Raw genomic sequence first — 60627 nt, 5'->3', positions numbered from 1 at the left:
CGAAGGCAGATCAAGTGGCAACTTCATCAAGCTAAGGTGTTACCCAAACAGTGAAAGAGTAGTAGCAAGGGTGTCAATGGACCGGTTTTGGACTGGACAAAATCAATTTGGACGGATTGGACGGACCAACAAGACATATTGGATTGGACCAATCCAGTCCAAAACATTTATTAGATTGGATTAGACCTAGTCTGTCCGTAATAAATTTATATTGAATTGGGTTGGATTAAGCCAATATCTAGTCCATTGATATAAGATAAGAATATAGGTGTAAATGGATCAGGTTTGAGTTGAAACCAATCTAAATTAAAATGAATTTGAACAGATTGGACGATCTAGACATTGAATTGGATCGATAAAAAATGGTCCAAAATATTTATTGGATTGGATTAGACCTAGTCCATTTGTAATTGACTCATGTTGGATTGGATCATATTAGACCAAATTCAGTCCAATTGACACCCATAGTAGTTCAATTTACAATTAACCTCATAATTAAAAACAAACTAAATTCAAAATTGAGTATTTTAGTTAAAAGAATATTCCGTAGTCTTATTCATATTTTTAATAATAGTGTAAATAAATAATTATAGATGTGTTCAATTTTTTCTAAAATTCTTTTTGTATTTCTATGTGTAAAAATAATTTTGGTATGTCACACTTACTTCTTGTTTAATATGATAATTATATGATACTATACATGTGCTTGAATGTTCTTTTGCAAAATTTATTCTTTTTTTTTTGTACTTTTATATGTTATTAATATTTATTTATTTATGACATTAAATACTAACAAATTTGACCCAAAAGTTGAACTATTAATCTTTGCCAAAACAGTAAAATAATTTCATTTTTGCTCAAATCTAAATTATTTATTTAATTTTAATTATCAAAAAAATATTCTTGTTTATTGCACTTATTTTTTTATTTCATTAATAAAAATATCATAAATGTGTCTAATTTTTTTACATTTTGTATATTTATTTTTATTTTAAAAATTGTATTACCTAACTATGACTACATAAGTTGAACAATTTGATTCGGATGGTTGAATTTATTAGCCACCACTTTGATAAAGAATGGTTTTATTATTGAGTTAGTTTTAAAATATACATGTTTATATTGCTAAAAATATTGGCATAGATCTATTTAATATCATTTATTAGTAAAAAATAATTTAATATATGATTTAATAAGAGAAAATATGAGTTAATACTTAAAGTTATAAGACTTAATGAGAGGGGATTAAATGAGGTGGAAAGTAATAATTAAAGTTACATTTTCAACACTTACAATTAGAGATGCACTAAATAGACAAATAGTGGCATTTTAGTATCAATTAAAGTTGACATTAAAGCAACAATAAAAATAACTTTTATACCCTTTCTCAAACAATGAAATAGGGATTTCCAATATGTGATAATTGGATTGAGTTGTGAAGTTTTAGATACCATTGACAAGCCTACTTGCTTGGAAGGGATGCAAATAGAGGATTATATTCGAATCGGGGTATATCCGAATCTGATCCAATATTATTAACACCAAATCTGATCACATCTCATAAACATGGATTTTAGGATTTGAATACGAATCTAATGAGGAAGTCAGATATTTGGATCTGATCCATTCTAATTTAATTTCAAAATAATAAAATATTAAAAGAAAATTAAACTATAACAATTTAAATGAAGAAAACAAAAAATACAAGTATCATTTCAACTATTTTCATCATATATATACATTTTTATAAAAAAATAAATAATATAACAATTTTACAAAAATGCAATATAAATAATATATTTCTAAATAAGTAAATAACATATATGTTTGTGTGTGAGTGATCCGAATTCAATCCAACTTTTGATCAGATCCTATTATCTGACCCAAAGATCCAGACTGAGGATATCCGAGTTCAACAAAAAGGAGCAAATTTGATCATGATCCGATCCATTTGCATCCCTACTACTTGGTTATATGCTTCATTTTGTAATGTTTTTAGTTTTTTGGTGTATCTTTTTTTTCTTTTGTTCATTTATAAAAAAAATGTAAGATTTAAATAGAGTGAATTGAATGTGGTGAAAAGTAGTAGTTCAATTTACAATTTAAATCTCACAATTAAATAGGGACTAAATTCAAAAATAAGTATTTTAGTCAAAAGAGAATTCTACAATCTTAATCATATTTTTAATAGTAGTGTAAATATAAAATTACAAATGTGTTCAACTTTTACTATAGTTTTTTGTATTTTTGTTTGTAAAACTAATTATGATATTTTACACTTATTTTTTGTTTAATATGATATTATACATGTGTCTGAATGTTTTTTTTTTTTTTGCAAAATGTATGTATTTTTTTTGTATTTTATTATTTATTTATAACATTAAAGTTTAATAAATTTTAACCCAAAAGTTGAACCATTTATTATTAATTTTTATATTTCATTTTTTGTTAGTTCTAGATTATGTATTTCATTTTCATTATCAATAAAAATAATTTGATTACATAAATGTGTCTAATTTTTCTACATTTTTTTATAATTTTATATATTTATTTCTATTTTAAAATTTTTATTACCTTACTATGATCGACTTCATAGATTGATCAATTTGATTTAGATGATTGAATTGCTTAACCACCACTTGGTAGGGCTGTTCATAAGAAGACCCAACCCGACCAAACCGACCAACGCAGACCGACCCAACCTGAGTCGGTTGGGTTTTCGTCAGCACCGGTCGGTTTTGGGTTGGGAAAATTTATAAACCGAAATATCGAGTCGGTTTCGGTTTCCTTGTGTAAAAACTGAAACCGACCCAAAACCGAATCGAATTAAACTTCCTACTTAACTAGTCTTCTACTAGTTCAGTAGTTCCTAGTTTCCTACTTAACTAGTCTTCTACTAAAACTAGAACAGCCCTATCTTCTAGTTCCTACTTAACTAAATTGTATCTATCCTAGTTTCTATAGTCTTTTACACCAAATAGGCAACCCATTAGGCAATTACAATTAGAATTAGGTGTCCTCTTTTACCTAGATTAGAATTTAGAAAGTTTCTTTAAATATAAATGTTTCAGCCTTCTTTCTATAAAACAGTTTGACTTTCTATTTTATTGTCTTATTGAATATTGATAGCTTTTGTCTTTTGTCTTATTAAATATTAAATATTGATAACTTTTGTCTTCTATAAAACAGTTTTGTCTTTTGTCTTATTGAATACAAAAGCTTTTTGAGTGGAACAGGGGTTAGTAAGGTTGACACTGGATCAAAGGTGAGACAAGTTTCAGAAATAAGGTTTGACTACAGAAGCAAAACCAAAACTAACCGAAACCGACCCAACCCGACTCAAACTGACCAAGTCGTTTTTGCCTATCAGTGGGTCGGTTTCGGTTTCCACCTCAGATAACCCGACCAAGTCGGGTCGGTTGGGAAAACCCTAGTAAACCGGCCCAACTCGACCCGTGTACAACCCTACCACTTGGATAAAGAATGGTTTTGTCTTTTAGTCAATTTTAAAAGATATGGATTTATATTACTAAAAATATTGACATAGATCTAATTAGTAGCATTTGTTAGTGAAAGATAATTTAGAAATATAGGATTTAATAGGAGAAAATGGGATTTAATACACAATTAAGACTTAATTGGAGAAGATTAAGGTGGAAAGTAATAATTGAAGTTACATTTTCAACCCTTACAATTATAGATAGATTAAATACACAAATATGGGCATTTTAGTAGCCACTAAAGCTGACATTAAAACTATAATAAAATGACTTTTATATCATTTCTCATACAAAGAAATAGAGGGTAATTTTAGTCCAAAAAAATTTTACACTTTTATATATAGTATAGATAAATTTTTCTATATTTTGTAATTTTTTTATATTTATTTCTATTTTAAAAATTTTATTACCTAACTATGACTATATAGGTTGATCAACTTGATTCAAATGGTTGAATTTATTAGCCACCACTTTGATAAAGAATGGTTTTGTTATTGAGTTAGTTTTAGAATATATGGGTTTATATTGTTAAAAATAATGGCATATATCTAATTAGTATTATTTATTAGTAAAAAATAATTTAATATATGAATTAATAAGAGAAAATGGGAGTTAATACTTTAAGTTATAAGACTTAATGAGAGGGGATTAAATGAGGTGGAAAGTAATAATTGAAGTCACATTTTCAACTCTTACAATTAGATATGCACTAAATAGACAAATATTGACATTTTAGTAGCGATTAAAGTTGACATTAAAGCTACAATAAAATAACTTTTATACCCCTTCTCAAACAATGAATATGGGTAAATTTTAGTTCAACAAAGCTACTTCCACTATGCATTCCCAATTTTATACGTAATATAGATATAGATTAGGAAAATGAATCATATACATTAATATGGATTCCACATCTTTTTGAGTGGATATTCTTTTGATAGGTAGCCACATGTTTGAAGAAATTAGCACTTTTTTAAGTAGAGTTAACTACTCTTGCATCTTCTAAAAGTGAGACTTTTATATGAACTCAGAAAATAAATCATAAAGGTTTTGGATGGACTCCATGTCAGTTTAAGTGGACTTTTTTAGGTAGCCACATGTTGAAGTGAGTACTTTTTTGGAGAGTGGAATTAACTACTCCCCTCATTCTCTGGATAATTTTTTTAGCAAAAAAAAAAAGAGGCTATATAGTGTGGGGATTTCCTTTAATATATATACTAGAAAATGATATGTACTAAATATGGTTGACTGCACTTATATATCATTTTGTGTCTAAGATTTATTACTTATATTATGCATTTAATTTGAGTTCCTTTTTTAACAAAGTTAATCCAGGTATAATTTGTAGTTGACATCTTATTTCATTTAAAAGAATGAGGCTCACACCATAGAAAGTTTTTCTATAATGATATTTTTATTTGAATTAGAAAATTGAATTGAATTAATTCGAGTCTAACATCTTTTGAAATGATTTTTTAGGTAGTTACATGTTTGAAGAAGTAAACACTTTTTTCTAAAAGTGGAATCAACTATTCTTACTTTTTACAAGAGTGGATAAACACATGTTTGAAGAAAAAAAAAACTTAAATTTGAAAGTGGGTAGAATTTTTTGAGAGTAAGATCCATCCACTTCTTAGATTCTTTTTCTTGTGAAAATAAAATGCCACTTGTTCAAAAAAAGGAAATGTTCTTTGGTCAAAATGCTTTCTTAAAATTTTAGGGACTTTTTCCATTTCACATAGGCCTTGTTCGCTTTTCGATAAGTTACTTACCCGGGTAAATGCAGTTACCTAGGTAAGTTTTTTTTGGGAAACACTTACCTGGGTAAGTGCATTTACCCATGTTCTTGCATTTATCATGTAAATAAGGCAATGTCCATTTTAGTCATAGAAATCCATTATTAAAAAGGGCATTTTTGCCCCATTCAAGTACTGGCAACTTCCCCCCTAGGTGGGAAAGTTATTTACCCAAATAGGAGTCATGAAAGTAAACTTTTCCCGATCCCCACATAAATCTGATAAAAGAATATGGGATTCTTCGTCAATGGAAACAAAAATCCCATTGACAAACTTTCCCCCCTCTCAAAATCCGAAAAAAGAACGCCCCCTCAAGTGACATTATCTTTTTTCAAAATCTCTAGAGACCTTGCTTGTCAAAGAATTGTTGTTATTTAAAACTTACCTTTCGTTACCATTAATAAAAGTTGGACAACTAAGACATTAAGTGTTTTTATTGACCTAACCAAACCTGATCATTTGTTAAATAAGCGATTAAAAATGATAACATGTAAAAAATAAAAAAATTATTTCTTCTTCTGTCTTTGTAAGAATTTATTTAAGTACATTAACCCGATTGATATGACATAAACCCGAGTCAAACCAAACCAGTCTAGGTCTATTATTCATTTAATTAGAGCTATTTATATAAATTTAAGTGTTAAAACCTTCTAGAATGGCAGTTAAATGGTAAAATGTCCTAGAAAGTGATAAGTCCAAAACATTATAAATAAGGGCCTCATACCATATGGGGGATCCATTAACAAGACATCCATCAGACCCATTATGAGGGGAGGGGAGCCCAAACTCTTATGTATCTTTCCTTTTATCTCTCACTCATTATCTCTCTCTAGGGGTGGCAATTTTCCCCATCCCCCATGGGTACCTGGGCTCCCCACCCTTTGGGGTTGGGTATAGGGGTGCTTTGGCGGGGTCGGGGTAGGGGTGGGACTATCCCTGAATTCCTGATCGAGTTTGGGGATGGGGATGGTGAATGCAATCCCTGCCCCAACCCATCACTGATTAATAAATTTATAATTATATATAATATAGTATTTATATAATATTTATATTATTATATTATATATTATATTACTAATCATTTATTTAATTATTTTAAAGATTAAAACTTAAAAAACAAAACCACTCGACATTTAGAGGTTAGAGTCTTTGACAAACATAGACAGAGAACTCTAAACCGTGAACCCTAGTTACTCTTCTTCTTCCTTAGTCTTCGTCGCCGATTCGTCGATCGTCGTTGTTGTCGCCACTTGCCCGTCAAACATCGGACATCTATCGTTACCGACTACCGGTCTACAACTCGAGTCTCGATAGAGAACAGAGATACTCAGAAGAAAGAACTAAAACTCAGTCTCAGTCTCTCAAACTACCAGTCTATCGTCGCCGACCACCGTCGAACTCTCTCTCTTGTCACTGGCCTCAACTCGCAACGATCCTCTCTCTTTCTCAGTCTCTCAGACTCTCAGTCTTTCTTTCTCTTTCTCTCAACTTTCTCTCACTCTCTCTTCTCAGGGATTCGGGTCTCCAATGGGGAATTCATCCCCGTCGAGGTCGGGGATGGAAAGGGATTTCTTTCCCCAACAGTGATCGGGGACAGGGATGGGGGGTGATTTGGGGGTAGGGGTCGGGGATGGGGAATATAATCCCCGCCCCGTTGCCATTCCTATCTCTCTCTCTCTCTCTCTAACCATTGTCGTTCTCTCTTAGACTTTAGAAATCTGACTAGTGGACTAGAGTTTACTTTGATTACAATCCTCCTCCACCCCAAGGTTCGAAGGGGTAGTATAGTAAATTTCATCATTGTACAAATTTCATTCATGACCAAGGTTCAAATTTTTGGTATTTTTTTAAAATATTATATAAAAATATATTTAAAAGTGAAACTTGAAACATTTTTTTGGAGGCTTGGAAAGTCAATATAAGCTTAAATAGTGTAATAAGACTGAGACTAGATCGGGAAATTGGACTAAGAGGCCTGAGAGCTATGGGCCATTATGGTTTTTTTAACACATTGTATTAAAAAGCGATGAGAATAGTAAAGTTGTGGCAAAGTTCTTAAAGAACTTCACAATATACTTTTTGAGGGCCTTCTAATAATTTTCTAATTTTTAGAGAAACCAAATATAGCCTTAATGTATAAGCAAATCGTTGTCATCCACCTGTTTTTATCAATCTCTTGATTGTAGTATGTGTAGGGCAACTATGCCCATTATTTTGTTTAAAATTAATTAGATTTAGGTTTATTATTTTGATTTGAGAAATTAAATAAGGTCTAATTTGCAATTGATGACAAGGGAGAAATATAAAACCTCCCCTGAAGTTTCTAACTTTAATAAAAACCTTCCATGTAGTTTCAAAAAAACCTACAGTTACCTCCCTCACATCTTTGTCCTAATAATGGGGACTTCAAAGTTATGAAATTGCCCTTACAACTTATTAGGGCATCTTTCAATATAATTCAAAATTCCTGATTTTCCTTTATAGACTTCACTTGGCCTAATGCTTTGTAGGGTAAAAATACTTTACTACTCTTTTCAATTTGACTTGAGGTTTTTATGATTGTCATAAATTTTAGGGGAATTAACTACTTTATGGTGAGTTTTTTATTTGAATTAAGAAAATGATAAAAGGTTAAGGTTAAGATGGACTCCGATATATATATGTAATTTTCAAAATCAGGTATCTTCTTTGATAAGAATACTCCACACAAGGGGAAACTCTAAACATCAGTCTCTAGAACATGTAGTAGAAAAAATGTGTTAAAAAATAAATAGTTTGTAAGTTTCTTCCCAATCATATGCATGAAAACTAATCTTAAATAAATCCATTTTGAATACAATTCTTATCAGCACCCAATTTTTGTTTGGTCCTTTGTCCGAATCCCTAATTCACCTATGAACACAGATTAGACCATTTTGACTATGTCAAAACCTAGAAAATTCAAAGAACCCAAATCTCAACCCCCAAATCCCTAAAATCCATTGTCAAACCCCACCTCATACATTAAATTCCCAAAAATACCCCTTCATTCCAAATTTCTAAAATTCTCTTGACCAAATTACCAAAATATCCTTCAAAACCAAAATTACCAAAATATCCTTCAAGACCAAAATTACCAAAATACCCTTCTTCCAAATTCTCAAAATACCCCTTGCCCAAATTCCCAAAATACCACTTTTTCAAAATTACCAAGATACCCTTCATTTGCCAAGTTACCAATGTACCCCTTCTCTCCAAACTCCCAAAATGCCCTTGACCAAATTACCAAAATACTCTTCATGTTAAATACCCAAAACTATCCTCTGTTCAAGTGACCAAAAATGCCCCTTAGACCGTAAATTCACAAAAATATCCCTTCATTCCAAATTCTCAAAATGCCCTTGACCAAATCATGAAAATACCCTTCAAAGTCAAAATTACCAAAATGCCCCCTTCTTTCTAATTCCCAAAATACCCATTGCCCAAATATCCCTTCTAAAATTACCAAAATGCCCTTCATTCCTCAAATTACTTGAATACCCCTTTAAGCTTACCCATTTGGACCCCAAATTACCAATTTTCCCTTTGAACCCAAATCACTAAATTATCCTTTCTATCCCAAATTTCCAAATTGCCCCCAAGTCCATAAATTACTAAATTACCCTTTAAACCCGGATTTACCCAAAACCCCCTTCCATTTTTAGAGTTGGCCAAACCTCCCCTCCCTCCTATTTAATGAGAAAGGGGTGCAAGGAGAGGAGTTTGAAGAGGAGGTGAGTCGGTGAGGTGTCTTTTGAAAGGTTGGAGAGAGAGAGAGAGAGGGGGGGGGGAGGAAACAAAAAAAAAAGAAAAAAAGAGCTCGAACGAGAGTAGAGAAAGGAGAGAGTTCTCGGAGGGAGGGGGATCATGTTAGCTCGAGAGAGAGAGAGAGAGAGAGAGAGAACGTTAAAGGGAAAGAGATAGGGGCGAGGGAGGGTTTTGAGAAGGGGCTGGAAGAGAGAAGAGTTGATTGGCTAGGATAAGTTGAGAGAGAGTTGGAGAAGAGAGGGCTTTCGAGTAGAGGGGAGAGCTCGATCGAACTGAGAGTTTGAGAGAGAGAGATCGAAGGAGATTAGATGGAGGAGATAAGAGAGGGCTTTGAGAGAGAAAAACAGAGAGACTAGAGAGGTTTTGAAGAGCGAGAGGTTCATTCAAGGAGAAAGAGAGAGTTGAAACTGGTTCGAACAAGAATGATTCGTTGATCCAGAGCTCGATTCTCCTATCTTTTGTCAAAAACCTAGGAAATATCTTGGCATTCTCATTTCTCAGTTGGGGTGTCGACTCTTGCTCTTCCTTCCGTGAGTTTCCTCTTGTCGTATGTGCATCAACCTTCACCAGTTTCTAGTTCGAAGTCCATCTGAAGCATCATTACCTAAATTCCACCTTTCAACAGAGATTGAATCCCTCTAGCCTGCTGTAGAATCGTTGTTTCATTCAAGGTCACAAGAGGTAAAAAGCAATTACCTCACACCCCCAAGCTCCTGGCAAAACACGATTAAACATTTAGAATAATCTTGGTTTGGTTTCGGTTATCTAGCTATTCTGCATTCAAGGTTGAACTCTTTGACAGTTGAAAGGTTGTTGTAATTTCTTTTTCTTTTACCCTTCAGCCCGACCAGCTAAGTACGATGGTGAGGGTTCTAATGGAAAAGGGGTGAGAATTTATCCTTTTGCTCAGGCCCCTACATCCAAAAGGGGTCAATTTGGAGGGGAGAAGAGAAAATTCCATATCCTTCCCAACTGGTGGATAACTTGGACTCTCAGTCTGAATTTAAAATAAATAGGGAATTATGGTGTTCACACTAACCAGAGAGAGGGTGCCTAGCCCCTTCCCTCTCTCTCAACTTACCTAGACTAGCGTTGTCCAGACTGAAAGAATGGAGTCACCAATATTCAATTAATTTTGAAAAAAATGCAATTCCGAGAGGTTCATCACTCCCAATTACCTATTCTGATGGGTGGCCACTCCATCTGTTGGGCCATGAAGTGAACTAGTATTTTTCCAATGATCACAATTCCCATATATAGTATGAGTGTCACCAAATTTCCTCAAAAACCATTAAAGAGATTGAAAATTTTGAGAGAAACTTCTAGTGGTAGGAAGGGAATGGAATGAGGAAGCTAAGATGGGTAGGGTGGGAGAAGCTGAGAGAACCAAAGACTTTTGGGGGACTAGGATTTACAAACCTAGATTGACTTAATGAAGGTTTGTTAGTCAAATTAGCGTAGAGGTTCCTAAAGAATCAAGATGCTCTATGGGCCAAGATTTTAAAGGTAAATATCATCAAAACCAATAAAAAATCCATAGAAGAATGTCAAAGGAAGCTTCTCATGTCTGGAGAGCATTAGGCCAGAGTTTGATCTCTTTAGCGAGTCAATCAGGTACTCAAATTCAAAAAGACTTTGAATTAAATATTTGGGACTTCCCCTCGATATTTGAGGATGAAAAATTTGTCTTCCCAATGGCCCCCTGAGAACAAAGCAAAGGTCTATCAGTGAAAGATCTAATAATTCAGGGTACGAGTCAATGGAATCAAAATCTACTACAGTTTGTTTTCCATCAAAATACCAAAGAATCCTAGGTGCACGCATTTTTAATAAAAAGGAAGACAAAATTTTATTAACAGTGGTAAGGAATGGTAAGTTCATGGTCAAGAAGTTCTGTGAACAAAAATGGAGATAGATTTTTGGTCAAATAAGAGATCAAGAGAAAAATTGGTCCAAATACACCTAAAAATTAAAAATTCATGAGAAATTCAAGCTTTTCTTATGGAAACTAATCCAGGGCGGTTAAGTCAAAACTGTATCAAATGGGAATCATAGAAGATGATTTATGTCTTGATTAGCAATCGCTTAGTACTTCATTTGGATAGTTATGAATGATAACCTTTTTCTGAGGACAGACCGGTGAATTGGACTATGTATAAAACAAATTGTATTTGGAATAATTCTCTCCTGAATTTGTGAATATTTTACCAATTAATGAACTTTCTAATATTTATAATCACGGAACTAAAACCTTTGAAGGCATGTACTTTGTTTGTGATGAGGGTATCTATAATGATAACCAAGGCACTTTTGGTGTATGCTGCTTTGCTTTGATAAGGACAAAAATTTCCTTTAATCAAATAAATGAAGAAAATGGTTTAATTCTTTGGTTCATATGGAAAAGCAGGAAATATGGAATTTTCAATAACAAAAATGTTCCCCTATCCCAAATTCTTGATCATGCTCTTAATCTTTTTATTGACAAGATCAGAACTAATTTTGATGCATCTAATGGCTCTTGCGCTATTGCATGTGTTGCCAGAGATGTGTTTGGCGAATTATTGGAGGTAGGGATGCAACTTTTCTGAATTAGAGTTGGGATTTTGTCAAAATTTCAATAGGCTCAACCCAAAACCCATACCCAAAATAGTGTAAATTGTTAACTCGGGCCATCCCAACTTGCACCCGTAGTTGGAGGTTAAAGCTTATTTCATTGGCAACACTTCCATTAACGTGGAAGCTTGGGAAGCCCATAACATTGCCTTAAATTACATGGACCATCCAATTGCTATTAAGGGGTGACTCTCTCATTGTCATTTCATGCCTCGAGAGGAAGACTGGTAAGTTGCTGATTTGCAGGGTGGAGATGGCTAAAGGCGAAAGGAAGCAAATCTGGTTCTATGCAGGATGCTACTGAAGCTGGATTGAAAGTTTTTGAGATGGTTCTGATTGTGGTTGTTAATAATATCTGATGTGAAGAACGTGGTGCTAGCTTTGGATGGAAAGGAGGGTGTTGTGAATTGGTCTTTTGCTGATCATATAGATAAAATTGCAACTTTCTTAAAGTTTTTTGATGATGTGAAAAATTATATATAAGCCTAGAACTGAACAGTTAAAACCTCTATCAATGGGTGGGGTTGGACCTGACAAACCCGAACCAATTGGGTCGGTTTTGGTTCCTAATATATTGTCCCGATTGTTATCGGATCAGAACTAGTTTAACCTAGTCTTGAACTAATTATCTCTCTCTCTCTCTCTCTCTCTCTCTCTCTCTCTATATATATATATATATATATATATTAAATGTATAATATGTTAAATAAATTAATATTATATATAATATTTTCAATAGGTTTATTATAATCGGGTCCATCAGTCAGATCCGATTTTCTGAGAACTGATTGGTTCGATTTTAGGTCTAAAATTACAAACACTATTGGGTCCAGTACAGGTCTAGGTTCTTAGTAATTCTTATCAGGTCAGTTCTAGTTCTACCTAGACCCAACCTATTGATAGCCCTATCTCTCTCTCACTATCCACACCCACTATAATACTATTTTTATTTTTTATTTATCTTTATTTTCAAATTTTTTATTTATCTTCAACCATTCTCTCCGTGTACTTAAAATGTTATTTACAAGATACCAACCTAGAAACTTGTGGGCCAAATGCACACTCAAGCCCAAGGCTTGGCTTGAAGAAAAAACCTAGGCCCAAGCCCTTACTTTTTGAGTTAGGTCGGGGCTTAGATTGGTTGGGCCCAAGCTTGATTGGAAATTTGTGATCTTGATGTGGACTCAGGTTGGGCAAGTATTTGGCCAAAGCTTCGGTTAAAAATTTGTAGGGCCAGTTCCAGGCAAAGTCTAAATACAAAACTAAGGACCAAGTCTAGAATTTTTGGGCCAAATTAGGCCTTTTCATCTATATCTCTCTAACGTCTCAATCGAATTCCATGGGACAAAAGCAAGCCAATATTTTAAAACATTCTCTCTCCTCTCACTCCCATCCCTTCCCACCCTCTCTCCCTCCCTCCCCTCAACCCTTCTTCCAACAATATGCACTTGGTAAAATGTCTTAGTGCATGTCATATGTTAAATTACTTAATTTCACTTAAATATTTTTTAAGATTTTATAAATTATTTTGAAGTTATTAGATATAATTATAAAATTATTTGTTTTAAAATTTGAGTAATTAATGTAATTTAAGTATTTAAATAGATTAATTAAATTAGTAATTAATTAATTTACCATATTTAACCAATTAAGTTAATTAACCAATTTAACTAATTAAATTATGCTAAATTAATTTGCTTCATTTACCCAAATAGCTAACTTTAAATCTGCCTATATGAATAAAATTGCTTATTTAATGTGTTATTGCATTTAGGGTTGGCAACTTTGATCCCAACCCATTTGACCCACCAAACCCATCAACATGAAAACCCACCCATTCCAATGGTGGGTCAATATGGGTCGAGTAACCCATTAGGGTCAGGGCGGGGTTGGGTTAAGGGTCACCCATAGACCCTAAGTTTAAACTTTGTTCAAAATTTTCTTATCCTCCTAAAATTTCCTTCTCATTCTTTTTGCTTATTGTTTAGGGCTTTCTACTGAGAGCTTGATCAAATTTCAAAACCACCGATAACCATTCTCGCCACTTCCATCCTCGCTATTTAGGACTTCCTCAAGGTGCATTTTTTCGATCACCATTATCAAGAGATCAAATCAACCCCCTACAAGATTGCCCCCGACAACGTTCCACAGTACATTGTCGCCATGTATTGGAAACATTTTCCTATAATAATATCAGAAATGATGATGCCATCATCGGAAGATATTCCCAATACACGACAGGATTGTGCTGTGGGACGTTGTGGGGGGCTGAATTGAACTCCACTCTCACTGCTGCCAACAATAACGCCTTAATTAGTGGAAGCTGGAGATTTTGAAGCCTTGAATTGTTGTACCATGATCATTGCCACTGACAACAACACCTTAATCAAGCGGTTCAAAACGCAATATCCCAAAGCTTCCCATAGGTGTTCCTCCTAGTCCTCACCTAGCTTTGAAGCGACGGCCCTGTTGCGACCCTGTTTCAACAGCCTCACACCAGCGTTTTCCTCCTGTGCATGTTTCTCCCTCCCCTGTTTTCTTATGTTTTTCATTTGGAAGGTTTAGTGGAGCGAAGGAGGAGAAAACAGGGGGTGAACAATTTGAATAGATGATGTCAGCAAGTGAGGTAGGACCATCTCATCTAGGAGACATTGTTGCTGCCAAATTTTTTTAAGAATTTTATCATTTTTTGTATATTTTGATGTGATTATTGTTTTAAAAATCATTTTTAGTATATATATATATATATGTAAGAAGGAACAAATGATTATTATTTTATCAATTTATATGACTATTTTCTGCAATTTTCTTTTATAGTAGAAAAATACAATTTATAATTTTTGGTTGATTTTTTTTGTTTGAAAGGTTTTATCATTTTATACATTTTCTTTATTTTTTTTCCTTTTTTTTTTACCTCAAATACATAGTTGTGGAATTTTTTATTATCGTTTTCTATAGGTAAATTCCCGATTAGTACCTTGTACTTTGGCTCGAGTAACGATTTGGTCCCTAAACTTTAAAATGCAACAATCTAGTATTCGACTTTTCAAAATATGATAATCCAGTACACGGACTTTCAAAATGTGACAATCTAGTACATGTTAACCAGTGTGTTAATCAGCCGTTCAGTGACATTTGAAAGACACAAATGCCTTTCGAGTGTCATCTAATTCTCTTTATCAACCATCCATACATTAATAAAAAAACGAATAGTGCCAAATTCTAGCTTCTTCTAAATAGTCACCAACTTTTTTTAATAGAAGAAGTTAGGATTTGGGGGTGTTCATTTTTTGTCAATGTGTGGATGGTTGGTAAAGAGAAATAGATGGTACTTGAAGGGCATTTGTGTCTTTTCAAATGTCACTCAACGGTTGATTAACGGATTGGTAAACAACAGGTACTAGATTGTCACATTTTGAAAGTTTGGGTACTGAATTGTCACATTTTAAAGTTTGGGGACCAAATTGTCACTCAAGCCAAAGTACAAGGTATTGATCGAGAATTTTCCCTTTTTTATATTATTTTTAGTTGAATATATAATTTTTTAATTTTATTTATTATTTTGAAATATCTGGATATTTGATTGAAAATTTATCATTTTATGTGTTTTGAGCAATATCTATCAAATTTTGCATTTTTCTGTCCTTTTATATTTTCGCTGCAACACTTTTTGCAAATTTTCAAAATTTGAGTTTTTTTCCCTATATAGATTCAAGGGTTGTGGTAAAAACATTTATTTTAAACTAGAGGGTCAAATGGGTGGGTTACGATGGGTTAGGGTCAAAGTGGGTCACTAACATGGGTGGCAAATGGATTAGTGGGCCAATATGGGTGGGTTGGTACTCAACTTCTCAACCCACACCCAACCCACCCATTTGCAACCCTAGCTCGGTTACTAGACTTGTTCATGGGTTGGGTCTGGCTTTGCCTTTGTATCAACAAAATACATTCAGGCTTGAGCCCAAGCCTGACTTAACCATCGAGCCTAGGTCTTGAGCCTGAGCACAAGTCTAGCCAAAAATTTGAAGATGGATATTTTTATTTAATTAAAAGTGTTTTATTTATATTAAAAGCTCTCAAAACTAAAAAATAATAAAAAATCTCACTATTACTTGTAAAAAAAATAAGAGAAACAAAGAAAAAATATTATATATATTTAAATAAAAAATATATTTTATTATATAATATATATTATCAAATCAGACTCGGACTTGAACCAGGTTTTTTTGGGAAAACCAAATATGTGGGTATAAAATAATGTCTAAGGTCAACTTAAAATGGGATTGAAGCATGGTTGGAAACCATCCAGACAATCGGTTATGTTTTACCCCAAACCCGGCCTTTGGCCAAAAACCGTTGAATTGGTCAATGACCTATTGACCTTGGCAATTAAACCATTGACCTATCGACTCATCCAATGATTTTTTACTATTTTTTATTTTTATTTTTTAAAATTTATTGTCAGACTAGATTATCCATTCGAATCGAACAATTGAACCATCAATCCAAAAACTGATGGCCAGATTCCATTTCCAAATCGTTAAAGATCGAACTACCGGCTATTGAATAGGTTTATGGGCTACGCTAGTATAATTCTGAATTGAATTTTTCACGAACCTAGTTGGAATAAGTCGTGAAAAAGCTTGATTTGTATGTTGTCTCAGCTTGCATAGAAATTTCAATTTATTTCCATGGGCTTCGGAATGAAAGTTGGTCCATTGCAAAAAATAATGTGTGTGTGTAGTTTGTGCTTTGTGGTACGAAAAATATTTGTGCCCCACACATCTCCCCCTTTCTCTCTCTAGCTAGTAGCTACACGGCTACACCGAAGTCTCGCACTCTCCCTCCCTCTACACAACATGAAATAGTGCAGTGAAAATCTCTCTTCTCCTTCTTCATTTGAGATTCATTTGTGTTTTCTGCTGGTATTAATCAGTGAAGGACGAGAGATACAGTTGAGGTACTACCGACCTCTACACAACACGAGAATAGTTGTAGGAGTGAAAGGTAAGATCCATCTCTCGCTCTTCATCTTCTTCTTCATTTTTGCACTGACGAACGATTCGTTTGTGTTTTCTGTCATTTTAGGGCATTAATCAGTTAAGGACGACAGAGACAGTTGCTTCATTTGCGTTTTCTGCCGTTTTAGGGCATTAATCAGTGAAGGACGACAGACACAGTTGAGTTACAGCCGACCTCACCCACTTATATTCCACCTCTATTTAGGTTTTTTTCCTGCCATTTTAGGGCTATTCTGGACAGTATGATTCATTTTAGGGCGTTTTCTCTGCATAAAAATTTGACAGGAATTGAAGATTAGAAGGTCTTAATCTTGTTTAATTTTGAACTCAACTAGATTCTGTTTTTCTTTTAGTTTGTTTGTCATTTTTCTTCTGGTTAATTGAACTCAAACCTCATCCTAATTTTCTTAGGTCCACTGTAAAACTCCGCTCTGTCATGATGCAGAGGGTTGTTAGTCCAAACAAAATTTTTGTTTTAGACATCCTCTCCATCTTCGTTTCTATGTTTAGAGATTAATTCCAGGTGGACCAGTACACGCATGAGACAACGGAAGCACCCGGTTTTTGTTGAAGGGATGGAAAGAACTGAGACCAACAACTCAGATAGAGAGATGGGTTGGCCATGGCTGTGGAATTTGTCTGGTATACCTAACTAAATGGCACACTTCAAGGTCATGGTGCTCATGAAGTTTAACAAGTGGCTCCACACATGGGTTTCTAGCCTTCAGCAGCCCATTAGCTCCCTCTTCTATAAATTCCATGAGATCAACTCCTTGAGTGTGTGTGGGAGGGTGTGGGAGGAGGGAAGTGCTGCAGGGTTAGTATATTCATGCACATATGAACACTCACAGTGGAAAATTAGAGCTCTCTATCCCGACCTGGCTATGTCCAATGCCCAAGTAGCACTCACTTATCCCAGCAAGAGAGTAATCCAAAAACCCCTTTTAAGACTTAGTCTTGTTTAACCAAGCACTTAGAGGAGTAGGAAAGAAAGAATAAGAGCAAAGAAACAAAGAGAACAAAGGAAGATATATTTGGGGAAGGAAGATTTCTTGTATTGCTACATATGGTCTTGCAAATGATGGAAGGAGACCTATCTATAGTGATTCCACTTCTTTAACCATTAATATGTACATGGCACATCATATACACAATAATCTTTTTTCTAAGCATGCCACTTATCCCTTAAGTGCCATCTTACTCGATTAAAGTGACACCTTTTATTTAGCTTATATGTCACTTCATGCTATTGGTGAGGTGTCCTTATATGAATTCATCCATTTGTGTCCCTTGAGGGTAAAGCCCATTTTTAAAGCCCATTAATGGTCTTCATGTGGTCCTTTATGAACAAACTTAACCTTGTAGAGCTCATGCTGGTATAATTGCCTTTGCTGGGTTAACTTAACTAACAATTTAAGTTTTTTATTTTTTTGGATCAATAACAAAGAACTTTCATTAATTAAGTATATAAAAGATTTAAATACAATGGTGGGGGGAGGTAAGCTCTCTTAACTCTCCCCCAAAGAGAAAACTACAATGTAGCACAAAACAAATGACTTCTTCCCACCCCTTGTTTGGACAGTGTGCCTGCAAATGAATTGGCACATCTTTTAACCCACTGCATACACACTTCCATTCCTTGAGTTAACCACTTGAATTATCTTCATTCATTAATGTATGTCCAAAACCCATCATTTGCTTTCTCTATCCAGCTACCAATTACCACTTCTTCCCACCCCTTGTTTGGACAGTGCGACTGCAAATGAATTGGCACATCTTTTAACCCACTGCATACACTCTTCCATTCCTTGAGTTAACCACTTGAATTATCTTCATTCATTAATGTATGTCCAAAACCCATCATTTGCTTTCTCTATCCAGCCACCAATTACCACTTGTGAATCTCCTTCAATGATCAACCTGTTTATATTTAGTTCCGTAGCCCTTTTCACCCCCACTAACAAAGCCAGAATTTCGCCTCTCAATGAATCCTCGAATCCAATTAGTCCCGAAAAAAGAGCTATTATTGAACCTGCCTCCAATCTAAAAACACCTTCAACCCCTAATGGCCATGGATTTCCTACCCTGCTCCTGTCAAAGTTGAGCTTGATAAAGCCTTCCGACAGGGGATGCCATGAAGGATGGATGATGATTCTGCTTGGAGCTGAAGCTGCTATTTCTTGCCAGTTGTTCACAATGGTCTCTAGGGGAGCATCATCAAATATGTTCCATGTCTTTACCCATTGGGAAACCCTCAAAGTAATCACCTCTATGATTGTTTCTCTGCTTCTTTCCTTTTCAGCGAATATTCTTTGGTTCCTTTCCTCCCAAACTGTCCAATAAACCGCTGGCTTCTCACGCGGTTATAACAATGAAAAACACCTTTACTGGTCTTGAACTACTTGGGGGGGGGTTAGCTCTTCGGATTCCTAATAAAAAAAATTCTCCTAAGCCTAAGGGCCCAAACTAGTTGGCTTCTCACGCTGTTATAACAGTCTTTAATGGTCACATTCTGGTCTTGAACTACTAACATTAGGTGTAAAAATCACCTTTACAAGTGGGGCAAATGGCTGATATGGACTGTGCATTGAATGGACAATCCAGTGAATCTGATGGATAGTTTGTATAGGTGATGGCGTTCCTCCATATGGCAGAAATAGGTGGTCTCATGTAGGGAGGCTCCATAGTGAGCCTTTTTTTTAGTAGTCCATAAAAATAGATACATAAAAGTACAATCGGCTCAACTGAAAAAGTCTTGTCACAATTGTATGGATTGGCTAAATGAATCTTGTTTCATGCCGTTCCACTGTATTCAAGGGCCATATCCCATTTTAGATTCTAAATCCTCAAATTGTTCCTCATTAACTCAACCCATGTCCCTTTTGGCCTGCCCCCAGCTCCTCGAAAACCATCAACTTGAACTTGATAACCTCTTATATGTGCAGTAGGCAGTCTTCCATCCACATGCATGTGCATGCATGGACATACATATGCATATGCATAGGCAGAGCATTTCAGCAATCTTCTTATGGTTATATCGTCTTTTCTTAATTCTTACAATGCTTATTTTTACTTCTTTTTCCCTTCAATGTTCAAGATAGACTGATAAAAAGTTCGAAACACTTCATTCTTCCTTCATCTTATTTATGTGGTGATGCTGATAAAAAAAATCTTATTTATGTGGTGTATGCGTATTCACACCACATACAAAAAGAGAGCTACATACTCCACTTGTTGCAGCACACATTACAACAAACACATCAGCTAATGCCTTTTACATTGGTCTAGGCTTGATCGCCAATGCTATATAGGGTGCAAATTTGGCGGGCTGTGGGCTTGGGTTGGGATTTTGTTAAAATTTGAATGAGCCCTGCCTGGAAATCCAGGTCTGATGCAGTCTAAAATGTTCAAATCGGGTACCTCACTTGCACCTTTGATACTATAACTTGACGGTGGAAGGTGTGGCTTTGTTTTTGCAACTTTTAGTTTGAGTTTTATATTTCCCTTAATTCTTTCATTTACCTGAGTACATGACTCTGAGTCCCTGACCTGAATTCAGCCTCATGAACACTGAAATGGCATTAGTAAGGATTTGAATTGTTCTGTGTAAGGGGAGGGGGCAGGGGGCAACCTCACATAAGGAATGCTGGGCATTCTAGTGTATCATATGTAATTATTCTGTTACATAATATAATAAGGTTCAAGTTATTGATTGAAAAGATTTGTGTTGTTTTTTTCAATCAAAAAGATTTGAAATGTTCCAAATTCTTAAGTTACATTTTTGAATTTCTTTCCTTTCTTCCAATTTCTGTTCTCAGATTCCAAAGATGAGGCATGCTAAGGAAGAACAAACATGCAACAGTGAACAAGTAAGCATTTATGAAATTTTTATATTTGGTAATTTGCTGAGATATTTCTAAACTTTATCTCGTTGGCTCATGGAAGTTACAATTAATGCTGTAAACTGTACAGGGCTAGGGGTGATCATTCTTGGCCCCGCCTGGCCTGTCTCAGCCTGCTCTGGGGCGGGCCCAGGTTTTTGTGTGCAAGCCTAGCCTGACCTGTGTCTGCATTAAGCCCAGAAAATTCTTGGCTGGGCTTGGGCTCAACACTTCAAGCCTGGCCCAGCCTGCAATATAATATAATATGTATTCTTAAATATATTATATTATTATGCGTTATATATAATAAAGTATATATACCTAATGTTATATATATGCAAGTACGTTTTATTTTATATTAAATATTAACTTTACTATTCCATTCTACTACTGTTAGGGGGCTGAAGAAGAGAGGGAAAATTCTATGGAGATGTGTAAGAGCAGCTGTATGTTGGACAATTTGGGAGGAAAGGAACCAACAGACCTTTCATGGGAAAGAAAGAAATAAAGCTGTAATTATTGAATTAATTTCCATAAGGGTGATTCAGTGGGCTAAGACCTTGCAAATTTTTGAAAACTACTCAGAAGGAGATATCATCAGGAAGTGGAAAGAAGTGGCTTGGTCAGTTCCAAGGAAGAATGTATTTCACCCAGTTTGGTCCTCTCAGCTTCAAGCCACTAAATTAAACTTTGATTGAAGCAGCGAAGGAAATCCAGGTCTGTCAGGTATGGGGGGAGATTTCAGGGATGATGAAGGTTGAATTATCGCATTGTATTCGGGTCCTATTGGTTGGGGGGACTCTCTTAGAGCTGAAATATTGGCTGTTATGGAAGGGTTAAAAAGAGCTCAAGAGTTAAATATCAGAAACCTGATAGTGGAAGGTGATTCTAAATTGACTATCAACTGGTTAATGAAAGATGATTCTAGTTTGTGGAAGCTTCTGAATGAAAAGAAAAAAATTAGATATCTCACACAAAATATGGAAGTCAAGTTTCCGTGGACTAAGAGGTGTGCCAATTCCTTGGCAGATTCATTGGCTAAACAAGGGGTGGGAAGAGATAATTTGTTCTGGGCAACGCTGTAATCTGAACCGTTCTCTTGGGAGGGTTAAGAGTTTTTACCCCTCCTTTTGTATTTTTCTATATTAATCTCTTAATAAAAGTTTTTGTTATTTATCAAAAAAATAAATAAAATATAAGACTTTTTAACACATAAATATGCATGAGTTGACATGTGTCAATACATGAGTCAACTCAAGTAAGAGAGTTTTCCTCCTAGAGCAAGGCCTTTTATAAATGAAGGCGAGGCCTTCATTCACATTCTTGAGTGATGTGGACTTGGGACAAAACTAAATTATAAGTTTGTAACACTCACTATTGAGTGTTGTTTCATGTCCCACATTGCTCATGAATGGAAATCAAGGCAAAAGGATAGGTAAGCCAAGCTAAACCAAATTCAAGGATTAAATGAGGCCCATTCTTTTATTTTTTTTGCAATAGGCCCAAAGCCTAGCCAAGCCCAGCCTAGTTTGGGCTTGTGCAATGTTTTCTTCATGTATTATAAATCATTTTATTTAAAAATTTTCAAATAATTATTATTTTTCATCCAGCCTGGAAAACTTGTAAGACTGGCGTGGGGTCGTGTAGGTTCAGACCTGGGCTTGTAATTTAGGTCTGGGATGCGGATCAGGCTGGGCTTGGGCTTGGGCCTAGGGCCCAGCCTAGGGTGAAGCTAAATTTTATCATGAAAATCTAGCTTCTTACCTTCCCCATCTCGGTCCAACCCATGATCACCCCTATACTGGGGTGATCCTATAAAAATAAGCAACATACATGGAAATGATCATTCTGGGGAAAATAACAATGAAACTAACGTGGAACCAAAAGAAGAGCTAGAAGAATGAAAACAAGACAAAATGTAGAAAAAGCAAAACACAAAAATGGGTATTGGAAGCAAAAATCTACTCTTTGAGAGATACAGAGTAAAGGGGAAGATCACGCTGAAGATTAGGGAAATAAGAAGGGCCATGGTAATGCCGGTAGGTCTCAATGTGATTGAATGGTTCAAATTATTTGTGGAAGGTGCACTTCAGTCGGGTAAGGGAAAGAGTGGAAGAGTTCGAAAGAAGAAGATGAATGAAGGTACTTTGCAGAAAGAAGATGGAACAAAAAGGTGGTTTCTTGGCCCTGCATGAATATTTTGGGGAAGGTAAGAAGCAACTAGTCTGCTTTCCTGAAGGAAGAAATGGCTGAAGTTGTAAGGATATCAAAATATTGCTACAAGAGTTCCTGAATAGGATGATGGAAGGGACTGAGATAAAACAAAGCAATGGAGAAGTAGAAAAACTTAGCCCTAAGAAGATAGCAGAATCAGGTAAAAATATTATAGTGAATGGTTTGGGTATTGATAAGTTGGTTTATAGCATAGAGAAGGTAGATTGGGAAAAGAAATTGGTGGTTGAAGTAAAGAAGAAACTAGAAAACTGGAGGATTGTGGCAGATGATTTAATTAAAAATTTGAAGTTAACTACTTATCAAAAGAAACAAAAAAAAGTTGACCGGCCTTGTATTATTCACCCTTTTTGATTACTGTAAAGCAGTGCTAAACTTAATGGATGATGGATTAGATGTTAGTGCAATGAATTTCCAGCTGTGCACTGGAGCAGCTGTAGTAATGAGATGGTACCCTAGCTCAAACTTAAGACCTTTTTTGTGGAGGATGGTGTAACTATTCGGGTTGCTGGTCCATCTTTCCATCTATGGAAGGTGGAGGTTTTTGAATTGATTGCTTCCTTATGAAAGGCGTGCCTAGAAGGTGTCTTCCTGTTAGATCTCCAATCGGCAGCCATGAGTGTAAGTGGAGTAACGCCTGAAGAAATTCCAAGGAAGATAGAGGTTTTTGTAGATAATAGATTCTACTCGGCATGGCTATTGTCCTCCATTTAAGCTGCTTTGTGGAGGGATTCTAGGTAAGTGGAAGATGAAAAGCTAGAAGAAAACTACCTACGTGGGACAGAGATTGCCCTATTTGAAAATGATTGAAATTTATATGAAAATGGAAGGTTTGGGGAAGAGGAATGAAAAAAAGTTTGTTTAAAGATGAAATTTTTAGATGTGCAAGCAAAGACAAAAATTAGAGGGCAATAGGACCTATGCCAAAGCTTTAACAGAGGGACTAAATGCAAAGCCAGTTCCTCAATAGTCATGAAGAAGCTTGATTACTACAAATCGACTGAAGAGTGCTGACTCGAACCATGATTTGAGGACTAAATCGGAGAACCAAGTTGGGTGTGGGGTTAAGCCGATCAAGTAAACATCAAAATGGGCCTTTGACTGGACCTTAAGCTGGAGTTGAGGAATGGATTATCACCTAATTCAAATGCGCTGATGTTAGAGGAGAGGTCACGTGTTAACTTAAATTTGCATGTGACTAAAGCGCGGGCCAGTAAGTTAGGAGACCTTAAGCCATCTATATCTTTGTCCCAACTACAACTTTTTTCAAAGAAGACCTGCTCGATTGAGAATGCTACAACAAAGCTTGCTTGGAGACCGAGGTTGGTTTCCTACTCCACTTGCCTTGATCGTCCGAACCAAAGGTATGGTAGGAGATGAGATGAAGAAGATGATTAGTCTAACTCATAGTGGGTTAACTTTGAAGAGGAGAAAACCAATGAGGAAGAGTTTGGTAAGTCCAACATTGGCAGTATTGAGAATAGATGGGGAAGGCGATTCTTGGTGGAAGTGGATTCTGGAACAACATTCTTTTTTACAGTTCTTCATTGCCCCTAGCAGGCAATTCTTTGGAACCCTAGAAGAGTCTTGATCCGGAAGACTCACCTCCGGAGGAGGCAAGCTTCTCGACCAAAGGCAGAGTTAATCCTATCTCGAGTCCAAGACAGAGGCAGGGTGTCCGTAGCTTGGTTTTGATTTCTCCCCCCTCAGCAAGTAAATCTACAGACTTTTTTGGGTCTGATTTTCCTAAAAATTTCCTTGTGTTGGTATGGTGTGCCAAACTTCTTTATTTCTTGTTTGTGCTTTGCCTAATTCCCCCCTCCCCTTTACTTGTTGCTGTCCATCTTGCATGTTATTCTACTTGTCTAGAAGCTGCTATTTCCAGTGATTTGATGAAAGTAACAGAAGTCTTAGGGGACATTGAGACTCTAGAAGGCTTGGAGGAAGGGAAGAGAATTTTGGAGCTAATCTTGCAACTTTTTGAGCAGTTGGTGGAGGTGGAGTTAGACTTCAGGTGTGGAGAGGAAAAGGAGGGTGATATTCCAATTCCTCCTTCCAGGGAAAATGGTAGGTGATATTAGAGGGGAATTTACTGGAGCTAAAAAAATCAAAGAGAGAATAGAAACATGCGCCTGAAAAAAGAGTTAGTCTTGGACCAAGGAAAAACTCCTAACAAGGAGAGACACCAAAGAGGAGAAAAAAGAAGATGAGTGAGGTGGAGAGGCTTAGCTGTGAACTTTGAAGGGGATTATGAAAAAGGGTGCACAGGGAGGAAAGAAAGAAAACTGGGTTAATAAATGGTAGACCTCATGGGCATTGTTTTGAGTGTTCCCATGTAATCAGTTGGAATGTAAGGGGATTGGGGAGTTCAAGGAAAAGAGGGGGTAATTAGGGAAGTCTTCAGAAACGAAAACCAGATATTGTGTTAATCTGGGAATTGAAATTGACAGAATTGGATAGAAGGTGAGTGAGGAGTGTGTGGTCACCCAGAGGCCTAACTTGGACCTATGCACAATCTTGGGGGCTTCATGGGGAATAATTACAATTTGGAAAACTGAGGAGATGGAATGTACAGAAAAAACTAATTGATAACTTTACGGTTACAATTAAATTAAGGAGGAAAGAGGATGGACTAGTATGGGCCTTAACCAATGTCTATTGACCAAATTTGTATAGGGAAAGGGAAAAATTGTGGGAGGAGTTAGCAGCCATGAGTCTCTGGAATGGTCCTTGGTGTCTGGGGGGTGACTTTTAATGTCATCAGATTCATAAATGAAACAAACAGTCCCAATCATAGGGTTATCTCTAGCATGAGAAAGTTTTTATCTTTTTGTGGACTCCTTTGATTTGAGAGAGTTGCCAATGTTGCAAGCAAATTTCACTTGGTCCAATTTTCAAGATGAACTCCTGTGTTGTAAATTGGATAGATTCTTATTCTCTTAAGATTGGGAGAATGCTTGGTGGTGAGGATCCTTCCTAGACTTCACGAAGAAAACGTAAGAGGGGGACTGTGCATTTTTAGGTTTGAGAACATGTGGTTGCTTCATCCTGACTTTTTAAAGAAAGTGAAAGAATGGTGGGAAGAGGATCATTGGTTTTTAGATGGAAAGGGTACAGATTTTAATAAAAATTACAATATTTCAAAGCCAGGATTAAGGCTTGGAATAAAGAGGAGTTTGGAAGACTGGAAGAAACAAAGGGGTGGATTGCTAAAAGGATTCAAGAAATTGATGTAGGTGAAGCAGAAAGGAGACTGAGAGTAGGAGAGAGGGAAGAAACAAACTTGATGATTGGCTCCTTTTTGTACAAGGAGATGGAGTACAAAGTAGGGTAAAGGTCTTTCAACACTACATCCCAACCCCAAAAATCTTTCCAAAACAAAATTTTATTTCCATAAAATAGCTAAAAATTATAGCTGCACATATGGTATCTTAGTTTTAAATTGCAAAGCAAATAAAAAGTTGTAAAAGAAATGTACCTAAAGCACAGGCAAATTGGGGCAAACAGAGACTTATTAGGTCTGCTACTGATATGCTTCTTCCCTACCCTCCAATCAGTAAGCAAGTTATAGCATTCTGGCATTTTAGGTTGTTCAATAAAGTGTCTGTATTGATGGATTTTTTTAGTAGTTAATGTGTCGATTATTACTCTTGGTTGCTTCTTATATAAACTTTGAAGATTTCTTGGTTTAAAATAATTGCCTTTTCTCTAGACAAGATGGGTTTTTCTTTGATTCATTTATATTTTACCTGGCTTTATTTTCTCTTCTCTTTCTTGCGAATCTACATAAATACACTTTGCTATTTGTTTGGATAGGCCATTGACCTAAATTCAGCAGTTGAAGAGTTAAATGGACTTAGCTCTCAGGAGCTTAGTAAGCTGTTGAGGGACTCTGAAAATTTTACTCTGCATCGTCATACTGAAAAAGGATTATTGGTTCAGGTGACCCTTTTTTCTAGGATTTGTTACTTTTGATTCTTTTGTGCTTATTTAAATGGTAGCGTCACAAAATACTTGTTTCAGATTGATATGGAAAAACTTGCTTCATCTCTCCCTATGCACCTTCTTGCGGTTCTTCTTTCACGTGATCGAGGAGATATCTACTTGAGATACATGTTACAAGGTTTGCGGCTTTTACATTCCTTGTGTGACCTTGCTAGGCAGACCAGACTTGAACAGGTAAACTTTGCTGGATCCGGCAAAGCATCATTTCTTGCCAACTGGTATTTTTCTTTAAAAACTGAATATATGTGGTAGCAGAAGGGATCTATTTATGCTTTGCGACTGTTCTCTCTTCAGTCTTCTTGCCAATTATATTACTTTTTAATTGCTTAGCTGGTAAAAGTCTGTGAATATTCATGACGTAGTTTGGGAATCCAGCTTCACCCACTATCTTTTTGCCTGCCAGAAGAAAGAGGACCCAAGAAAAAAGTTAAAAAAAACTGGCTAGTAAGTAATGGAAAACATTTGCTGGTGAATGACCTATTGATATATACCTCTCAAAAGATAACCATATACATGGGTTTGGAGTGGGGCTTCAAGATAGCACTTTGTTTGATCCGCCCAGGAGATGTAACAAGAAAACCGCTGGATGTTCCCAAGTATCTGATATATATATATTACTTTGATGTCTGGAAACCATATGCTGCATGGTTATCCAATTATTTGGCGTAAGGAATCTTCTTGGTTGGACCCACTATGATGGCACCTGATTCATTTACTGTATAAGGCATTTATTGATCTTCCTACTTTTCCTTTGACACAAATATTTTCCATATGGGATCATGTCTATTTGGTTTCTTGAAGATGGAGATATTTGCTTGTGTTTGACATGGATATTTTAAGATGCTTTGAATCTAAGCTTTGGCATAATGTGGAGCCAAGTGTAAGTCTCTGGATAAAGGGACTGGCAAACTAATAATTTCTATTTAAGGTCTATCGTCTTTATCTCTTCATCTAAAGAGGCATCAAATCATGGATATCTTTACAGCTGGTGGACTAAGGATTTAAAAAGATTGGGAAGAAAAGTTGTTTTTAAACTTGAGTTGGAGAAAGCTTATTGTTATGCAGATTTGGGGGTTTTCGGATTTGGTACTTGAGAAGTCAGACTTCAAGGAGAGAAAAAACGGATTTTCTTTTTTGTTTGCTATTTAACTTTTCGGTAACTTCTTTATTTCATATGTGCACTCCCAATGACTTGTGACAGGGTCACCCATGTCACATTTTCTATTAATTTCTCTGTGGGATGCCTTAGTCATCTTGTGAGTTGAGATGCAGTTGTAATAATACAGGTTGTAGTTTAGAGTAGGAAGGAGGAAAATGTAGTGTTTCATTTTTAGTTTGGGAGGTTATAATTATCCTTTTTGAGGATTAGGGGGATGCCCCTGTGAAGAACTTCAACGATTTTATTAGGTTTATTTGGATGATTCTCAGGCTTAAAAATCAACTTAGATGTAAGCACTATTAAATGGACCAACCTTAGGGAGGGAGTTGAAGGTGAATTTATGATGGCAATGAGGTGTTAGATTTCACACTTGCTGCCCTAGTAACTTGATCTTCCCTTAGATGGAAATCCTAGATCTTTGGGGTTCTGGAACTGAGTGGTTTAGAGTTTTCTGGGAATCTTGTTGCCTTGATTCTCTAGGAAGATAACTAACCCTGCTAAAATCTGCCTTCTGTAATCTTCTCATCTATTTCTTCTCTATGATTGGGGCTCCTATGTAAGTCATCAAGATTATTGAGAAAATAATAACAGAATTCTTTCTGGTGTTTCCAGAAAGGACCATTTCATTAACTGGGATATTGTTTGGGTAATAAGATAAGAGGTTTAGAGATAGGAATAGAAAATTTTCAGGACAAGTGGAAGGCCCATTACACCTAAGGCGTCAAATCTAGCAAGCTTAATATATATAACTCGTTTGCAGATTTATTAACTTGAGAGAGAGTACACACATTATTTTATTTTATTTTATTTTTGACTTGGGGAGGATATCTTTTTACTTAAAACAAAAATGTTTCTGGGTTTCATTTTTTACCTCATTAGGGGCTGGGGGTGAGTAGCAATGAGCTGGCTCTTTATAGAGAAATAAAATAGAAAGCCACGTTGCTGTATTGTAACATACTTTGTACATCCTGCATACTAATATGTGAATAGGAATAGGCTCAATTGTCTGTCTATCCCCACGGCATTATGTGTCATAAGAAACCAACAACTTCTGGGTGCGCCATTTAAATCTGCTTCTCCTTTTGTATCCAAAAAAAGGAACTAACAACCTCTGAATTTAGGTCCAAAGCATGTATACTACAAACTTGAGAAGGATGCAAATCTAAATGTTGGGGATGATAATTAGTGGTGCCGAGAAAAAACAGCTGGCATATTAGGGAGAAACTGAGTTTATACAGACTGACAATGATGGCAAGTTGTTAAAAGTTTGTCATATTGTGGTTAGTTCAAAGACAGGTGAGGAGAGGAGAAAGTCATATGAGGTAATTACTGATGTTGGTGCTGCTGTTTTATCAAAATTGGCAGCAGCTCACCAGTCAATAAGTGAAAATTGAAGATTAATGTGCATTTGAAGTCATAGAAGTATTTTTGGTTGTGGAATAGGTGCAAGATTGTTCTGTTCCTCATGGGGGTTGGAAGATTCTAATAATAAAACTGAAAAGAAGATACCTTCAGTGCTTATGAATGCTAAGCAAACAAGCACAAAATATGTTATTTGGTGGTACAAGCAATCTTCTTCTTTCTTTCATGAAGCTGAAAGTGATTTAAAAGGCGTGCCTAGGCGCACAGGCGAGGCACATTTTAGGGTATGCGCCTCACCTAGGTCCTAGGCGCAGCCCTTTAAGAAGCAATTAAAACTATAAAATCATTATTTTTTGTGTGAAAACTAAGAATTTAAGACCTAATGTGGACTTGTTTGGGCTTGCCTCGAGGGGCGTAGCACAAAGGCGGCTCGTAATGCAATTGAGTGAAAAAAGAGATTAGAGGTTTTACATGTTTTGTTTAATATTTTTTTGATTTTTTTTTATTTTCTGACATTTTTTTTTATTTTTTAGCATTTTTCTTTTTGTATTTTTGTGCCTTGCTTCAAAAAGGTGCGCACCTTGCCTTGCACCTTGCGCCTCAGGCGCAAATTGACCCCTGTGCCTTGCGCTTTTAAAACACTGGCTGAAAGGATGTAAAGATGATGGATCTTGCAACTTGAATGTGATGACTAGATACTTTACAGAAGGTAGGGGTGTTTGTTTAAATTATGGCATTGATGCACGCAATGGTCTTGATATAAGTGACAAATTTTGGAATTTGTAAACATGACTAGTTTCGGAAACCAAGATGAGCAAGTCTTGTGGGCCAATAATTGCAAGGAGGATTTATAGTTAGAGGAATTAAAAATTTTGAAACATGGCTGAATCTCACTGATTTTTAATACCTTTTATTTTTTCTCATAAAATGAACATTCTGATCAAGGTTATTATGTAACGAAATGAATAGTTGAATGATATTTAAAGAACTTTTGGAATTAATTACTGCATCAGTAATTTGTGGTATTCATATAGATGGTTAAAGTTTATCAACTTATTTATCTGTTCTTACCCAAGTTCTGCTTCTTTTGGCGGTTGGTTGGAATTGGGTGTTTGCATTCTGTTGCCTTGTATCTCCTAGAGTTTCAGATGTTTTATAAGTTATTGATTATTGATTTAGCCTCTTTAGGAGTTTAAAGTAGAAATATTAACCATATTGAAAGAGGGTGTATCTATCTCCTTATTTGTTTTCCCCTTTTTGCCAGATTTTGCTTGATGACGTAAAAATAATGGAGCAGATACTGGATCTGGTATTTTATATGCTTATTGTTCTGGGTTCTTATGGAAAGGTGACCTTTTATCCTCTCTTTTAGGTTTTCCTATTTATCTCTCAATGGTTCTTATGTGACCTGGTTTTGTGTTTTAGGAGCATGCTACAAGTTTTGTATCTCTTTTGCATTCAGCATTGGTGGCTTGCAGTCTTCATCTATTGACTGGATCAATTTCGTCACAGTGGCAAGATGTTGTTCATGTTCTTCTTGCACATCCCAAGGTGCTTTTGATAATGTTCTATTCATGATATCTCATCTCTAGATTCCGACATAGTAACATTCGTGGCTAATCAGTGGACTTTTCCATGACAGGTTGATGTATTCATGGATGTAGCTTTTCATGCTGTTCGGGTAGACATTAGGTTTCTCCAGATCAAACTGTCAGCAATAGATCTTGATACTTTGTGCAGGAAATCCAGTCCTCTTCCTAGTGAACAAACAATGAAAAACCTCTGCCATCAATGCGAGGCTTCTTTGCAGTTTATTCAGTCCATGTGTCAACAAAAAATGTTTAGGGAGCGTCTACTTAAGCATAAGGTTTTCTAGATACTCCTTATGTTTTTAGAAAAGTCAATGATTAAATAACATTTAATTTAGCTTTTCTGCGTTGTTTTTTCAAAACAATTTATTAAGGGTGGAAGGCCTTATCAAAGTACCTCTAGACATAATATCCTTGTAGTCTTCACATGGTGTACCAGTTTCTGGTGCACATGCAGAAATCTGGATCCACCATTTGATGGATCTACCTTCAAAATCTTGTAATAGGCTATTAATATTTCTGGAGTGGACATTAAAGTCTTAAATACCAATTGGTTGCAAGGGAGGTAGAGGCTGAATTCAAATGAGTTAGAAGGAGTGTAAATGGGCTAGCTGATTATCTTGTTAAACAAGGGCTTCGAGGCAACAATTGTTTTGGGCTGCAATGTAAACTGGGACAGAGACAGAAATATGTAATAGTGTGGGAGCATTAATCCCATACACAAAGCTGTAAAACTTTATTTTAACCCTAATTTCAAATAAAACTCTCTTTTGCTGATAAAAAAAGTCTTAAATACCAATCTAAACAGCTCTGTGGATAAGGTCCTAGGACCACCATAGTAAATTATTGCGTATACAAGGAGAACAATCAAATGGTGGTTCTCATCCTCAGTAGTAGGATTTCACTGATTGATGTCCTTGTTCGTTGTGGACTACCTGGATGGGTCTTGGTAGAGAGATTAATTTATGTTTTAAGGTCTAGGAAGGAAAAAAAGTCTGTATTTTGAAGGGGTGGGAGGGTGTTGGTGCTTGGTGCTTGGGTTCTGAGTTTTTTTCCTCGTCTTGGGTGATGTCTTGTCGCCTCACTTGTAATTTTTCTTCTTTAGTAAAATTTTCTTTTTTTATTTATTACCAAAAAATTCCCCTGAAATATATCATTTGTTCTTATTACAGGAACTATGCAAAAATGGTGGTATTCTTTCACTAGCACAGGCAGTCTTAAAGTTAGATATTCCTCCATATCTTCAAGAGTCCTCTACGGTTGTGGCTGCTGTGTCTAGGATGAAGTCTAAAGTCTTGTCCATTGTAAGTCCAAAGATGTTGACGTGGACCATATTGTATCATGTTCCAATTTTTTTTAATTTTTATTTTCTGTAGTATAGTTACTTATACTTTAGAATTGATGCTGCTTATTAATTCTTGACATATTTGTCCTATTTGTGATATCTCTTGAGAAAACTTCATTGTTTGTCAACTGGATTTCTCTTTATGCAGTTGGTGCAGCTCTGTGAAACAGAAAGTATTTCTTACTTGGACGAGGTAGCAAGCTCTCCGAGGAGCATGCAATTGGCAAAGTCTGTTGCGTTAGAGGTTAGTTCTCAGAAGATGAGGTTGAAAGACTTCAATTAGAGAAAAAGGGTATAATCACCAGTGTGTATTAGGATGACCTACCAACGGCATACTGGTGCCCCTGCATCATGTGAGATGTGAAATCCATCTGATTTAATGCTTTGCACATTAAATCCATATAATACATATTTTGTCTCTGTTGTGTGATACAACAACTTAGATGGTTATTGCGATTTAAATAAAGGGACTGAATGGATACACCAGTTAATGTGAATAGGTTTTGATTTTTTTTTTGTAGATTGTCCATATTATCTGCTAATTGATTTTCTTTGATTTCCCTTTTGTCTATGATGAATGTTTTTAGTGCAAATTCCATGCTATTGATTTGAAGTTCATGGTGCAGGTTCTTGAGTTATTGAAAACTGTATTTGGAAGAGAACCCAAACAACTTGGTGATTGCTTAGACAACAGTTATCCAAGGGGTCTTGTGCTTCTAAACTCAATGCGATTAACTGATATCTTCTCTGATGATTCAAATTTTCGATCTTTCATTACACTTAACATTGTAAGATATTCACTGAAGCCTACTCCACTTGTTCTCTCCCTGTCTGTTTTTCTTTTACTTTGTCAGAGCTCACAAGATCTATGATGCATATTCCTTAAAAGAGGAGAATAAAACATTGAGAATGTATGGACGTGTCTAATCCGCAAAAGAAGAGATTTTTATCTTTGCAAGAAATTAAATATTTCATGATGAGAAATTGCTTTTTCTCTATATGTTTTATCACTTAAGATTGCAAACATATCATGTGATTTTTTTTTTGATCAATAACAGAAATTTCATTCACCGATTAAGGAAATAATACAACAGAGCGGAGCTGAAGTATCTTAACTCCCCACAACTGTCCATGTATACCCAAAATACAAAATCAGTTACAACTGCGCCCAAAAAATAGAATTCCTATTCACCCCTTGCCTAGCTAAGCCATCATGCGATTTTGATGATATGCTGATCTTAATATGTTGAAGAACTCTTTAAGTTTCAAATTATAAATGTTTCCACATCCATCAAAAGTTCCGATTGTTCATAGAAAAATTCCAGAAAACCGATTATCTGAGGTACTTCCTTGGATGAGATCTCTGACGTTTTTGTTCTCTCATCTTTCAGACACAAGTATTGGTTGAAATTTTTTCACTGCCTCCTGAAGAGTTTTGTTCTAGTTGGTGCTCTACTGATCTTCCATTGACAGAGGAAGATGCTGTTCTTGAGTATGATCCATTTGTGGCAGCTGGAGCTATTCTGGCTTTACCATCTACTACTTTTGGAACTTCTCTTTTGGCATCTGATCCATCTAACGAGACAATTAAAGAATGCCCCTTCATTCTCAACAACATACCTCAGGCTTCCTATGCACAACAGAGAACATCATTCTTGGTCAAAATAATTGCAAATCTCCATTGTTTTGTTCCCAATATCTGTGAAGGTCAAATCTTTACTCTGTAATTTATGGTGTGCCACCAAAATCTCTCTGTATTTGCTATTATTTTGTGACTTTTTAAACTCCCTGTTGTAACAGAGCAAGAAAGGAACCTATTCTTTAACAAATTTCTCGAGTGCTTGCAAACGGAGCTACCTAAAACATTGCCTGGTTTCTTGTTAACACATGACACCCAGAAAGCTGCTACAGTTTGTGAGAACTTGTGTTAGTATTTCTTTCTGATGGTTATTTCAATTGGATACTCATTTTTTTATTGAATTGTGCATTCTCAAACGTTTACCTGTATGTGCAGGTTCCTTGTTGGCTCATGCAAAATCCTTAATTCCTAATTTATTGAATGAAGAGGATGTTCAACTGTTGAGGTAATATAATCCTGAGTTCTTTTTCTAGAAGTTTCTATCCTGTGATTTAAAAGGCACGCCTAGGCACACAGGTGAGGCCCATTTTAGGGTAGGCGCCTTGCCTAGGTCCTAGATGCAGCACTTTCAAAAGGCGCACGCTTGGTGTGTCTAGGTGTGCACCTGATGCGCCTTGTGCCTTGGCCCAGGTGTGTGTCTTTTGAAAATCGTATGCTTTTTTGCTTTTATTTTTGAACCTAGTGGCCTCTGCCCCCAGACACTCCACTCTGGTTCACTTGCTTCACTCGCTCACCGAAGCTCCGAGAACCCCCTATTTGCTAATGTTGTTCATTCATTCATCTTGATAAAATATCTTCTTAAAAGGCAAATAAAGTTATAAAATCATTATTTTTGTGTGAGAAATGAGAATTAAGAATTTAAGACCCTACCGTGGACTTGTTTGGGTTTGCCTCAAGGGGCGTGGCACAAAGGCGACTTGTAGAATTAGGAATGTAATATGTTTTACATCACATTAGCTACTTGAAGTAATGCAATTGAAGAAAAAAAGAGATTGTGGGCTTTACATGCTTCAAAATGTTTTATATGTTTGATTTGTTTTTAAAATTTCATTTGAATATGCTTTACATGTTATGTTTATGTATTTTAATTTTAGATAATAGGTTTTTTAAAACCATTAATTTTAAAAATTAAGTTTATATTTCTTTTTAATATTATGTTTAATATTTTTAAAATTTTCGCATTTTTTGAATTTTCTGACATTTTTTTTAATTTTTAGCACTTTTTTTTTGTATTTTTGTGCCTTGCTTCAAAAAGGCGTGCGCCTCACCTTGCGCCTCTTGCCTTGGGCACAAATTGGCCCTTGCGCTTTTAAATCCTATGTCGTGCTAAGCATTGAAATAGATACTGAAACCGCCCCTTCTAGAAGTTGCTTGATAACAGCTGAAATGGCTGATTCGGCTTCAGGGGTTTGGTGCTACAGGGATCTCTTAAAGAAAGCCAAGTGGTTAACAAGAAACATGTGCATTAGTTACTCTGGGTGGGAAGGTTGGCAAATGCTTTGGCTGATTGCCTTGCTAAACAAGGGGTTAATTGGGAAAATTTGTACTGGGCTGCACTGTAATCTTTTCTCCTTCGTTTCTCTTTTGGGATGCTTGTAACAAGGGGTTAATCTGTAATTTCTTTCAAGGGGAGGTTGCACCTCGTGCCTCTCCTTGGGATGCTTGTAACAGTTTTCTCATCTTGTTAATGAAATCACCATTCAATTATCAAAAAAAAAAAGCTAAAGTGGCTAAACGGAAAAGCTTATTGCATTGTCTTGTAGTAAGTTTCAAACGATCCCTTGGACTGATATGTGGGTATCATTAAACAGAACTTTGAATTGGCTGGCATGATTTAAACTTAGGGTTATCATTTAGAGGCTACAAATCTGTGCATGGGGTTCCGTTATCAACCAACTACGTTATACATCGTCCTAGAAAGAGACTCACATGCTGGGATGAATGGCAATCTTTTTTTTTTTTCCAATAAGAAAATTACCTGTAACATCTTATAAAAGGGAGTTGAAAGTCCAGGCTTTTAAAATGTTAAAGAACATCTAGGTATGGTTTGATCAGAAACAAGGGAAATTTATTAAAATGATGAATAACATGCAGATACAAATTAAGAAACTATGAGTACAAGAGAACTAAGGTACTAGCATAAAGTTACTACTGTGCCCCAACTTCTCTCAGTTTTTTTCCCCAATTATGTTATTTATGGAAATTGTTCTGGGCTTGCTTCTGCTGCTTGAATAATGAATATTGATTAAAGGTCTATTATTATTATTATTTTTTATCAGCGTTAGAAGGCCTATTGTTTGGACTTTTTTATATCACCTTAGTTACTTTACCAATAAAGTGATCTTTTACTTTTGTATTTCCTTCATCCCCTTCACCGTTCAAACCATAACGGGTACTGCAGGTGAAACTGTCTCCTTCAATTGATCCTTGGGTTGTTGGCTCAGCAATCTTATTTGCATTGGCTACACAATCTTATTTCCTTCATCCCCTTATCAGTCATCTGTATTTTAAGTTCCCACATCATTGTTTCTAACCCACTCACCACTACTTTAGAATCACCGTCCACCATATGTGGTTGAGGTTCTAACTGAGCATAAGTTCTTGTAGAACCGCTAAAAGTTCTGTCCTAGACTCCTAGTGGAAATCACCATATCTAGCAGGGGCTGAGAAGAATGCCATTAAATTTCCATCATGTTTTCTAACTAAACCTCCAATCCTGGAGGTCCTAGGATTCCATAAGCTGCAGCCATCAAAGTTAAACTTGATCTTAGGTTGAATAGAAGGCGACCGTTGGACCAGTATTCTTGTCCTAGATGTAGAGGATGTAGCATGCTTGTTAATTTCTGATAATATCATCTTTATGAAGTTTGCAAAGAAATACATAGTCTTTACTCTTCACCCAATTTACCACCCTCATCTTAATGGTTTTCATTGATTACATATGAATAAGCTTCTCAACTCCACTTGGTGGTTCCACCTACAGCCAAAAATAGAAAAAATGCCCCAACTACTAGAGATGTATCAGTTAGGCCTTTTCTTTTGAAGCTGATCACAGGTGTTCTCATGTACTACCTCCCAACAAAAATCCCTAACCTTGGGTGATATTGGGCCCCACCACACAGCAGGGGAAATCAGACTTCAAAGGTGAATCCAATTAGAGGGACTTAAAAAAGGAAGCATAAGAAAAGAGATCTGATATACTGGCATTCTGGATTCTACAATCATTAAGAGAGGAAACCAAAGAGAGCCATGCAAAGACCCAATGAGAGAAGAGAGTTGATAATTTGTTTTCCCAAGTTCCTCCTAAAATGCAATTCCTGGAATACCATGGGTAGATATAGAGAGATAGAAACCAAAGCATCTTTATTGGAGGACAAAGAGAAAAGACAATTAAATCTATCTTTGAAAGGTAGCTCCCCCCCAACAGGTCAGCCCAAAACCTTGCTTTATCCTCAGTAAGAACCTCATAGAGAATAAACTGAAGGAACAGGTGCGAAATTGAAAAACTGCCTTCCAAAGTGAGGCATGAGTAGTTTTTTTTTTTTTTCCTGCCAAGCCTCATTCCATCCATTAGCAGAGATACCATGAATGCTCTTTATCAGAACATGCCATAACCTGTCTGATTCTACCTGGAATCTCCACAACCACTTAACTAACAAAGCTTACCAATGACAACTTTCTTAATTCTTGGTCCCTATTTCCCTCCTACACACTGTCTCCCATTTAATTAAATTATTTCTCTTTGTTGGCCCTGGCTCCCAAAGAAAGGCCCTCGTGATCTTCTCTAATATCTTCGGAATAAGAATTGGGATAGTGAACTGAGAGAAAATAAATAGGCAAATTGGTTAGGGTGGAGTTGATTAAGGTAATACTAACCGCCAAAGAGATGTAATTTTCTTCCAATTTGTCAACTGTTTTGAGAATCTGTCCACAATAGGATTCCGGAGAAAGACCCTCATGATCTTCTCTATGATTTACATTTCTCTCTCTTGTGTGCATCTCCTTTGAGATTTGGTTGGGTTTAACAGCAACAACTGTTTCTTTTGGGGAAATCTTGATATTTGTTCTTCAAATTTTTTTGATACAGTTTCTTTTATAAGCAACTACAGTCTCTGATTACTTCTGCACAAGTAGAAGCTAAACCAGTTCAGGTAAAACCTTAACATCCTTTTGCTTGATAATGCAAATTCATATTTTGTTTATCTTTACAGGTCTTATTATGTTGTTTTGATAATGTATTCCTTGGCAACTTTGGAAGAATTTGACTTTTCTTTATCTTCTGGATGAAACCTAGCCAACTCACTGTATTCAAGTTGTGTGCAGGGGCAAGTCCAGGAAAATAAATTTGGGGATTTGCTGCACAAGTTTTCTAACTATAGGTTAAATGAGCACCATCAGGTGAATACCGAAACCTTGTTTTATCTTTTCTTTCTTCACAACCATTCAGAATCTCACATTATGACCATTATCTGAAGTCAGATTTATGGTTTTCAGTCAAACTAGGGTTACTCAAAGTTTGAACCAAGGTTGTACAACTTGTGACATGAGCAAGACCTGGTGTTTAGTCTGTGACAACTGACAAGACATTGTCTTTTTCAAAAAAAAAAAAAAAAACTAACTAATTGCTTCTAATAAATTTGTGAAGTGATGACCTACTGAGCCATGGGTTGACCCAGGGTCACCTATATTATGGTCCATTTTTTTGTTCTTAATACAGTAATCTGAGAAGGGTTGATTGCCAATAGGAGGTTCAAGGCATAGGGGCAGCAAGAAAATTAGATCCAAAGATCCGGGAAGTAGCTCCAGACTTGAATGATAAAAGTGGAAGGCACAAAGATGACATCTCTGATAATTCAACTTTTGAAGATCTGTACAAGTTTGGTATGACTGGCAAAGGCACAGATCCACCTGATGATGTAATGGACCCAGATGGAAGGAGGAAAGACAAAAATGGAATTGGTAAGAGTGCATCTGAATCTTTCAGAGAGACTGACAAAGATCTTCGGACTGTTGAACCAAGTAGCTCTGATGGGAAAAATTCCTTTGATCAAATGATGGACAATGATGACTTCCCAAAATTGGCCGAGCATGCTAAAGAAAGTGCATTTATGGGATCCCAGGATAATGAAAAGACTGAAACCATGCAGTTTGAAGAAAAGCAAAGGAGAAAAAGGAAGAGAAACATCATGAATGATACACAGATTACCTTAATTGAGCGGGCCCTTTTGGATGAGCCTGAAATGCAACGCAATGCCACCTTGTTACAGTCATGGGCTGATAAATTAAGTGTTCATGTGAGTAAAATGTATATATTACTTTATGTTTTTGTACAAAATAATTTGGTTCTTCTAACAGGAGATCTTTTTTTTTTTTTTTTTTTTTAATTTTTTGCAGGGGTCTGAGCTTACATCGTCCCAGCTTAAAAATTGGTAGGAAGTTTATTCCTCTCATTTTAGCAGTCTTAATTTTAATTTTAATTTTTTTATTATTTTTTAGTTAACATCTTTTATATATCATCATCTATAAAAGGGTCATTAACCAAATTTATTAAAAAAAGGGTCATTAATCAATGTGGTCCCAGCTATCTGGGGTCTTGGGAAGGGTGGACTGGATGTGGGCCTAACCTTTGGCATACTTTACACAAAGTTGCTGCTCTCAGACTCACCCAAATTCTCATGCTTGCCATCCTGAGATTTTACCATTGCATAAAGCATTATTTCTGAAATTTACAATTGCTTTCTTCCAATTTTGGATGAGGATTGAATTGCTAGTTTGTTAGGGTATGATGCCATTATGTATTTTTCTTGTAGGCATTTCTTTCTGAGACACTTGTTTCTTGGTAGAATTTCAAGAGGCTTCCTTCCCTTATAATTACCTGTGGTATTTTTTTTTTGTAATTGGTATACATGACTATATCAAATGCTATGACTTTATATAATGGGTGTACAGCAGACAGAATATAGAGCAGGAGAAAAGGATGGAGGGAGAGAGGGGGGGGGGCATAACAGCACAACATATCCCAGTAGCGTCCAGGTGTAGCAGCTCATGCACAGCAAAGACCACATTCTGTTAGAATGGGTTGATTAAATTAAATTTTGACAGGTGTGCCTTGGGTAACCTGGGGCCAAGGGTTAAAGTGTCGGTATCAGGTATCGTATCGAACCACTTGGATACGGATATGGATACGCTTTGGAAACGCATGGGGTACGGTAAAAAAAAATGGAAATGCTTGGATGCACTAGGAAATGTATATAAATTCCACAAATATATTAATAACATTATATTTAAGGTCAAAATAACCATAATTAATGTATAAATACATAAGAATTGCATATTCTAATGGTATATGTGAAGAAATATATTACAATTGATATAGCGGGATACATAGAAATCATACAATTTTATTGATAATGTATCAGTCAAGAGTGCTAGAACATATTATATTTCTTTTTACAAATTAGTACATGCACAATGTTATTATTATATTATTTTCTATTGAAGTTCAAGGCACAAAACATATGCAACTATTATATCTGAATTATTATATCAATTATTTACTATTTTCCTATTTTTAGTTTTTAACATTAACAGAAAAGTCAAATAAAATAATTATCAAATGTTTGGTAAACAAATTTATTATAATTTTAACTTAAAATATTTCAAATATATTAAAATTTCTAAGATACATGTCATACACAAATTGATAAATTTTAATTAATAACATAATTATTTCATTAATAGTACTTTTATTTATATAAATTTTATTACATAAAATAATCATTTTCTGTTATGAAAGTAGATTAGCCAAATCGATAAATTCAATTTATATTCTATTCTCAAATATTTGGTAAATAATATTTTTATTTTTGTAAATAATAAATATGTTGTTATTTAATGCAAATTAAAATATTAATTAATAATTTATAAAAATTTTAAGATACACATCATGTTCAAATTTATAAATTGTAACTATTAAGTTAATTATTCTATTATTAATATTTTTATTTGTATAAAGCTTTTGACATTAAAACCACTTTTTGATATAAATGTGGACTTATAAATTTATTTCATTAGTTTACAAAATAATAAATTTGAATTTTATTTTTTCATCTTTAATTGAAGTTGTTGAATATAAATATATATTATTTATTTGGATTACATTTACACATGTAGATAAAATTTATTTTATTTCATGGATTATCACATAATGAAGGTTGGCCTAGTGGCTTAAAGCTCGTGTTTAAAGTGCATGTGCTAGAAAGTCTAGGGATCGAATCACTCCACTGCACATTTTTTAAACAACAGAAGTGGAAACGTGGTCAGTATCGTATCGACGCGTATTGGCCGATACGACATGATATGGGCTGACCCAATACGCACGATTCAGGAGATATAGGTTTAGTTGCAGTGTTTCCCGTATGCCCCGTACCCGATACCGATACGATACGCCCCGTATTGGGCATATTGTGTCGATATTTAAATCCTTGCTTGGGGCCCAACTTGGGTTTGGGTGGGAGGAGTTTTCAGAATCTACTATGATGATATTCAACTTAGGTTTTCAGGCTCTATTGATGAAGGAATTTCTTGAGGGAACTATTGGCTCTGCTACAAGGCTTGGATCTGTTCATTCTTAAGGTGGTCTTGTTTGGAAACTGAAGGGGATTCTGGGTGGTAATTGAGTGAATGACCTCAAATGCTTCTGGCCTCTTCAAGAAGGCCTTGTCCTTGTACACCTCATTCAGATGGACACCCAGAAGGGCTAATTCCTTAGCTTTGGGTGCTGTAAGTTTTTTTGTTTGTTTTTGGTTTGTTCAAGTTAAGCATAGTGATGTCTTTTAGATTGTTCTAATCAGTAGGGTTAGCCTTTTTGCTTTAAGTTCAATAAAATTACCTGTGACTGATTCATCAAAAAAAAAAAAAAAACCTGTGACTGTGAATGTTACTGAACCAGAAAAGCAGTTAGATAAAACATATCCTAGTAGCATCAATTATCTACAAACTGCTATTCTGTTCCTTCTTCATACCATGGATTCTTAATTTCTCTCCTGCATTTTACAGAACTTCCCTTGGTGTGTCAATCTGACTTAAATCTTCAATAACCTAACCGCAGAATTCTTCTGTCCAATCACGGGAAGATTCTCACACGCAGATAATGCATTCTTACTTCTTCACTAGCTTTTTTCAGCTTCAAGCACTAGAAAGTATGCTGATTGAAGCGTTCACTGGTGAACGCAAGAAATAATGCCACTAGTTTCTTCCCTAGTGATATGTTAATTGTTAATATGATGCCCCAAAAAATGAGTGTTTCTGCAAAGAAATGGGTCTCAGTGAAGGAAATGGGAAAGATAGGAGATCGCTTGGAGTTTCTGAATTGATGCTTAGTGGGTAGTTTTGTGCATGCGGATCCAGACATTACAGATGTATTGAAATGGGTGATCAATGAGTGGAGGGGTTGGAAGCTTCATTGTTTTTCTTCAGTTTCAAGTGGCAGGAAGACATGGAAATAGCCCTAGCGAGAGATAAATCAAGGAAAAAGGGGCTCCAGAAGTTTTCTTCAGTTGGTGGTTACCTGATCTTGGAAAGAACTTTGAAAACACGAGTTTTTTTTTTTTTTTGGGTCAATGTTTATGGAATCCCTCCACACCTGGGCAGTGATTTAAAAGGCGCGCCTCAGGCACGCCTAGTCGCATAGGCGAGGCGCATTTTAGGGTATGCGCCTCACCCAGGTCCTAGGTGAACCCTTTCAAAAGGTGCATGCCTGATGTGCCTTGCGCCTCAGCCCAGGCTTGCGGCTTTTTAAAATTCTGCGCTTTTTGCTTTTTTTTTTGAGCCCAACGGTTGGGTCCAGACCCTTGCCCCCTATTTGCTAGTGTTGTTCATTCATTCATTCCAATAAAATATATTCTTAAAAGGCAATCAAAGTTATAAAATCATTATTTTTTTATGTAGAAATAAGAATTTAAGACCCTAACATGGACTTGATCAGGCTTGCCTTGAGGGGTGTGGTACAAAGGTGACTCATAAAATCAAGAATGCAATATGTTTTTCATCACATTATAGCTACTTGAAATAATGCAATTGAGGAAAAAAAGAGATTGTGGGTTTTGCATTCTTGAAAACGCTTTATATGTTTGCTTTATTTTTAAATTTTCATTTGAATATTATATGTTATGTTTATGTATTTTAATTTTAGATAGTAGGTTTTTTAAAACATTTATTTTAAAATTTAGGTTTATATTTTTAGATAATAGGTTTTTGGCATTTTTTGAAATTTCTGACTTTTTTTTTTATTTTTTAGCATTTTTTTGTGTGATTTTGTGCCTTGCTTCAAAAAGGTGCACGCCTCGCCTTGTGCCTTGTGTCTCAGGCATAAATTGGCCCTTGTGCTTTTTTTTTTTGGTTTTTTTGCGCCTTGTGCTTTTAAATCTCTGCACCTGGGATTTGGAAGTTTTTAGGACAATCAGAAATACCATTGGAAAGTTAAAACCTTTTGATTTTAGGAACAGAACGTGGGAGAACATTCAGTTTGCAAGAATCTTGGTCGAGATGGAGGGCGTGAAGTCAATCCCAACCTGTTTGATTAGGAGAATTGTTGCAAAGGGAAATCCTCCTTTTTGGCTAAGAGATCGAAGGGTGGCCAGGGAGGCGTTAAAAGGAAGCAGATTGGAGTTTAGGGTTGATGCTCGTTACATGCCGGAGAATGGCGAGTTGCAACGGAGAGCTACAGTCGAAGATGAGGGGTTGGGGGCCTTGGGGGCTTGTTGTGTAAATTTAAAAACTTTTAGGCCCTATTACCGAAAAGGAAAAAAGTTTTAAATGAGGGGTCTTTTAAGTTCAAAATTGAGTATTTTTAGGGTTGACCTGGCTCAAAAGCCACTCGGAGTGGATTCTATTTCTTTTTATGAGATTAAGGCCTCGGACAAAAATTCAGAAAGCTCAAATTTGGATAAAGGTTTGAGACGTGCAGAAGATCACAAATGTTTTTTAGAAGGGGAGAATACAGGTGCTATCTTAAGAAGTATCTTTATGCTGGTGGTGGTTGTGTGGAAAAGGAAAATGCTCCATCTCATCAGAAGTGTTGCGGCTTGACGTCTTTGGAGAGGAACCCTGATAGTCCAAGTTGCATCAAAATCAAGGATGTAGAGCTCATCCTGTTTCAACCAAGGGAGCCTAAAGGAAATATTGTCCTGAGATTTGGGGCAAAAAAGGAGTTGATTGATGGTATACTGTTAACGTCGAGTTGTCATGGAAAATAAAGTTTCTGGTTCAGAGGTTTGTGATCTTGATCCTTTTTTATTTTCAGAGTTTGACCAAAAGAAAGATGAAGTTGGTGAAGGCATGGGGGTTCTGGATCCCACTTCTAGCCCTAGTGTGGGATTGGCCTAGAGTTTAGTGGAGCCGAACATTCCTCTGTTTAGCGTGGCTATGGAAAACTCTTCAAGCTTGGAAAGGATAGAGGAAATTTTGGAAGAGTGACTCCACCCTGTTATGATTGGCCCTGAATCTGTAGAAGAAATTCGAGAGGAAAAAATGGTTTTTGCTGGTTGGTTCTGATTCTAAGGTTTATATAAGGAAGTGACCTTATCGAACAAGAGTACAAGACCTTTATCAGAAGAAGAAAAAACACAGGAAGGTGATGGCTCTTCTAATGAATATGAGAGGTTAATGAGGCAACTAAGGAGGTTTATTTGGATGGAACACACTATATCGACAAGACTATTGACAAACAAAGTGGTTGATAAGGAGTGGAGGTAGGTAAAGCCCTGGGTTTGCTTGTGTTGGGTCATTAGGAAGATGTTTAAAGAGCTAGAGGAATGGCACAAGGTGCCTGTAAGGGAGAATGCTGGACATCTTCAAGCACATCTACCTTTGACTGATGAAAGTTGTTTTGACTTGAGTACAATTAGACCAGAAGAAGCTGATAGTAAAAGAACTACAGCATTGGTTGATGCTCAGTTTTTTGAGAGGAACACAATCTTGGAGCTGGAAAGGATTATTGAGAATTCTTCTTTCTCAATGCGGTCCAGGAAGATTGTTGCAGCAAATAGAACGCTTAAAAAACAAAGAAAACATAGAAATATTTTGGTTTCAAAGGTTTCGCTAGACTAAAAGGGATTCTCTTTGGGATTGGGCCAAATAAGAAGTTTCTGAAGATCAAGAGAACCATAGGAAGATATTAGTTTTTAGTGGTTCAAAGGTTGTAGCTTCTGAGATGGTTGTGGTCTTGGTTTTTGTTTTCCCCGAGTTTAGATATATGCTGTTGAGGTTTTTGAAGTGGTTCTTGTCTTTGTTGTTTGAGTTTATTGTTGTCTTTGGGCTGTTTTGGGATCCTTTGCTGTTGTGGGGCTTTTGTATTGTGGTGATTATGTGGGTTCTGGTAGGCTAGGCTGGCTTGGTAATTTTTTTCCTTTTAATAAATTTTATTTTATTACCACAAAAATCATGGCTGAGATAATGCACTTGTGTTTGGCCAAAGATGCACTTTGATGCTTTAACAAGCAAATGGTGGGCCCTCAAAAATATGTAGAGTAAGCTCGAGATGTATGAGATGATGAGATTTCCTATCTCTATTGTAAACAAATATGTTGTCAAAGAACACCAAAAATTAATTTGGTGTCTAGGATTGAGTAGTTAGATTCCAAAGAAGCCCAAAGGATGATGAATGAACAAGAAAGGACTTTGAGAAGAAATTTAAAGAAGGATTTGGAAGAGGTTCTTCCGAGAGAGGAAATTTCCTGGAGGCAAAATCCAAGACATAAATGGATTAAGGAAGGGAATGGAAATACAAAATTTTTCCATGTGTTGGTTGATGGGAGGAGAAGAAAAAATTTTGTGGCTAAGTTAGAGGTGAATGGGGAGGAAGTCACAAATCAAGATGAGATAACAAGAATGTTTGTGGATCATTTCAAATCAATCTATAGGAAACCACTGAATAATAGGCCAACTTTGGAATATTTGGAGTGGACTAGGTTATCTGAAGAACAAGTAAACTGGTTAAAGAGGGATTTCAGTGAAGAAGAGATCAGATGGGGGAAATTTTCAATGGATAGATCCAAAGCACCTGGTCCAGATGGCTTCACAATGGCTTTTTATCAGAACTGTTGGGATGCAGTTAAAGAAGATATTATCAGGGTGTTTTAGGAGTTTACGGATAAGAAAAAGGTAAGCCCTGGAGTTGATGCCACTTTCTTAGCCCTAGTCCCAAAGAAGATAGATGCAAAGGACCCTAAGGAGTACAGGCTGATTAGTCTGGTAACAAGCATCTGTAAAATCCTGGCCAAAGTGTTGTCTTTAAGAATTCGAGTAGTACTACCCTCCATCATTAGTCAAGCACAAGGTGCTTTCGTGCAAGGAAGGAAAATAACAAATCAGATCCTAATAGCAGATGAGTGTGTGGAGGACATGAGAAAGTCGGGGAATCAAGGTTTTGTATATAAGTTAGACTGAGAGAAGGCTTATGATCTTGTGGATTAGAGTTTTTTACTAAAGGTCCTTAGGTGTTGTGGTTTTGGAGATAGATGGTGCAACTAGGTAAAGGGTTGTATTAGCTCCTATCATTACCCAGTCTTGGTGAATGGTATGGTCAAATTTTTTCCCAGCTTGTAGAGGCCTTAGACAAGGTGACCCACTCTCCCCATTTCTTTTCACCTTAGTTGCAAATGTCTTCAGTAGATTAATCACTAAGGCAGATGGGGAAGAGGAAGTGAGTGGTTGGAGGATAGGAGGAACAATATCCGGGTAACCCACCTACAGTTTGCTGATGATATCATAATATTTTGTGAAGGAGGTGACAAACAATAAGTGAGGAATCTCAGAGCATTGCAGTCTCCAATTTGAAGATAAACCTGGATAAGAGTTGTGTGGTAGGTGTTAATATGAATGAGGGGATTATTCAGTCTGTGGCAGATTGTTTAGGTTGCTCTGTCTCTTCTTGGCCATTGCAGTACTTAGGTCTCCCTCTAGGGGTTAACCCAAAAGAGAGTAGTTTCTAGGCCCCAGTGTTGGAAAAGTTTGAGAAAAGATTAACTTCTTGGAAAAGGAACTACATCTCTATAGGGGGTAGAGTGACTTTATTGAGAGCTACCTTAGCAAACCTACCGGTCTATTTTATCTCCGTTTTCAGGATTCCTAATAGGGAAGCTAAGAAGTTGGAGAGATTAATGAAATTTTCTTTTGGGAGCCAGGGGAGGAAAAGAAAGACCACCTAATCAACTGGGAAATAGTTTGTAGGAGTAAAGAGGAAGGTGGCTTGGGACTAGGAAGGTTAACTCTCAAGAATAAAGCTCTTTTAGGAAAATGGTTGTGGAGATGGCCTAGAGAAAGGGAGAGGTTGTGGCATGGAGTGATAGCTAGTATACATGGTAGACTAGAAAATGGATGGCATGCGGGTGTATCACGTCAAACTACGTTGGCATCTCCTTGGAAAGCAATCCAAAGTATCCTCCCTCAGTTTCTCAACTTTGTCAAGTACGGTGTCAATTCTGGTATCTCTGTTTTATTTTGGGAAGACACTTGGGTGGGTACTGTTGCCCTTAAGGACCAATTCCCGTCTCTCTATTCTATTTCCCTTTACAAGGAACAAGCAATCTCTCGTTTTCTCTCATCTCCTATTTCACCCCACTCCTTAAGTTGGGACTTTGGCTTTCAGAGAGGTTTGAGGGATGATGAACTTAACAGTGCTTCAGATCTACTGTCCCTTCTTGGCAGTGTCTTTCTGGACCCTCTTAGCTTGGATGTGAGATTATGGTCCCCTCACTTAAAAGGCTACTTCACTTGTGCTTCCTTTTTTTAAATCCCTTTGCTCTTCCCAGGGACACTGGGGTTTTCCAACCAAGGAGATATGGCCTAGACCGGTTCCACCTAAAGTTTTTATTTTCTGCTGAGAGGTGTTTTATTGGAAGATTAATACCTTGGACTGCTTGCAGAAGAAAAGGCTTTCTTTGTGTTTGTCCCCTAATTGTTCCTTTTCTAGTGCTATTTGGAGTTGGATTTTCTCTTTGTTTGGATGCAGGTGGAATCTGTCCACAGCTTTAATTCAGCTGTTCGATCCTTCCTTTTTTGTGTGGCCTACAAAAAAAGGAAAATAATGTGGAGATGTATTATAGCAGCCGCCTTGTGGACAATCTGGGAAGAAAGGAATGCAAGGGTATTCAAGGAAAAGAAAAGAAGCATTCAGGCTGTTGAGGACAGTATCTTGACTAGGGCCATTCATTGGTTAAGAACTATGGACTTATTTCATACATTCTCTTTTGATGATTTTTGGAGAAACTGGATAGTGGTGGCTAACAGCCATACAAGGTAGGACAGGGAATCTGTAGTGTGGATGCCTCCGCCTGAAGGATGGGCAAAGCTGAACTTTGATGGAAGCAGCCAAGGAAACCCAGGCCCATCGGGGATAGAGGGGTTTTGAGACATAAGGAGAGCAAATATTAGCACTCTTTTCAGGCCCCGTGGGAATAGGAGACTCCACCAATAGAGCTGAGTTGTTAGCGGCGGTACAAGGTATTCAGATTGCAGAACAATTAGGAGTTCAGCACTTGGTCGTTGAAGGGGACTCTAAGATTGTTGTGGGATGGCTGACAGACCCAGCTTCAGCTTTGTGGCGACACAAAGACCTGTTAAGGAAAGTCAAATGGCTCACAAGAAACATGCCCGTTACCTCTCCTTGGGTGGGAAGATCAGCAAATACCTTAGCGGATGGGTTAGCTAAGCAAGGAGCTTCTAGGGAAGGTTTATTTTGGGCTGCTCTAGTTCTATTTCTGTTTTTAAATCGATGTAATACTTGCTAGAAGAGGTAACGACTCGTGCCTCCTCTTGGGTCTCCTGTATATGCTCGTCCGCTGCCATAAGCGTGTGCCTCTTCTTAGGCTATCTAGGTCGTCGGGTAGCTGCTCACAGAGTTCCCACCTCCGTTGACGCCTAGACTGGAACCATATCTCTTCCTCTGGCTTGATTCTTTGCTCTCCAGCCTGAGACCACATTTCTGGTTTAATAAATTATATTCATTCATAAAAAAAAACCAATATAACAAAAAATGGTGTTCGTAAGGGCTTGGAATGTGGAAGGAACATTAGACAGCTCAAAGGGCATCATTACGAATTATAATGTCCCTTGTGAGTGTGGGAATCTGTCTTGTGGACATTTTCATGGTGCACTCTTATTTGGTGATAACTTGACCACAAATCCAGTTTAAAAAACATTGTGGCTTCCTTTAATTTATCCAAGAGTTTGTTAATAATTGAAATTGGGAAGTGGTCCTTCATGATGATGTAATTTAGGACTTGGTAGTCTATGCTAAAGTGCCATGTTCTGTCTTTTTTGACAAGGATGACAAGTGATGAGTATGGGCCATTGCTTGGCTGAATTGGTTTCTTATCAAACATGTCCTTTACAATTTTTGCAATTTTCAACCTTTTGGAAATAGGGACAGGGTTGGTTGGCTATGATGGTCTTGTTGTTGTGTTTGGGCAGTTCTTTGGGTTCTTCAGAAAACATCGTCATACTTATGAAACAATAACTCAAGAGCCGTTCCAATTCATGTCGGATGGCTGGTCTTCTTGACTATGGACAAAGTTAGGCTGGTCACTACTAGGCCTAGTTGCATGAATATGGGTTGCTTGGTATGTTGGCAACTCTTCAACTGGCAAGATGAAATCCATGATCAGTTGGGCCTAACTGCCTTAATCACTATATGCCCAATATGATATTAGTACCCCCAAACTCCAAAGGATAGAGATCTATCGTGAGCTCATTCCCTTGAACTTTGAGCTTCACATTCTTGCACAAGCCATTACATGCAAGTTGGTTTCCATCGGCCACATGGAGTGAGAATTGTCTAGTTTGCTTGACAACCAGGTTGAGATATCAAGCTAGGTTTAAGGTGATAAAATTTATTGTACTTCTGCTGTCAACTAGAATGGTTACAGTCCGACCCATTAGTTGACCAGGACTCTCATAGTTTTAGCTGAAGCTAGGCCCATCAACACTTGGAGGGGGACTTCAGGTATACCTAGGCCTTGGATGTACAAAGACCCCCGGCCATTGAAGTCGGGAATTGGTCACTGTGCTTCATGTTGTAAGAGTTTGGGCATCTGACTCAGCGTAGACCTGATTTGGCCCATTTTGAGCCAAAATTGAACAGGCCTGGTCCAACCCAGGTTCACAAGTTAGCAAATTGAGCCAAGCCTTGAATTTGACTCCTGGCCACATTTGTTGATGTGGCATAGTAACCGGAACTTTTTGGAAGAATCTCCAATTTAAAAGAAAAGAAAAACATAAATATAGCATTGAACTCGAACTTGGGAGGGGACCCAATTTTCTCTCCCTCCCCTCTCTCTAACCCAAATACTCTCTCTCCAACATTCTCCATCTTCCTCTCTTCACTGACATCCTCCCTCTCTGGTTGGTTCTCCTCCAACCGAACCACCGCCATTTTCTCGTATATATGGAGGTCTGACGACAACAACCATCACCTATCCACCACCTCTCCAAAGTTCATGGGGCTTATACATGTAGCTCATTCGATTGTAACAAGATCTGTTGTGATTTACAGTGATGCCTAGGTGCAAGCTTTTCATCACAATTATAACATAATCCTTTTTTATTTGAAAGGTAAAAGTATTCTTTGCATTAAGTGAAAGGATGAGGTTCAAAAAAAAAATACACCCCAAGGAAGACTCCACCTTTACATACATGTATTGACCCCCTCCCCCCTCCACCCACACCCACACCCACACCCACACCCACACACACACCTACACCCATTTCTTTCAATTGTTTGTATTGTATTCACCCATATGATTTGATTTCACCTATTTTTGAAGTCTTGCCATTTAAAGCCCAAAGCTTGTTGAATAGCTGTAAGAAATAGATCCAGAGCCTGAAAATGAAAGGGTAGTTAACCATTAAGTGAGCAATAGATTCTTCATCTCTTGCATGCAAACAAAAAGAGATTCTTAATCTCCATTCCTCACACTCTATGGTGGTCAGTTGTTAATATCTTATCCATGATAACCGTCCAAAGAAAATCACCTTAGAAAAGGGCCCCTGGCTTCCAAATCCGTTTCCATGGAACCATGGGGTCCTCACCCTCCACCAGTTTGTTATACAATGATTTGACTGAAACGATGCTATCTTTACCCAAAATTACTTGGATGGGAATGGTGATGGCTGAGTTGCTGTAAAAGAGCTTCCAACTGGTCAACCTCCTAGTATTCATAGCCCTCTTTAATGGTGGCATCTCCATTCTCAGCTATCTCAAAAATTTGTGGATAAGCTTCACATAGATAATTAGGGCGACACCAAATGTCCTTCCAGAATTATATGTTCTCTCTTTTCCCAATTTTAAAGGGAGATAAGCTTTGCAACTAGGTTCCTTGAAAATACCCTTCCACACACTTTGAATGAGAGCCACCTTACCTCCTTTTGATAAGTAGCCTCTCTTCCAAGTTCCAAGCAGACAGCTTTATTTGGAAATGTTTTATGGACGGGGTCCAATTCTCTTTAGATCTATAATCTGCACCCAGTGGTAAACTGAGAAACTTGGAGGAGACCACATCTGCACCCTAACATGGCAGCTCACTTAAATGTGGGACCTCACCAACTGGGATTAGCTCACTTTTCTGAATATTTATCTTTAGTCCTGACGTTGCCTCAAAGAAAATCAGTAGGCATCTGAGGCATATTAAATCATCTTTCTTAGCCTGGGAAATAATGCTTAGAGTTGTAGGCAAACTGCAATAGTGTGATTGGCTGACTACCATCCCTCACTTAGAATCCTTCAATGTAGCCACCCTCTTCTGTGTGCTTGATCATTCTGCATAGAGCTTCTGCCACTATAATGAACAGGAATGGTGAAAGGGGATCCCCTTGCTTAAGGCCCTTCTCACTGCCAAAATAATCTTTTGGGGAACCATTAATTAGGATAGAACACGGTCAAACCCACACAAGCTCCAATTCAACCCTTCCATTTAAGACTGAAGTCCATTCAACAGAGTAGATAATCTAGGAAGTCCATACTCTGTACAATGTTGATAAGCATCAATGTTTCCAGCAAAATGAACACAGAGGGGAGAAAGAACCTTTACCATGTTGCATATTTACTGTGGAATCAAGGTCAGGGATAGATTACACAAATCTAGTCTTCTGGATTGCTTTTTTTCACTAATTTGATTTATATTTTCTAAACAACTCCGGAATCTTCTACTGACTGTCCAAATGTTACAGATTTGACAGTTATCACTGCATTTGTTGATTCTAGTTCTAAGAGAATTATTTGGTGTCGGGGGATCTCTAGAACTTCTTTGTAGTATCTGTATATAACCTTTAGGATGGACAATTTCTTGATACCCTCTTATCCTGAGCCAATTATTCTAGTTTTTTCAACTTGTAATGGATATTGAATGGTTGAATGGCCTGGAATTTCTGAACCATGGTTAGCAGGCAAAACAGATTTCCTGGGTTTCTGGTCTGCCCCATTTTCTTGTCCTAGCAAGACAATTTTATTGGTAGCTTTTCTTCTTTTATAGTGTTGTTTTGGTAGTTCTTTTAAGCTTCGGTAATTTTAATTTGGATGTTGAAACTGCTATTTCTTCAATTATCGTGGATACCATTTCATAGATAAAATGTTCCTGATATATTCTTTTCTAATGCATATAAACAATAAAGTATGTAACAACATATCATCTAAAAGATTTATCAGAAAAAAAACATATGCATCTAAAAGTGCTTCTGATGTGGCTAACATGTACAATGAGCATAGGTTTTTGAAGACAATCATAGTAGAAAAATGCAGCAAGTTGACCTCTAAAGAAAAAGAATTTCGAATTTAAAATTTGGTTATTGAAAAGGTGTAACTGCATGTGATGATATCCAATTGGGTTGATTCTATGTATGTAACTCCTAAGGTCAGATAGTTTCTGATACATCCTTGTTGGCATATGTTCTATTTTCTATTTTGTGCTGCATGATATTGTCCGCAGTTCTTATACCTTGGTTGAATCTTTAGTTTTCATAGTATCAAAGATTTCGGGAAATGGACATGTCTATTGGTACAAAATCACGCTACCTCACTTTGGCATTTTCTCACATATATTCAACAGGGTTGCCTTTCGATACAAACATAGATAATCCTGTGGGTTGCATTATCAACAGGCTGAACAACAGAAAAGCCCGGCTAGCCCGTGCAGCCAGGGAAGCTCGTGCACCATCTGAAGGAGATAATACTTTTCCAGACAAGCAAGGTGGTTCAGGTCAGGCTCAATTTTATGACTCACCTGAGAGTCCCAGTGAAGACTTTTATGTTCCACCATCAACCGCGAGAGCGGGGAGTAACCAGAGCACGCCGAAATTTGGAGGTGTCACGCTGAGAACAGGAAGTGGTGAAGCTTCGGAGATGACCCCAACAGATTTTGTTGATTTTGCTGCCAAACAGAGTATGCAAATGGATTGTTCATCACTGGGATACGCCCAGTATGAGCCAGGCCAATATGTGTCACTTATTGATGGAGAAGGTAAGGAGGTTGGCAGGGGAAATGTATATCAGGTGGAAGGTAGGTGGCATGGCAAAAGCTTAGCGGAAGCAGGAACATGTATAGTTGATGTTCATGAACTCAAGGTTGAGAGAGGGACGAGGCTTCAACACCCAGTGGAAGCTGCAGGTACCACATTCGATGAAGCTGAATCCAAGAACGGGGTGATGAGAGTGGCATGGGATGTAAACAAGATCCTGCCGTTGCGCAAGTAAATTGATACATTACAGCAATGTCTTGAAACCAGAAGGACTTGGAGAAGTCTTGAGCAATCCCAGAGGCAGCTTCATACTGCTCCAAGCTTTGGTTGAGCAGTTTAATTATCTGCAACCTTGTACTTGGGAGACTGCTCCTACCAATTTGTACGCAAATTACTGCGTCCGTTGTCACATTTTGGGGGTGGTTCAAGTTTTTTGTATTATTTGATAGTGGCATAAGCAGAGAAGATCTCTTCTTATTATTTTTTGGGTTATTTATGTTCATCCCTTCTCCCCTTTTCTTATTATCAGTTAGAAGTAGCCTTTGGCCATTGATTCGCTCTGACCACCGTTGTGGGGTGCCATGTTTTAACATTTTTAGTTGATTTAGGTCTGATTTTATTTTCATTTTTCAAATATGGTTGTTGGATTGTGTTAACATTGATCCCAGAGGTGGCTCGCAATTGAAGTTCATCCTAGGGAAAATTTCCTAAAAGATTTCAATTTCTTGTAGGCATCTTCAGTTAAGGTTAGTACAGGAAATTCTCTCCTCCAAGTCCTGATTCTGGCAAATTAGCATCAATCTCATTGTATTCTTTTAATATTTCATCGGTGAATAACCCGAAAGAAAGTTTCTTTGAGTTCTTTCTCCCTGGTAGTACGAATGAAACATAAGTTATGAAATTATGTTTTTCTAAACCTAAATAGATGAATGAAGAATTTATGTGAAATAGAGATAAAAAATTTTTAAGTTATTAAACCAAGTTTGAAGTTTGAAAATAAAGAGGACCCACTAGGCACAATTTTGCATTGAAGGATTTTATTTATTTATTTTTTATTTTGTTATTGAGGCTGCACAACGGGGGTAGCCCCCCATGCCCTTAACCCCTCAAACCCTTGTGGGGGCTGTGATGATTTTGGCTTTCTCACCTTGTTGTATCATTGTATGATTTCATTCATGGGGAGTACCAATGCATGGCTGTAATGCTGAGAGGTGGATGTGAGGAGCATTTTGTGAGTAGAAAATCCGGATTCCATTGTGTGACCTGAGGAGTTTTCAGTCACGTTGTGTGACCTTCTAAATCTTAATATATTTATTGGGTTCAACTATGATATGGGATGAAAAAACTTCTCACCAATCAATTGGAATCAATAATACATGATAGCCAATCAGGGGTTATTTATCAAAATTCAGTGGTAGGTTTTGATTGGTCAAAACTCTTTGTATACCATGTCCTTCCCGCATCATAGATTTTCGCATATTTATTTGTGAAACACTATTAAACTGAAAAAAAAAATCATTGTTAAGAACTTATAATACCTTATTTTACACATACAACTGTACTACACAAAGAGTTAGTAGGAGGTCACCCATCTTAATACTATTCTCATCTAAGCACGTCTAGCTTTAGAGTTCCAAATTCCAATGCGGTCCAGCTTATAGTGCTGGTATGATTGCACCCAAATAAGATATTATGATAGATATCTAGTCCATTTAACAAAGGCAATATTCTCACCAACTTACAATTTATTATTAGGGTACATCTTGGGCAGGCCCGTGTTGGGAATTTTTTTTTTTTAATTTCAATGAGCTTAGGCTTGCTGCTATGTAGAATCTTCAAATCGATTACCCAACTTGCACCCCTACTTGTAATTAGACCTGTTTATGGGACAGGCTTCGGGCCCAACTTTACAGTCTCGAGTTCGAGCCCATTAGAGTTTTGACAAAATCTAAGTCTGAGCCCAGCCCATGAACAGGTCTACTCGTAATACCTGATTTATACTTAAAAGCTGAGTATTGATATTTTGGACAAGCAATATCCTCAAATAATTCACTATCAATTTAGCTATTTCCACTCCCTTCATTAGGTATAGCCTTACAGGTGTAATGTGGGCCGTATCAGGCATAGCGAGCAGTATCGAGCCAGCATGGATTTTTCTATATATGATCCGTGGGCCTTAAGCCCCTGGCCCGTGGTATGCATGGGCCATTCAGGCCCATGGGCGGTGTGGCCCGTTTCTTAGCTATATCAGTAGGATGAAATCTACTTCATGTGGAAAAATAGTTTTTTTTATATGATATGAAAATTGAAATTTGAATATCAATATTCCGTTTAGGCGCCACCAAAATTTGAATACAACATTAGAATCCGACCATTAAACAGTACTCCTACTATGGGAGCTTAACTATGCTGTTTCTCAGGAAATATTAGTTTTCTATTTGGTATCCTTGTTGCTGCTGCAACGTAAGTGGTTTATAATGCTATAATAATATATTGATTATGTTTGATTTGGTGGGTAATTAATGAAAAAATGCCATTACATCAGCGCCAGGCACTAGCATTTATTATACATAAAGCCATTGTTGGATTTTAATGTTTATGAAGTAAATACTAAAAAACATAAATACTTGGATTTATCATCAGGCATTTTGGGGAAATGTGAAATTCTTGTTTCTTTAATGCTTTGAAATGAAATATTTATGTGGCATACTTTACGGAGTATTAATTTTGAGGTGAAAATTAAAAAATATTTAAAATTATGCTCAACCAAACAACAAAAACAAGAAACGTTTAAAGTAAAAAAAATGTTTAAAATAAAGTTTTTCAAATAATTATTTAAAGCAATAAACACCAACAGTACTAAACACATATTTGTCGATAACAATGGTAGAAAAAACCAAAAATGTTACCCAAAAAAAAGAAAAAAACTGAAAATAGTGACTTTCCTTAAAGCTAAAACCTATTGAACGGGCAATTTATTCATTTCCTCTTAACTCTTATCTCTTAAAGGTAATCTTTTAATTTTAAGGCTCAATTTAGAAGAAGTACAAATGCAAATATGTAGAATACAAAACTTTATATCTTGTATAATTCTGTATGTATTTGCACTGCTTGTACTTTTTCCAACTTAAAACTCAAGAAAAAATTAGTTGTTTGTTTTCTTATTATCTCTTGTCTAAAATATAATCATACAATTTTTTTTCTTTCAAATACCCACAAAAACATAAATAAACACCCTGACTCACATTCAGACTTCACAAAAAAAAAAAAAAAAAATCACTAACCCAACCATCCCATGCAAATCTATTCAATCATCGAAAACTAATGGAGGATTGCATTCGTTATATATCGAGATTATTGCTGGATGCATACTGCTCCTTCCTCTCTGAATTACTTACTTGTATACTACTGCTTGTAGTCAGATTCAGCTCTAATTCCCCGATTAAGTAGTCTGGAATTGTTTCCTGCTTTTCTTTTCTTGGTCTGATCTCACCGCCATAGCAAACCATACTTCGTCTGAGAGGGCGGAGATGAGTGAGAGAAATTAAGAATAAGAGTCAATACCGGATTTGATTTAACTAATTTTGTTTGCTTGTTAATGTCCCTCTTTATCCTTTTTTTAACCTTTTATTCTTCAAACCAAGAAACCCTAAATACCTGAATTCATATCTTTTGTGGATTTTTACATTACAGAATTACAACCCGAAAGTTGATTGTATGAAAAGGAAATTAAAGGGGAATGTTAGCCACGAAGCCCAAAACTGGGTGAAATAAAAGAAGAGTATGGAAATCGGTGGCTAGAATTTGAGTCTTACGCTCCTCCTCTCCTCCTATCTTTATTTGTGATCTTTACTCAAGAGTTTGAAGCTTTGAATTGAGGAAGGACCAAGCAAATTCTATCTTCCTCATCTGTTTTTGAATCTCTGAATCGGCCCAATCGGGGAATGGGGAAGAACGATTTTCTCACACCGAAGGCAATAGCCAATCGGATCAAGGCGAAAGGGCTCCAGAAGCTCCGATGGTACTGCCAGATGTGCCAGAAACAATGCCGAGACGAGAACGGCTTCAAGTGCCACTGCATGAGCGAGAGCCACCGGCGGCAGATGGAGGTCTTCGGCCAGAACCCTAATCGAATCGTCGATGGTTACTCTGAAGAGTTTGAGCGGACTTTCCTTGAACACGTTAAGCGCAGCCATCGATTCAGTCGCGTTGCCGCGACTGTTGTATATAATGAGTACATTTCCGATCGTCACCATGTCCACATGAACTCCACCCAGTGGGCTACCCTGACGGAGTTCGTCAAGTACCTTGGTCAGACGGGGAAGTGCAAGGTTGAAGAGACACCAAAGGGGTGGTTCATGACTTATATTGATCGAGATTCTGAGACCCTCTTCAAGGAACGTCTCAAGAACAAGCGGCTCAAGTCGGACGTTGCAGAGGAGGAGAAACAGGAGTTGGCAATCAGGAAACAGATTGAACGGGCGGAGCAGATGGTGTCGGGGAGTGAGGCGGGGTCATCTGATCCAGAGGCACTGCTGCAGCCGAATTTAGAGCCTGGAGGGAAGGTTGCGTTTTCTCTTGGTTCATCTTCCAAACCTGCTACTAGAGAGGGTGTTCAGAGCTCAAAAGTGGTTTTTGAAGATGTCGAAACGGAGAAGAATGAGAAGAGAAGCAAAACTGATGTCAATTCAGGGAAAAGTGGTGGTGGGTCGGCTCTGGATGAGCTGATGAAAGAACAGGAGAAGGCGAAGGAGAGAAGTAATCGAAAAGATTACTGGTTATGTGAGGGAATTATTGTCAAGGTCATGAGCAAAGCCTTGGTTCAGAAGGGTTATTATAAGCAGAAGGGAAAGGTCATTAAGGTGATAGACAAGTATGTTGGAGAAATTGAGATGCTTGATAGCAAGCATGTACTAAGAGTTGATCAGGAAGAGCTCGAAACAGTGATTCCACAAATTGGTGGTCTTGTAGGAATAGTCAATGGAGCTTATCGTGGATCAAATGCGAGGCTTCTGTCAGTGGATACTGATAACTATTGTGCCAAGGTACAAATAGAGAAGGGTATATATGATGGCAGGGTCCTCCAAGCGGTTGACTATGAAGATATTTGCAAAATTTCCCAGTGAATTGCTTGAAGGAGCTTGCAGGGTAATCATTGTTGACATTCCAAAAACTTCAGTCTTTTTATTTCTACTGTGTTCAATCAAACTATTCAGTTGTGCCTAAAACGTGGGGGGGGGGGGGGGGGGTGCATGCTATTAAAAAATGGAAGGTTTTTGTGTTTTTTATTGGACATGTATTTCAGGCAAAATCATAAATAACTTCATTTTTTTCTTTATTGACATCTTTATCTTATGAACTTGCTCAAGTGCATAATTGGATTATTTAATTCCATGTGATTTGCAAAGGTCCTGTTTTAGAGTTTCACCATTTGGATTTCACAATTTCAATCCCATTAAGAAGCTGTCAAAAAAAAAAAACCATTAAGAGGCATATTGTCCTATATTCTTTCACAGAAAAATGATTTTAACTAGCAGTTTTTCTTATACTGTTGCTAGTTGGAATAATGTATTGATTTCAGTCCAATTTTGCTACTGTACTAATAACCTTAATTTTGCTAGGTTCTGAGAATCTCAAGCAAGAATAAGAATGCTCTCTGAAGGAAATAGTCCTAGCAGCTCTAAATACTATTAGCACACAGTTCATGTTGCTGGATAAGGGAAAGATAATGGTGGAGAGTCAACGGAAAACAAGCCTAGCACTAGTTGCAGATGAAACTGCTGCTGTTCACTTTCAGTTATGGGGGATTGAATGTGATGCCTTCCAGCCAGGTGATATAATCCGTCTGACCAATGGCATTTATTCTTATAATCGAGACAATCTTGGATTGAGAGCTGGAAAGAGAGGTAAAATTGAGAAGGTGGGGGAGTTCACCATGGTATTTGTTGAGATACCTAACATGAGTGAGATCTGTTGGAGTCCTGACTCGAATAATTCTAAGAAATTCTTACAGGGGGCTGTAATTTCTCCATACTCATCCATTTTTCCACCACCAATGCCCTAGAATTTGTCACCAATGGATGTTGGTCGAACCATTCCTGGAGTATTGAAATTGCAGAATTGTGTCTTGCATCTCCATCTGTATATCATGGATACAGGTGCAGGAGTACCACTTTTTCTTTCAATCCTTAAGCTATTATTTTACACTTTTTTTTTTTTATGTCAATGGAATCTGTATATGAAATGATTTTTATTTTTATTTTGAGAGAGGCAACTTATTTCATTAAGAAACGAGAAGGGTACACAAAAAGGTGTACAAAGATAAAGAAAAGAAAAACAAAAGCAGGGATCAGATCCTTAGGAATTATACAGGAGGAAGCTTATCGGAGTACAAATCTTCTAACAGAGCACCTAATTTTGCTAGGCCATCTGTAAGAGCATTAAATTCCCTTGGAATACAAATCAGGTTTACATTAGAAGCAGTCGGTAAATCCCTTGCCTCCGTTAGAGTGAGTGAGTCTCCACGGCCCAGTCTCTTGTTTTCCTAACCATTTTATAGTGTTTGCTGAATTGCCTTCAATGGAGAGGTTCTGAATACCTAATCTGCTATGCTTATTGGCTCACTATACACCCAGCAGATGTTCTCATTTTCATCCCTTTCATCAAAACTTAGAGTCCAAAGGCCTTGCCTTCTGAGAATTGAACTCCTATAGGTGGATGGGGAGGGAGGGGAGGAGAACAGGAAATTACCAGCATGCGTCATCTCATTCCTGTAGATGAGATGATTGGGTTCAATATTTTGCGTAGTAGAAACAATTGTGCATCCAACATGGCCCTAAAAATTCAGGACTTTCTTTTGTTACCCTAGTTTGGTGAACGAAACCATGTATTAATATATTAGCACCGTTGCAAACCAACTAAAACAAAGGACTTGTTAAATTCCATTTCAAATACCATGATTGACCAGCCATCATCTATTCTTTACTTGTGCATATGCCACACTAGTTTGATTTGCCCTGAATATTGATTTCAAGCAACAGCTCCTAAGTAGGCTCATATTGTTATCCACGATTGGCTACAACAGTTGCAGCATGGCAAACATATAACAAGTAAACTTATGGAACAAATGGTTGTTGCTCTCCAGCTGACATGGGATTGCAGGAATAAAAAATTTCACAACATTAGCAAAC

The 60627-nt window shown here is 36.8% G+C and overlaps 3 protein-coding genes across 4 annotated transcripts; all 3 read left to right on the top strand.

The window, feature by feature from the left end:
• The first annotated feature begins 16297 nt into the window (after positions 1-16297).
• Positions 16298-54177, top strand: LOC148867315 (sequence-specific DNA binding transcription factor ATNDX). Of its 2 annotated transcripts, none has more exons than XM_088980171.1 (19): positions 16298-16702; positions 16784-16874; positions 20535-20585; positions 26646-26771; positions 26853-27008; positions 30620-30703; positions 30781-30906; positions 30998-31222; positions 32117-32248; positions 32438-32533; positions 32916-33077; positions 33681-33996; positions 34090-34215; positions 34304-34373; positions 38016-38079; positions 38252-38326; positions 38674-39222; positions 39323-39357; positions 53081-54177. In XM_088980171.1, the coding sequence occupies exons 3-19, from the start codon at positions 20544-20546 to the stop codon at positions 53670-53672; spliced, it is 2976 nt and encodes a 991-aa protein (XP_088836297.1). In that variant the 5' UTR covers positions 16298-16702; positions 16784-16874; positions 20535-20543; the 3' UTR covers positions 53673-54177. The 2 variants fall into 2 exon arrangements, with proteins under 2 accessions (XP_088836297.1, XP_088836298.1); XM_088980172.1 differs by having other exon boundaries at positions 16396-16702; positions 53029-54177.
• Positions 54178-56653: 2476 nt separating this feature from the next.
• On the top strand, positions 56654-59728 carry LOC148867313 (KIN17-like protein). The gene is made up of 2 exons (XM_088974473.1): positions 56654-58585; positions 59059-59728. Exon 1 carries the CDS (start codon positions 57382-57384, stop codon positions 58561-58563), a length of 1182 nt encoding a protein of 393 aa, XP_088830599.1. The 5' UTR covers positions 56654-57381; the 3' UTR covers positions 58564-58585; positions 59059-59728.
• LOC148867314 (uncharacterized) lies at positions 59085-59728 on the top strand (the record flags this gene model as incomplete). The annotated part of the gene is made up of 1 exon (XM_088974474.1): positions 59085-59728. A coding segment is annotated over one exon (417 nt), but the record flags the coding sequence as incomplete, so codon positions are not given.
• Positions 59729-60627: the final 899 nt, after the last annotated feature.

Source organism: Nelumbo lutea, chromosome 3 (assembly GCF_056320005.1).
Source record: "Nelumbo lutea isolate HS-2025 chromosome 3, American lotus-T2T, whole genome shotgun sequence".
NCBI classification, from domain to species: Eukaryota; Viridiplantae; Streptophyta; class Magnoliopsida; order Proteales; family Nelumbonaceae; genus Nelumbo; species Nelumbo lutea.
The sequence above is the reverse complement of the archived record's forward strand: the minus strand, read 5'-3'. Positions and strand labels throughout refer to the sequence as shown.

Excerpts from the sequence above, each read along its gene's own strand:
- LOC148867313 (XM_088974473.1), top strand. The coding sequence starts at position 57,382 with ATGGGGAAGAACGATTTTCTCACACCGAAGGCAATAGCCAATCGGATC.
- LOC148867315 (XM_088980171.1), top strand. The coding sequence starts at position 20,544 with ATGAGGCATGCTAAGGAAGAACAAACATGCAACAGTGAACAA. Across the intron at positions 30,907-30,997 it reads TTCTTCTTGCACATCCCAAG|GTTGATGTATTCATGGATGT; the intron begins GTGCTTTTGATA and ends TTTCCATGACAG. Across the intron at positions 33,078-33,680 it reads CTTTCATTACACTTAACATT|ACACAAGTATTGGTTGAAAT; the intron begins GTAAGATATTCA and ends CTCATCTTTCAG.